Source organism: Mytilus galloprovincialis, unplaced genomic scaffold (genome assembly GCF_965363235.1).
Source record: "Mytilus galloprovincialis unplaced genomic scaffold, xbMytGall1.hap1.1 HAP1_SCAFFOLD_141, whole genome shotgun sequence".
NCBI lineage: Eukaryota > Metazoa > Mollusca > Bivalvia > Mytilida > Mytilidae > Mytilus > Mytilus galloprovincialis.
Window position 1 is genome coordinate 1 of NW_027468074.1, and position 60,185 is coordinate 60,185.

A 60,185-nucleotide genomic window follows, 5' to 3' on the forward strand; every position below is an offset into this window, starting at 1 on the left:
TTCTCAATGTTGACGCGTATTTCGATATCTGAGTCCTGCGTTACTCCTCTAATATACATTGCGGAACATATTGACTATATACATTTTGTTCCTCTATCAATAAGCTTTCGATTGAGGTATAATATATATCTATAATGAGGGGCTGAAGGATCCTGCCAGTCCATTCCATTATTCAAAATTTCCATTTCATTATTCAAAATTGGCTATTTCTCAATGTTCACGCGTATTTCGATATTTAAGTCCTTCGTTACTCCTCTAATATGCGTTGCAGAACATACTGACTTGATGCATTTTGTTCCTTTATTGATAAGCTTTCGATCAAGGTAAAATATATATTTATACTTAGGGACTGAAGGGTCCTGCCAGTCCATTCCATTATTCAAAATTGGTTGTTTGTCAATGTTGGTGCGTATTTTGATATTTGAGTCGTTCGTTACTCCTCTAATATGCGTTGCGGAACATATTGATTATATACATTTTGTTACTCTATTAATAAGCTTTCGATTGAGGTATAATATATATCTATAATAAGGTGCTGAAGGGTCCTGCCAGTCCACTCCATTATTCCAAATTTCCATTTCATTATTCAAAATTTGCTATTTCTACATGTTCACGCGTATTTCGATATTTAAGTCCTTTGTTACTCTTCTAATATGTGTTGCGGAACATATTGACTATATACATTTTGTTCCTCTATCAATAAGCTATCGATCGAGGTATAATATATATTTGTAATTAGGGGCTGAAGGGTCCTGCCAGTCCATTCCATTATTCAAACTTTCCATTTCATTATTCAAAATTGGCTATTTCCCAATGTTCACGCGTATTTCGATATTTAAGTCCTTCGTTACTCCTCTAATATGTGTTGCAGAACATACTGACTTGACGCATTTTGTTCCTTTATTAATAAGCTTTCGATCAAGGTATAATATATATTTATACTTAGGGACTGAAGGGTCCTGCCAGTCCATTCCATTATTCAAACTTTCCATTTCATTATTCAAAATTGGCTATTTCCCAATGTTCACGCGTATTTCGATATTTAAGTCCTTCGTTACTCCTCTAATATGCGTTGCAGAACATACTGACTTGATGCATTTTGTTCCTTTATTGATAAGCTTTCGATCAAGGTAAAATATATATTTATACTTAGGGACTGAAGGGTCCTGCCAGTCCATTCCATTATTCAAAATTGGTTGTTTGTCAATGTTGGTGCGTATTTTGATATTTGAGTCGTTCGTTACTCCTCTAATATGCGTTGCGGAACATATTGATTATATACATTTTGTTACTCTATTAATAAGCTTTCGATTGAGGTATAATATATATCTATAATAAGGTGCTGAAGGGTCCTGCCAGTCCACTCCATTATTCCAAATTTCCATTTCATTATTCAAAATTTGCTATTTCTACATGTTCACGCGTATTTCGATATTTAAGTCCTTTGTTACTCTTCTAATATGTGTTGCGGAACATATTGACTATATACATTTTGTTCCTCTAATAATAAGATTTCGATCGAGGTATAATATACATCTGTAATTAGGGGCTGAAGGGTCCTGCCAGTCCATTCCATTATTCAAACTTTCCATTTCATTATTCAAAATTGGCTATTTCCCAATGTTCACGCGTATTTCGATATTTAAGTCCTTCGTTACTCCTCTAATATGCGTTGCAGAACATACTGACTTGATGCATTCTGTTCCTTTATTAATAAGCTTTCGATCAAGGTAAAATATATATTTATACTTAGGGACTGAAGGGTCCTGCCAGTCCATTCCATTATTCAAAATTGGTTGTTTGTCAATGTTGGTGCGTATTTTGATATTTGAGTCGTTCGTTACTCCTCTAATATGCGTTGCGGAACATATTGATTATATACATTTTGTTACTCTATTAATAAGCTTTCGATTGAGGTATAATATATATCTATAATAAGGTGCTGAAGGGTCCTGCCAGTCCACTCCATTATTCCAAATTTCCATTTCATTATTCAAAATTTGCTATTTCTACATGTTCACGCGTATTTCGATATTTAAGTCCTTTGTTACTCCTCTAATATGTGTTGCGGAACATATTGACTAGATACATTTTGTTCCTCTAATAATAAGATTTCGATCGAGGTATAATGTATATCTGTAATTAGGGGCTGAAGGATCCTGCCAGTCCATTCCATTATTCAAAATTTCCATTTCATTATTCAAAATTGGCTCTTTCTCAATGTTCACGCGTATTTCGATATTTAGGTCCTTCGTTACTCCTCTAATATGCGTTGCAGAACATCTTGACTATATACATTTTGTTCTTCTCGTAATAAGCTTTCTAATGAGGTATAAGGTTTATTTATAATTAGGGGCTAAAGGGTCACAGCATTCCATTCCTTTAATCAAAATATGTATTTCATTATTCAAAATTGGCTATTTCTTAATTTTCACGCGTATTTTGGCATTTAGGTCCTCCGTAAACCCTATAATGGTCATTCAGGCACATATCATTTCTACTCAGTTTATTTCTCTATCAATAAGCTTTCATTTGGTGTATAAATTTTGTCTTGATTACGGACTGAAGAGTTGCAGCAGTCCATTCCATTATTCAAAATAAGCTATTTCTCAATGTTCACGCGTATATCGATATTTAAGTCCTTCGTTACTCCTGTAATATGCGTTGCAGAACATATTGACTATATACATTTTGTTCCTCTAATAATAAGCTTTCAATCGAGGTATAATATATATCTGTAATTAGGGGCTGAAGGGTCATGCCAGTCCATTCCATTATTCAAAATTTCCATTTCAGTATTCAAAATTGGCTATTTCCCAATGTTGATGCGTATTTTGACATTTGAGTCGTTCGTTACTCCTCTAATATGCGTTGCGGAACATATTGACTATATACATTTTGTTCCTCTATTAATAAGCTTTCGATTGAGGTATAATATATATTTATAATAAGGTGCTGAAGGGTCCTGCCAGTCCATTCCATTATTCAAAATTTCCATTTCATTATTCAAAATTTGCTATTTCTTCATGTTCACGCGTATTTTGATATTTGAGTCGTTCGTTACTCTTCTAATATGCGTTGCGGAACATATTGACTATATGCATTTTGTTCCTCTCGTAATTAGCTTTCTAATGAGGTATAAGGTTTATTAATAATTAGGGGCTAAAGGGTCACAGCATTCCATTCCTTTATTCAAAATATCTATTTCATTATTCAAAATTGGCTATTTCTTAATTTTCACGCGTATTTTGGCATTTAGGTCCTCCGTAAACCCTATAATGGTCATTAAGGCACATATCGTTTCTACTCAGTTTATTCCTCTATCAATAAGTTTCATTTGGTGTATAAATTTTGTCTTGATTACGGACTGAAGGGTTGCAGCAGTCCATTCCATTATTCAAAATAAGCTATTTCTCAATGTTCACGCGTATATCGATATTTAAGTCCTTCGTTACTCCTGTAATATGCGTTGCAGAACATATTGACTATATACCTTTTGTTCCTCTATTAATAAGCTTTTGATCGAGGTATAATATATATCTGTAATTAGGGGCTGAAGGGTCCTGCTAGTCCATTTCATTATTCAAAATTTCCATTTCATTATTCAAAATGGCTATTTCTCAATGTTGACGCGTATTTCGATATTTGAGTCGTTCGTTACTCCTCTAATATGCGTTGCGGAACATATTGACTATATACATTTTGTTCCTCTCGTAATTAGCTTTCTAATGAGGTATAAGGTTTATTTATAATTAGGGGCTAAAGGGTCACAGCATTCCATTCCTTTATTCAAAATATCTATTTCATTATTCAAAATTGGCTATTTCTTAATTTTCACGCGTATTTTGGCATTTAGGTCCTCCGTAAACCCTATAATGGTCATTAAGGCACATATCGTTTCTACTCAGTTTATTCCTCTATCAATAAGTTTCATTTGGTGTATAAATTTTGTCTTGATTACGGACTGAAGGGTTGCAGCAGTCCATTCCATTATTCAAAATAAGCTATTTCTCAATGTTCACGCGTATATCGATATTTAAGTCCTTCGTTACTCCTGTAATATGCGTTGCAGAACATATTGACTATATACCTTTTGTTCCTCTATTAATAAGCTTTCGATCGAGGTATAATATATATCTGTAATTAGAGGCTGAAGGGTCCTGCTAGTCCATTTCATTATTCAAAATTTCCATTTCATTATTCAAAATTAGCTTCATGTATTTCCTCATTTTTACGCATATTGTGGCATTTAGATCCTGTGTAAACCCACTTTTGATTATTGCGAATCAGGATATAGGTATAGTGTCACAGTAATTTTTTTTTATATTTATTTCACTATTCACCGCTTCAATTTGAATAATGAAACATAAACTATTTCATTATTCATTATTCATTTTGTAATATTGAATAGTGAACTATTTCATTATTCATTATTGAATAATGAATATTGAACTATGAATAATGGACGTACTTCAGCGCGGTATGTGCCTGTCCCAAGTCAGGAGCCTGTAATTTAGTGGTTGTCGTTTGTTTATGTGTTACATATTTGTTATTCGTTCATTTTTTTTTTATATAAATGAAGCCGTTAGTGTTCTCGTTTGAATTGTTTTACATTGTCATATAGGGGCCTTTTATAGCTGACTGTGCGATATGGGCTTTGCTCATTGTTAAAGGCCGTACGGTGACCTAAAGTTGATAATTTCTGTGCCATTTTGGTCTCTTGTGGAGAGTTGTCTCATTGGCAATCATACCAGATCTTCTTTTTTATATTATGTGTGCCTCTCAGTTGTAGGACAGCCTTTGTACTTAATTTTAATACGGCGGACACCTCTTATTCTTATACTTCATACCTGAGAAACAGAAAATGTATGCCATCAATTTTAGAATTCATTCTTACATAGTTTTATATTTCCGCCGTTGCCTACGAATTATTTTTTTTTGCTCCGAATTGAAGGCATAACTTTGACTTTGAGATGAAGAATCGCAATAAAGCGCCAAACAGATGATCAGGCGAACAAGTTGACTGTAATATAGTCGGGACTGATAGAATGTTGGAATACTATACATAATTATTCATATCACTCCGTCAAAGGATGCATATGCCTTCAGTTCCATTGAGTCAGTTGGTCAGATACTTGTCACTGAACTTTTTTTTTTAATAAACTTTATTTAGATTCACTACACATAACTCAAAACAATAACTGATAATATTTTAAAAGGGCATACGATACAGTTACAGGGGAGGTAATGACGTTTCTAACGTAGATTGTTAGTTTCACGACGTCAAACTATGACTTATCGGGGACAGATTCAGTTTTCGACTTATTTTTATCATTCAAACTTATTTAACTTGAAAACGAGTTCATGGACCCCTCTTTTTTAAAGGCTATCTAGTTTGATTACGCAAGAAGATTATGTGTGCCAATTTTCATGAAAACGTAAATTGTGCAATTACTAGTATTTAAATTGGGAGGATGCTTATAAAATACAGAAATTTCAAACTATTTAACAAAAAGCAATTTGTGTTTAAAAATCTTTTTAAATCTTTTAAAACAAAAAAAAGTTTGCCAGGCCTACCTCAGAATCAATTTTCTATGTTCAGTGGACCGTGAAATTGGGATAAAATCTCCAATTGGGCATTGAAATTAGAAAGATAATATCATAGGTAACACGTGTACTAAGTTTCAAGTTGATTGGACTTCAACTTCATCAAAAACTACCTCGACCAAAAACATTAACCCGAACCGGGACAGACGGACGAACGGACGGATGGGCGGATGGATGAACGAACAAACAAACAAACAAACAAACAAACAAACAAACAAACGAACGGACGGACGGACGGACGGACGGACGGACAAACAGACGCACAGACTGGAAAACATAATGTCCATAATTGTGCATAATTGGGGCATAACAATTGAGAATCGGAACAAGGAATGTCAAATAGACAAAAACACGACCAAAGAGCAGAAAAACAGCCGAAGGTTACTAATGGGTCTTCAACACATCGAGAAAATCCCGCACCAAAAGATGGGCCTTAGCAAGCCCCTAATCAGTCAATTACGTGCATTGACGGGGGTCAGATCCATAATCCGACAGTACTGTAGTCCGACAGTCCTATAATCCGACAGACCGATAGTCCGACAGTCCTATAATCCGACAGCCCGATAGTCCGACACACAGTCACTTGTCTGTGAAAAGCTTGCCTATAAAGACATGGAAAAATTCTAAATAAAAAATTTTACACAAAAAATCATGTGTCAAGTCGATCAGTATGACGTCTTCTGGCCCGTATCCTGCGGATGTAACCTTAGAAAAATAGATAACCCGGGAATTTTGAAAATGACCCGTTTTCGCCAGGATTCAAAGCATTCAGACTGATATCATAATTAAGCGATTGCAATACCGGTAAATTCATATTTCTCTTTGGACAAGAAGTTCAACTATAGCTGTGTAAACTCAAATTAACTGACCCATTTCACTTTCAGTGCATGGCTTCACTTGACAGCTTTGGTGTCAAACACACTCAATCTGTTGATTAACAGTCATTACCTAAGCTTTATGTCGTTTTAAAATAATTGTGTCTTTCAAAGTTGTTTTGAAATAATAATTTGACTTATTTCGCCATTGTTCACCTTTCACAATGTAATCCTTTAACGTATGTTGTTTTATTTTAATTTTAAAAAGATTAAATCTAGAATAAATTGTATGCAAAAACATAATAACAAGGATGTGTCCCAAGTACACGCACTATCATTTTCTCAATCTGTTCATTACCGTGAAAATGGGGTAAAATCTATAATTTGACGTTACATTTAGAAAGATCATATCATAAAGAACAATTTACATGTTTTACAAGTTTCAAGTTAATTGGACTCCAAATTCATCAAAAACTACCTCGATTAAAAACTTTAACCAAACCTTTAACCACGGAGCGGGTCGGAGAAACGACGAACGAACGAACAGACGGACGGACGGACGGTCACACCGACCAGAAAACATAATGCCCATAAATGGGGCATAATAATACTTTTACTATTTTTTACCGTGGGCTTAGAACAATTAACAAATAAAGTTATTTGAAAATTACCTTTTTCGTCTATACCTCCTTTACTAATTTAACTTTATTGTTACGCCCCACCTACGATAGTAGAGGGGCATTATGTTTTCAGGTCTGTTTAACCGCTCGTCTGTTCGTCCGTCCGTTCGTTCGTTTTTTTGGTCTGTGTTTTATACGACCGCAATTTGGTTGTCACGTTGTCGTCGTCAGCGTTCTCCGAAGACACTTGGTTTCCGGACAATAACTTTAGTGCAAGTGAATAGAAATCTATGAAATTTAATCACAAGGATTGTAACCACTAAAAGAAGGCTAGGATTGATGTTTTTCATTTAAAATCTTCAATGTTTTACTCATTGAATGATCAATTCTACTGGAATTTGAATAAAACTTGTGTGCGAACGGACCTAACACCGAGAAGAGACAAGCAAAACCCAATTTATAACTAGTTTGTCATTCAATCCGATGTAGTTGCTTTCATATCTTCGGGGCGAATGACGCTCAGGTACGTTCATGCATGATGACGAATAACGGTAAAATAATACATGTGACACCCTGTCACACCCTCATATGTTACATACAAGCGCATGTGCATGTGTGAAAACAAACCAGATAAGATTTCATTATTAAACTAGATGAACAGGAATGGAATGACATAATCAATTTGTTCAAACAGAATAAGATATATTTTTTTATCCAATTAAACTGCCCTTGATTCCATTTTTTAAATTTTACAAACTGTTTGCGTTTCAATAGTATATTAACAAGCATTAATTCCGGGTGCGGGAATTTCTCGCTACATTGAAGACCTGTTGGTGACCCTCTGCTGTTGTTTTTTATTTGGTCGGGTTGTTGTCTCTTTGACACATTCCCCATTTCCATTCTCAATTTTATTAGCCTTTCAAAAAGGGCTAGTCGACTCTTAGCTGATGAAAATGGAAAGTGCTCTCGCTTTGTAGATTAATTCATTTACTAGAATAGTCACGTGCACCAATCAACAAATGTTACCACACATGTGAGGTCACACGTTATGAAGTAGTATATATCGTTTAACGTTGTTGTTTACGAAACTCCAGAAGATTCGACTATTTATAGATAAAAGTTACCTGTGTACCAATATCATGAATATGCATGACTAATGACCAGGCAAAATCTAATTGCTAAAATAGAGAGGACAGATCCGATACTCTACGGGATTGAAGGACATTAACTAGGTTTGGATTGTCCTAACCAATCAATAAACTTTGATTATTCACGTCTCGTAATATCTTCCAATCAGGTAGCAAGAAAATTTCACGCACTAACTGTCCATCGTTCAATTCTTAATATCGACTCCTAGGAGTCGATAATAAGCTTATATATATATAGTACGATATCCATATTTACGTTAACCCGAAACATTTGAATAAAATCAAAATTAAACTACCTTGACCAAAAACTTTAACCAGAAGCGGGACGAACGGACAGACGAACGCACGAATGCACGAACGAACGGACCTACAGACCAGAAAAGATAATACCCCTCCACCATCTTTTTATAAAAAGTAGGGAATGCAATTCAAAATGGCGACATAGATCCCTTTATGATTTTTTAGTCAGACGTTACGCACGATACTGGTGATACCTGACGCTACATTAAAATAACGTCGAAATACACTTTTTGACTGAAGTTTTATCCAAGTCGCTTGTTGTTAAACGAACGTATGAATTTATGTTTGTCGCGATTGTCTCCCCATTCGTTTTTACCTCTTTAAAGCATTCCCTACATGTACATGTATATATTTTCATATATTATTGGTTTCTATAACTACTGTTTCTTTATAGGGATAAATACTGATTAATAAATTTCTAGCATTTTATTTCATTAATATATTCTAAAACATTTAAATGTGTTTCTTCTGTGATTCGAATGACATTGTTTGCGGTTACTTCCGAACAAATATAGACCACTGACGCAGCAGGTACAACCGCTTTCCTGTTCACAAGACGATATAGAAAAGGCGAGTTCGTTTGTTGTAATATAGACCACGAAACATAGGTGTTCCCGCAGGGAGTAAAGATCCCCAAGAATCCGTTGTGTCAATGCGTAACGTTTCCATGCTTTTCTCTACTTTCAGCATGTAGTACTCCTCCTCATCGTCGTCAGTATATAACGCAGTTAATTGACCAAACGAAACTAATTCTTGCAAAGACACTTGTTCATTTTCTTGTGCATCCGCTCTGTATTCTCGCTTCTTTTCCCATTCAGTATAACCACCAGTTTTTATCGAATTAGAAACTGGTCATACATGTGATGACAACAGTTTACACAGAAACAAGACAATTCACTGATATTCATCAACCCTTTAGCAGAATCACGACTAGCTTTACTTGGTGAAGAGATCAAATGCTAGGCACCGGCTTAAAAGACAGTCTGTTGTCACGGTGAATCGTTTCCGCATATCGGAACATTCTTCTCTTACAATGTGACCTCGGTTGTGTTAGAAATGAATTCGCGTATTCATAGAGATCTTTTGCTGTCCTTATCTAAGTCTGTCCGCGTAAAATGGCACAGTCGGCTTGTCTCTTAATAATTCCTCCAGCAGCGTCTTGTGGTCCTGAAATGCACAGATAAGTTTTTTTATGTCAACTGCATGACATTGGACCTTACCATTTTACCGCGTTCAAGGTTTATGATTTTTATAATAGTAAAAATACCGAAAGTCACGAGAAATATAAGAGATTCAATACCCTACAGCGACTGCCAAGATGAAGAACAGAAATAAAAGCCCTGTTCCTCGATACAACGTATTTATTTTTGTTTCAGGTGTAATTTAGTCCGACGCACAAGTTTTATCAAAATACATTTATTTCAAATTCGATATAATCAAAAAACATGTAAAAAAAAAATACCGATAATGTGAATACCGGACCGCTTTTGAAATATTTACATTTTACACAAATAACTCATAAATATTCAATCAAAAGCTAAATAATATGTATTCCATTGTACTCGAAAATGTGAGTAAAATCATTAAATCTGTGTCCAACATATCTAGCGTAGAGACTGACAGGCGGACTGACATTCAACTGTATTTATTATCCTCGAACTTACTACTATTATTGCCTAATCATAGTAGTAAGTTCGAGGATAATAAACTTAATTATTATGAATAACCTTTTGCATGGGAAGTTTCAAAGAAATTTCTTGTGAAATGTTGATATCCAAAGTCGTCGCTTGTTTGACTAATATCTCCGAAACAGTGTCTGCTCTTATACTGGGCTGCACACCATTCAGTAAACTCGTGCATTGTTTCTACTGAATATGAAATCGACTGTAAATATTCCGCTATATAATTTTGGACTTGGTGAACAAAGTATTGATCATGAACTAAGTCTTGGCTTATAACGAAAAATGTTTGAATCTCAGTAAGCTCGGAACACCTGTAATTTTCACTAAAGTCACGCACACAAACACATTGCTTTTCTGGGAGATTTCTAACAACAAGTTTTTGAAATTGTTCATTTTGCCATGAAGCTCTGTGCTGATGCACTGGAAAAGTTTCAATTAGTTTTCTGAAATATGAAAACAATTCACCAACTTGACTTTCTTTTTTCACGAGCATTAGTTTCTTTATGGTTTTGTTCCCTTTAACATTAACGTTTACATTTTCAAACTGTTCCCACTTTACAAATTCCGCAGTGTCAGATACATCAAGTTCACAAGGCAGAAAATTCAAGATTTTAACTCCACAATCGGAACAGTTTCTTTTAAGGCACTGTAAATTGTGTGAACCTTCAACGTTTTCGCATAATGTTGCATTAACGACATCAGATATAGAATCGTACACAGGAGTAGAATAGCATTCATTCTGTTCATTTTAATTTCTATCAAAAGTTTCTTTCGGAATTCCATACACGATTTAAAGACAGTTTTAAATTCTACATGGTACTTGCAGCAACATGTTTGTCTGTCCTTAGGTCGGACGGGACGCACAAAGTATAGGGTTTGCACCTTTCGAACATTCTTTGAGCTATTCTAATTAGGCGTGGATCCAGAGGGGGGGGGGGGGGTTTCCGGGGGTTGGAACCCCCCTTTTTTTGGACAATCAATGCATTTGAATGGGGACATGTAATTGGACCCCCCTTTTTTGTCCTGGGTTAGGAACCCCCCCCCCTTTTTAAATGGCTGGATCCGCCCCTGACTAATAGAGGGGTTTTCTCCGATAAAATCCAAATACATATCGGTCTGTGTTTTTTTCTAGTATGTGTGTCATGTGGCTTGAATAAGTTTTCGGACCAATGCGGACCCTTTTGATATTTGCCTTGTTACCAGTCGGACGAGAAATACCAGGCTTACACCAGAACTCATAAATACGTTTCTTCGTGTCAGGTGTTATTGCATCTGATCTAGTTTTTCTATTTGTGTAAGTCCAGCTTGATTTTTTAGATTTAAGTATTCTTGTTCTAATTGCATGACCACGGCTAACTCTTCTTACCGGTAATCCCAATTTCCTAGTCAGTTTCTTTCTGCATTTATTGTCACTGATTTTTTTACCACTTACTGATGAAATGATAACATTCATCGTTTTCAAAGAGTCATCCGATCTTTTCCTTTTACAGATATAAGATATAAGATATAAGATATAAGATTTTATTGATATAAAAATCCAAAATCTGGATTGTCATCAACACATACACAAAGAACAAACAAACAGTAATCATTACAATCAATTATATGTACATAAAATGGTAATATATATTTTCTTTCTTATCTATCTATTTGACTGAGGAGGTACAGTTTTACATCATAGTTATACAATTTATATACAGATGTCAATAACTGTTTTTAAATCTTCCGTCAAGGCTTTTGATGTTTTGTGTTCTTCTATTTCTTCCGGCGAAGAAATCACTTCAGAAGATTGCAGTTTTCTCACAGTCGGCGAGTTCGAATTTTGCAAGTATGCGACCATGGTTGTCACCCGCCTGTCTGGGCTCTTTGGTAGGGCCAGTTTCAGTTTCTTCAATGTCCGATGTTTTTCTGTTCTATTCTCGAAAGTATTTCGCTTATTTAAATTCTCGTTTTGCCTTTGATCATTGATATTTTCATGTTTTCTCTTTCTATATTTCCGTTTCTCTCCGTTTCTTTGACCCGTCTCATTTGTTCTTTCTCTTGTTTCTCTCTATGTTGTTTTTGGCGTACTGCCTCATCTGATAAAGCATACTCGTTTTCCTTTAGATTTCTATTTCTGTAATAAGATTCAAGCCTTTGTTCTCGTCGCTTTTGAAGCTTTTCTTGTTTGTACCGTTCAAGTCCTTCCTTAGATGACATCATTTTTTTTCACTGAAATAATTATAAAAGTTTTCATTTTGACAATTATCAACAACAAAAAACGTCTGTAACGTTACGTGTAACTTTCAAAAACGGAGTTCCATGTTTGTGACATTTTATTGGACATGCGGTTTTGTTTGTAATTTGTGCAAACCTGGGCGCATTGTCATGTTTCAAGGCTCAAAATGCGAAGAAAGGTGTGTATTTTTTAAAGCGATTAATAGAATTGAGGAAATATTCAATAAAACAAATTAATTTAATCTCATTCGACGGATTAGAGCCGGAAACTGTGTGAAAACTGTACTTGTGACAAATTCTTGGACATGAGAAAAATTCGACCTGTGTAAACCGACGTAACAACAAAGGAAAAACAATGATTTAAAAGGCGAGTCTTTGTACAAAATAATGATACCAATATTGATTAACTTACCAGTATTCTGTTAATAAAAATCAAGTCCGTAAAAGAGGGACGAAAGATACCAAAGGGACAGTCAAACTCATAAATCAAAATCAAACTGACAACGCCATGGCTAAAAATGAAAAAGACAAACAGAAAAACAATAGTACACACGACACAACATAGTAAGTTCGGCTAAAATATTTCCCTGCTTGTGGGACACTTTTTAATATCTCATTCAGGGGTCCATTGCTTCGCTTCTAGTACAGGGTTGAGTTCAATATCGTAGCATCTACGTAGTGCTTCGTAGATTTTGACTATTGAACGTGTAGCAGCTATAGACTAGCAAGTACGTAGCTGCTACGATATTGAACTCAACCCTGGTTGTGTTCCAATTTTTTGACGTCACAATGCTATGACGTTGAACGTTGCGCTGCCCGAAAATGGTGACTTTTGGTGAAAAAAATCACCAATCTTCAGCACATTTTGCCCAAATATCGGCATCTATTTGTAACGCGGGACACGAGAAAAATTACGTTATTTATAAAATCGTGTTCGGTTTATACACATACACTTGTATTAAAATGTCATTCAAGACTTAAAATAAATTCCCAAGACATTCAGCTTTATTTTGATGTAAAATTTATATGTTTTCTAGTAGCAACGACAATATAGTGACCAATTGTTGCTTATGACGCGATATTTTTTCTTGAGTGTCACCAGTTCCGTGCGTAACGTCCATACGGATATGGATAGTAAACTGCACATTGCTAGAAAAAAAAAGAAATGATGGCAACGTCAAATACTGTAATAAAGTTATACAAATAGACAGGAAATAATAATAAAAAAAATTAAAAACATTGATTTACAAATTTAATTTTAAAGACTATTCAATTTCTAATGGTACGAATAACAATGGACTTTGTTTGCGGGATGTAGAAGCAGGGGTTTCCAGAAATCTCCCTCGTCACACCCTGTGGTCGAAAGCCATTGTTATTGTAACAACAGATCTATTCAATTTACACGTGTTTCAACAATAGAAACAATGAAGTATAACAATTGAACTGTATAACAATATAACTGGGCTGTAAGCATGAAATCGGTCATATTTTTTTTATCTGACGGGTTACGACGTCTTCACTCTAAATCGATTGGATTTTGTACGAATGTTGATTGATATTTCAGTCTTAGATACAAGATTGTTATTATTAGTTATTACGAATGTCGTTCGGGTCAAACATGGTCACCCGAGTCGTACATATTAAATAAGTAATGTCGATTTTTGCTTGGTCCGTGCATGTAACTAAAACTTTTATGATTCAAACATCTGGAAAAATTTGGAAAATGAATCTTACAATACCGATTCTAGTGCGAATAAAACGAGATTCTTAAATAAACTTCATCAGATTTACACTTGAGACCAAAGTTTGGAAACTAAAATACGTATAGTTACCCTTGGAGATCATCAAACCAAAAAAGACTTATGTAATGGGTGGTTGGGATGAACCGCTGGAATAAGTCACTGTATTATGCTCCTTGATATACGAAAAAAAAGAGATATTTATAAGTTAAAACGGATAAACGGGACTATTATCAGCAAAATTTATTTCCGGATACTATCTTATGATCATAAACAAGTTGCTGTCCATGTTTGATAGAAATACAGGATAGCTTAAAAAGTTATTTAAATTTTAGCCACAGAGTGAATATTTGTGGACGCCTCCTATGCCAACGACGGAATGTAGGATCGCTATGTATCGCTTTTTCTATAAAAGTCCAAGACTCGACAAAAGTGAGATAATTTACAGTTCTGGGTTTTTTTTTCTACTTGATTATTCACTTTTTTAAGAGTAAATAGTATATCTGATCAATGAACCGATCAACTGGTATACATTTGCATATCTTCTATTTTTTATAGTATGATCTGTGCATATCATTTGAAGCCTGAAGCCTACGTGAATTATAATAATCAGGAAGCACTTAAACACCTCATCTTATCGTGATGTATTTAAAATTTATAGTGATGAAATACCGATATATTTGCAAAAGATTTTCATAGCATTTTTCCTTTAGTAAACCTCTTGGAAGATTAATGGTTTTGAATCACCGTATGAGGTCAATCCAAATTGAATGCACCGTGTACATTTCACAACTAACATTTTAAAATGTCAGCAAAAATGTTCAAGCTTCGATGAAATGAATCATTTTCCTTCAACTTCTCGGGGGAAACTTCCAGTTTACAGATAGACATCTTTTGCAGTTCACCTATACCAAAGAAGATGCTATTAACAGGGCACTTTGGTTCTGTGATATTTTTGACATTAAAATGAAAGATTTTGAACTATCAGTTCTATGCTACAACACACATGATTTGAAAACACCTCGGATTTCCGAGGTACAACTAAAAGATATACATCTATGTAGACAATAATGTGTCCATAGCACACGGATGTCACATCAGCACAATCCTTTTCTATGTTCAGTGAACCGTGAAAATAGGGTAAAATCTCTAATTTGACATAAAAATTAAAAATATTTCAAGTTGATTGGACTTCAACTTCATCAAAAACTATCTCGACCAAAAACATTAACCCGAAGCGAGACAGACGGACGAACGGACGGATGGGCGGATGGATGAACGAACGAACAAACAAACGAACGAACGAACGAACGAACGAACGAACGAACGAACGGACGGACGGACTAACAGACGCACATACTGGAAAACATAATGTCCATAAATGGGGCATAACAATTGAGAATCGAAATAAGGAAGTTGTCAAATAGACAACAACACGACCAAAGAGCAGAAAAACAGCCGAATGTTACTAATGTTTCTTCAACACATCGAGAAAATCCCGCACCCAAAGATGGGCCATAGCAAGCCCCTAATCAGTCAATTACGTGTATTGATGTCATACATTACCCGAAACATTTAAATAAAATCAAAATTAAAATAAAACAAATAAGAATAACCTAGACCAGAGGCTCCTGACTTGGGACAGGCGCAAAAGTACGGAGGGTTTAAACAGGTTTTGTGAGGTCTCAACCCTAAAATCTAGCCAATGTAGAATAAACAAACACACAGCAATACACACAGTTCAATCAGTTTAGAAGAATTCCAAATCCGATGTTAGAATAGGTAAGAAAAGGAACCGACATAAATTTACAAAGCACTACTTGCCGTTACCAGTGCCTTGATTTTGCGTCAATCGTCATTTAATTTGCGCCAAACAAATCTTTCATTTGATCAACAATTTGGAGCCGTACCAGTAGATTTTCAGTCCACTGGTCCGGCTGGCCAGTACACAAAAAAGCTTAAATTCTACCCCTGTGACCACAAACCATATTTCATTTGCGCCAATATTGCAAGTAAAAACTGACCGCGCTGAAGTACGTCCATTATTCATTTTTCATTATTCAAAATTCAATAATGAATAATGAAATAGTTCACTATTCAATGTTAAGGAATGAATATTGAATGATGACATAGTTTGTTTCATTATTTAAGTGATGAATAGCCTCGGTAAACACCTTTGAAATGAGCTAGGTCCAATTCGGAACTTTTCCGTAGGGATGTGACGAAGAGTACCGAATGTGTTGTAGGAATTGAAAACTACGCTAAGGGGCAACTTTGCACCACTGTGGTGGCCAGACGGACCCGGATCCCAGAAAAATATTTAAGTTGGAAATAGCCTGGGTCAATACTTTTGAAATGAGCTAGGTCCGGTTCGGAACTTTGCCGTAGGGATATGCCGAGCAGTACCGAATGTGAAGTAAATACGGAAAATTACGTTAAGGGGCATATTGGAACCTCTGTGGTGGCCAGACGGGCCTGACTGGATTCCAGGAAAATATTTAAGTGTAAATAGCCTGGGTTGATACCTTTAAAATGAACTAGGTCCGGTTTCGAAACTTTGACATTGGTATATGCCAAGGTATATCGAATGTGTGGTTGGAATGGAAAATACATATTGTCTTGATTAGGGGCTGACGGGTAGCAGCAGTTCATTCCATTATTCAAAATAAGCTATTTCTTAATGTTCACGCGTATTTCGACATTTAAGTACGTCGGTACTCCTCTAATATGCGTTGCGGAACATATTTTGTTCCTCTCTTAATAAGCTTTCAAATGAGGTATAAGGTATATCTGTAATTAGGGGCTGAAGGGTCACACCAGTCCATTCCATTATTCAAAATATCCATTTCATTTTCAAAATTGGCTGTTTCTTATATTTTCACGCGTATTTTGGCATTAAGGTCATTCGAAATCCTCCAATGGTCATTGCTGCACAATCAACTTGTTATATCTATTATCCGAGGGTGAAGAATAGCAAAGGTCCAGTGAAAATAAAAAAAGACAACGTAGAGTATTTTAATTTTTATATACATTGTCTATGTTTTGGTATACATTTAAGCAAGGAATTTCTGTTAAAAATAGTTCGGAAAACCCACTAGTTTATCCTCCGAAACTTAATAAATAATTTAAATTAAAGATTTAAAGAGTGTTTTTATTTTTTTGTTCTTATGGTAATTTGATTATTCGTTAGATCCAGTGGGGGGGGGGGGGGGGTTCGGGTGTTGGAACCCCCCGTTTTTTGGCCGATCAATGCATTTGAATGGGGACATATAGTTGGAACCCCCCTTTTGTCCTGGGTTGGGACCCCCCCTTTTTAAAATGTCTGGATCCGCCCCTGATAATGGACGTACTTCAGCGCAGTTAAACATTGGGTTGCGTCCATTGTCGTAGCAGCTATACATATATATAGATTTTTGATTCCTGAATGTGTTAGTATCCCAGCTGCTATACTATCTATTTTTTTAGCATCTAGGCTATCTGAAAGTTCAGTAATCAAACATCTATATATGTAGCCCTAATTACATTAGCTGCTATAATATTGAAAGCAACACAGGTCATGGAATTTCAAAAAAAAAGAAACTGTCCTAGGTTATGGGGAGGGTAGGAATCATGTTTAACCCCGCCACATTCTGTATGTATGTGCCTATCCCAAGTAAGTAGCATGTAATTCAGTGGTTGCATGTCGTTTGTTGATGTGTCATATATTTGTTTTTCGTTCATTTTTGTACATAAAAAGGCCCATTAGTTTTCTCGTTTGAAATGTTTCACATTTGTCATTTCGGGGCTTTTTATAGCTGACTATATATATATATATATTTAACACACGGCCAGCGAAAGCTCTTTTTTGAAAGCCCAGGTGGTCGTGTGGTCTAGCGGGACGGCTGCAGTGCAGGCGATTTGGTGTCACGATATCACAGTAGCATGGGTTCGAATCCCGGCGAAGGAAGAACCAAAAATTTGCGAAAGCAAATTTACAGATCTAACATTGTTGGGTTGATGTTTAGACGAGTTGTATATATAAATAAATATATATATATATGCGGTATGGGCTTGACTCGTTGTTGAAAGGCCGTAGGATATGGTGGTGGTTGGGGGGGGGGGGGTCTAGGATGACCTATAGTTATTTATGTCCGTGTCATTTGGTCCCTTGTGGAGTGTTGTCTTATTGGCAATCATACCCTATCTTCTTTTTTTAATTTTAATAATAAAGTCAGTTTAAGTCAAAAATCAGTCTTCATAAAATCATAAAAAAAAATGTTAAGACTTTGATAATTCACAGGGGCCGAATCATTGAAAGTATCCTAATATATGTCATATAAGCCATAGATTTATCTATGTCTTAATTAGGACCTTATTTAGGGTGGTCTTATATAATAGGACTTTCGTTTACCTGACTTAGAAATAAGATGTGTCCTAAGACCATCCTAAGACATGTTCTATAGTTCTATGACAGCTTCGTTGACACGGCCCCAACATATATATCATAAGATATGTCTTCGGACATTATTTAGGATGGTCTTAAGGTGTATCTGAGACATGTCTAAACTGTCAAAACTATCTTACGACAAACATAAGGACATAATTTATGACATATTGTAACTTATGAAACTTCCGTTAACTCAGCACTAAGACGTGTCCTAAGACCATCCGAAGCCGGAGAGTGACTGAACTTAAATAATACGTTTAAATTCATCAAACAAATTGTGACAAAACTTCATCAACATGACTAACTAGAACAAAGTCGTTTTAATACTAAAATTAAATTAAAAAAAGGTATATGTTATTCTTCGTGCAAACGCCGGAAAGAACTCTTTGTTGACTAAAGGCAATTAATTTTATATTGAATTAAAGGACACATGAAGAGTAAATTTAAGTAATTATTCGTTGATTTTGATAATTGACACAATATTAAATGTTAATTTATTTAAATCATATATCAATATGAATATAATCATCTCAATTCTAAGATGTTAAACCACAGTGAGATCAGGGCCACACATATAACGGTAAACAGGCGCGGATCCAGAGGGGGAGTTCCGGGGGTTGGAACCCCCTTTTTTTGGACGATCAATGCATTTGAATGGGGACATGTAATTGGAACCCCCCTTTGTCCTGGGTTAGGAACCCTCCTTTTTAAAATGGCTGGATCCGCCCCTGGTAAAAAAAGCATATAAATTATATATAATTAACAGGCAAATATTCTCAACAGGTTAAATAAAAACATATCTGTACTTTCAGTTTAAAGCATTTATTAGTATAAATTAATTGCAATAATTTTCAATACCTCTAGGTTTTCTTGAATATAAAAAAACCAATTAATTTTGGCACTTGCGATGAACTTTTAGAACTCATATATAATATATGATATCATAGCTGACAGGTATCTGGTTTTCCCAGGGATTTTCACTTCTACGAACGCCATTGATATCATCGCTGTTACGTTTGGATAACTAAAAAAAAAAAAACATGCAAGAAGGGTGAGTTAAATCTATTTTCAATCTTTACAGTTTAATTTACAGGCATTTCATTTATTATAATTTCTTTTTGAAACAGAAAACCAAACTGAATAAACAGTGTAACCAGTGATGAATGATCATTGTCAAAATTGAGTTCAGTATTCTATCTGTATCTGTATGGGTACGTCGTAGCTACCAATTCTGGCTTTTATACAACGGGGGTATTTTTGGGGGTTTACGTTTTGCAGGACACAATGTATTTTATTTCTCCACTATAGACGATTTGTTTTCTTCTGGAAAAGTCAAATCTACGTACCAGTAAACGTACCACGCGACGTCTACAAATAAGTCGCCTTTCAGTGGCGGATCCAGAACTTTTCTTAAGGGGGGCCCGCTGACTGACCTAAAAAGGGGGGGGGGCTCCATTCATGCACCAATGATTCCCTATATAATCAACCAAATTATTCCCGATAAAGGGGAGGCCCGGGCCCCCAAGCGGACCCCACCCCCTCCTGGATCCGCCTATGCCTTTCAAAATGAGCTCTTAATTACTGATTCAAATATGTTTCAAGCATTCATTTATTCAAACAGTAAGCATGGTATAACTTTTGTCAAACCGCCGTCTTTATATATAAATATTTAAAGACTTAGTTATCAATGTGGTATGAGCACCAATGAGACAACTCTCCATCCGAATTAACAATTTATAAAAGTGAACCATAATAGGTCAAAGGTACGGCCTTCAACACGGAGCCTTGGCTCACCGTGACCAAACAACAAGCTATAAAGGACCCCACAATTACTAGTGTGAAACCATTCAACCGGGAAAACCACCCGGGCCCCCATGCCCCCCCCTGGATCCGCCTATGATAAGGACGCATCTAAATTACAAATTAAATAGAAACATTGTTTTTGAAGAACCGAACCGTCTCATGAACACAGGCATGACTTCAGGAAAGATCGGAGATCCGTCAACCTTGCTTCGGAAGTTGGTCGTCTTATTAGTCGACAGGAGAGTTATTTCCCTTTTAAAGTATTTTCTGAAGTTCTGGTGGTGGATATATATTCCCTGAATTACCATTTTTGCAGTTATCGGTAAAGTTTACTTTAATTTTTTAATGAAGCGTTCATAATAATTGTTAAATAAAACCCAAATGAATATTATAAGTCCAAATTAGTCTCCCATCTGTTGCATTATATCTTATATCAGATCAGGGCGGGAAAATCCGGGACTTTCTCCCGGTCCTACTTAAAAGCGCCCGGAAGCGCCGGAGAGCGCCCGGGAATAGAAAAAGCGCCCGGGGAAGGAACATTAGCGCCCGGGAGAATAAAATAATAATATTTTTAATAATATTTTTTTTCCTTAAAAAGAATAAATAATCATTGCTTGTTTTGTCCTTAATATAAATGTGGATATGATGCCTGAAGTCTAATATTTTTGCAACTGCATGCCACCATCATGGTGAACACTTTTTTATGCAAATGCTGATATACATTCATTATATCTTTTTTATGAAACTGAAACTGTTTCCATGGCTATATGTTTATCAGGGTTTTAATGCTTATTTTTAAATTTAAACCAAAACCCTGCCTTTTACAAATGTCTATTATCTGAATTTGAATATTACTTGTCTAAAATTTAAGAAAAATGTGCATAACTTATTTCATCAACACAAAATTGTCTCATGCCAATAGAATATATTTTCCCGGGCGCTCCCGGGCGCATTTTAGTAGGACCCCTTTCTCCAAGTCCAAGCACAGCCACTGGGCCGCCTTGTTTACGGGACCTGACGAGGTTTGACTGTAAATTCGTTAGTGAATGATTACTAGCAATAAGTAGTTTCAAGGTAGGCATTGTGTCCGGCGGATATAGGTGTTTATCCAGTTCACTCGGTATCACTACAGTCTACAGGTTTGTTCGCGGAAACAGTGGGAACAAAATGAAAATGTTTATAGCAATATTACACTTAACAAACTAGATTACAAAATAATTCAAACCAAACAAAAAAGGGTGTAAACATTTAGGGTGCAAACAGACTTTGGGTGCCAGTGGCTGATCCAGAAATTTTCATAAGTGGGGGCCCACTGGCTGCCTAAGAGGGGGCCTGATTGCTTCATGCTTCAGTGAATCCCTATATAAGCAACCAAATTTTTTTCTCACAAGGCCCTAAATCCGCCTCTGGGTGCAAATGTGTAGCCTGTAATATATATAGGGTTGGGAAGTGAAAGGGTGCTATAATTTACAAACATGAAAAGTCACGAACATGTTTTTTGCAAACTGACCTGGATTCACTTTTTTTCGAGTTTAGACCGGGTATTTCAAGTGAACTGCTGTCTCCTTTGTCATTTTGGGGCCTTCTTATAGGCGACATGTATGGCCGATTAAAATTAATTGATAGATTTTCATCCCAGTCCACCCCTCTGAAATCATCCTGCCCCAATTTTTTTTTTATATATATTTGAAAATATATGATTTCCGGATTATGTTCATTTCCATTACCAGTAACCATCAATGATTTCGTTTCATTCAAAACTTCCTGTTTCAACTAGATTATTGTATTTCTTCGAGTAATTTAAAATGATTCTACAGATCTATGATGACAACGTCATCTACCGAAAATAGAGATTGATTACGGGAATGGCATAACATATTTGGCTTACGATTAATATGCTGTTTCCAGTGTGGATCCAGAACTTTTCCTAAGGGGGGCCCGCTGACTGACCTAAGAGGGGGCCCGCTCAAGTCATGCTTCAATGATTCCCTATATAATCAACCAAATTTTTCCCACGAAAGGGGGGCCTGGGCCCCCCAGGCCCCCCCCTGGATCCGCCTATGGTTTCCAAGAATGCAAATTGCTGCATGACACAAATTTTTATGATTAGAAAAACATGGATTTTTTTATTGAAACTGTACAATGTCAATGACTTAATTTGTGTCAGGAATTTTGGACTGAATTTCAGAATGATATCCAAAGCGCAAGAATTGTGGAACTCATTGGTACAAAAAATGACTGACTTTAAAAATATTGACTCAAGCACGAATTTATTATATTTTTTTACTGTATATTGAGTTCAAAAAGTCGGCAAACAGACTATGCAGTATGGGCTTTGCTCATTGTTGAAGGCTGTAAGGTGACCTATAGTTATTAATGCCTGTGTCATTTTGGTCTCTTGTGGACAGTTGTCTCATTGGCTATCAAACCACATCTTCTGTTTAACTTTTATATACACCTACATGTAGATTTTTTTAACAACAGCTATTGTTTTCTGTTGACAAACAGCAAACACCCTCTGTCCCAATACCTTCAATAAGGGTTATTAAACACTTCTTTTTGTTAAGTTCATGTTTTTACATTGTTGCTAGCCTATGTTTGCATCATGCATAAGAATCTTTAAAGCACAAACCCTTTTATTTTCAACACTTGTTTGTGGTTTCATTTTTGTCGAGCCTGCAACTTTTGTTGCAGAAAGCTCGACATAGGGATAGTGATCCGGCGGCGGAGGCTACAGCAGCAGTGTTAGCTCACTTCTTAAAAGCTATATATTTTAGAAGGTGGAAGACCTGGATGCTTCATATTTTGTATATAGATGCCTCATGTTACGAAGTTTCCGTCAGTCACATGGCCAATGTCCTTGACCTCATTTTCATGGTTCAGTGACCACTTGAAAAAAAAGTTCAGAATTTTTGTAACGTTGAATTCTCTCTTTATTATAAGTAATAGGATAACTATATTTGGTATGTGCGTACATGTACCTTGCAAGGTTCTCATGCCCGTCAGACAGTTTTCACTTGACCTCGACCTCATTTCATGGATCAGTGAACAAGGTTAAGTTTTGGTGGTCAAATCCATATCTCAGATACTATAAGCAATAGGGCTAGTATATTTGGTGTATGGAAGGAATGGAAGGTGTACATGTCCAACTGGCAGGTGTCATCTGACCTTGACCTCATTTTCATGGTTCAGTGGTCAAAGTTAAGTTTTTAAGTTTTGATCTTTTTATCTAATATTATATGCCAAAGGTCAACTATATTTGGTGTATGGAAATATATTATGATCTATATGTCAGTCCCGCAGGTTTTATTTGACCATGACCTCAATTGCACGGTTCATTGGACAGTTAAGTTTTTGTGTTTTGGTCTATTTTTCTTAAACTATAAGTAATAGGTCAACTATATTTGTTGTATGGAAGCATTGTTAGCTGTACATGTTTGCCTGGCATGGTTCATCTGACCTTGACCTCATTTTCATGGTTCATTGGTCTTTGTTTAACTATCTTATTTAATGTTAAGTTTATGTGACAGTTGTAATAACGCTTTATACTTAGGACTATCAACATAATATCAATGATAGTAAAGAAGGCGAGACATTTCAGTGTGTGCACTCTTGTATTCTGTACTCCTAATTCTTGTGCTGCATACCAATGCATATTTGCTTCATACAAGAAAGCAAAATTAATTTGGTGTAGTTAGTCCAGCTGAAGAGAGCATTTCTACACATCATCACATGGTTTTTCCATTTAATGAAAATAGGTTTCTAAAGCCACAATAACATCATGTAGAACAATGGTTGCCAATGAATAAGAGATATTTAAGAATTATGTGTGATTCCTTTAATACATGTACATACATGTACATGATATAAGCTTATTATTACTCTTGCATTAAGAACACGTTACAGGATTGTCTGATATGAAATAAAAAATAAAAAATAAAATCCTCCCCCCCCCCCATTTAAAAAAAAAATTTGGATGAAAATCTAATAATTAAATTAAGTTGGCCTATATACATGTACATGTAGCTAACTATACCCAGTATGGGCTTTGCTCATTGTTGAAGGTCTTATGGTGACCTATAGTTGTTAATTACTGTTTTTTGTTAATTACTGTTTTTATTTGGTCTCTATTGGAGATTTGTATCATTGGCAATTATACCACATCTTCTTTATAATTGTGATTATAAAAGTCTTATTATCATGACTTCATCTTTTTATAGGCTTGTAAGTTTTTTTACAGGAAGTATAATTTAGTATTCAAATGTCCATCATCCGTCTATGGTCTGTATGGCGTCCACATGTCACACAGTAACTTGAAAACCACATATCATCTAAATTTCATGAAACATATACATAGTTGTTTCTTATGAAAGTCAAACGATCAGTATACTTTTTGGTGAAAATAAGATTTAAACTTTTTGAGTTACAGGACTTTATAACTAAAACAAGGGTGTGTTTTTTCACATGTCATGCCATATATTTCAATAATCGATTATTACTTAAAACAACACACATTTCTTTGTTACAATGTATATTATTCTACAGATCTGTATACTTTTTTTTTTTGGTGATTATTCAAAATTTTATTTTAGAGTTATTGAGTTGTTGTTTTTTAAAAAGGGGGTCGCATATCACGCTATACATTGTATTTTAAAAACCATTAATTATTTATATGGCTTAAAACTTTACAGACTTTTTAGTTAAATTAATCTCAAGATCTATATATTTTTTGGTGATGATTCAAAGTATTATTTTAGAGTTATAACTTAAGTTATCTAGTTTTTTGTGTCTCAGGAACTATTTATGATTATAATGCATGAAGCCTCAAATACAAGAGGTGTTCCAAAAGGAAATTATATTCTGGAATATTATTTCCTCAGGAATAAATATTACAATATATGTTCCTAATGGAATAAATGGTATAATTACTATGAAATATTTGTTTTAACAGGAATAGATATTATATATGACAATGTTTATAGCAAAGTTTCCATTGGTACTTCTGTAACAAATATATGTGTACAATTTGGAAATTAGTATGGCGTCCATTATCACTGAACTAGTATATATTTGTTAAGGTGCCAGCTTAAGGACACCTTCGGGTGCGGGAATTTCTCCCTACATTGAAGACCTGTTGGTGACCTTCTGCTGTTGTTTTTTCTATGGTCGTGTTGTTGTCTCTTTGACACATTCCCCATTTCCATTCTCCATTTTATTTGTTGACAGACCAAGGTCATATCATGTGTTTGTGGTGCAGCTGTTTATTTTTGAATGTTTTATACATGTTTTGAACATAAACAATGCAGAAATTCCTGATAGTTCACATACATTATTTTTTTAGATCAATGTTAAAAATGTCTAGATTATTTTCTTGCTGGACATAGGGATAGTGATCCTGTTTGGGCTTTTGTGGTAACTAGCTTCTTAAAAGTTTAGTTTTCACATAGATGCTTCATATATTATAGATACATGTACATGTACATATATATGCATATAGATCATTAGATGCCTTATGTTATAAAGTTTCTGTCTGTCATGTGATATTTCCAATGTTGTTGACCTCATTTTTATGGTTCAGTGACTTCTTAAATTTTGTTAGATTCTTGTTATGAGCATTTATACTATAATTAAATTTAGTATCTGGATATTTTGTAAGGTCCTCATGGCTGTCAAACAGTTATAACTAGACGTCAACCTCATCTCATGAAAGAGTGAATAATGTAAAGTTTTTCGAGGTAAAAAAAAGTCAATATTGCAGATACTATAGGTAGCAGATCAACTAAATTTAGTGTATGGAAATAATGCAGGGTGTGCACATCCAACTGGCAGGTGTCGTCTAATCTTTACCTCATTTTCATAGTTGTTCAGTGGGTAAATTAAAGTTTTGTAATTTGGTGTTTTTTTTGCATACCAAGGGCAAATACAAACTAGAGGCTCTAAAGAGCCTGTGTAGCTCACTTTGGTCTATGTGAATATTAAACAAAGGACACAGATTGATTCATGACAAAATTGTGTTTTGGTGATAGTGATGTGTTTGTAGATCTTACTTTACAAAACATTCTTGCTGCTTACAATTATCTCTATTTATAATGAACTTTGCCCAGTAGTTTCAGTGGAAAATGTAGTGAAAATTTACAAATTTTATGAAAATTGTTAAAATTTACTATAAAGGGCAATAACTCCTTAGGGGGTCTTTTACTAAAATCTTCTCTGAAACTACTGATCGATACTTGGTCACAATCATCAATAGGAGGATGGTAATGCCCTTTACCATCAGGCATCAAACAGTCATTTTCAGCAACCGTTAGCATTAAAATTTGTTAAAAATTTACCATGATTTGTCAAAATATGCTTATCATGATTCGTCATATTTAGTCTCAAATGATTATCGTTATTGTCATTTTTGGAAAAAAAATAACGTGATTCGCCTAAATCAGTTGATAGTTCTTTCTTCTAAAAGAAAGTGTACATTTTATCATCATATTCCAAAAAAATTACCGTTTTCATCGTTTGGCAAGAATTTTTACCATTATTTGTCATGAAGGTACCCCCATTACAAGGTTAACCCTCCAATAGGTATCTAGTTTTAAAAATGTGTCTGATGACCCTGTCTGCCAACCAACATGGCTGACATAGCTCAAAATAGAACAAAGGGGTAGAATGCAGCTTTTGGCTTATATGTCTGCATTAAGAGCAAATCTGACAAGTGGCAAAACATATGGCCTGCAACAGTTGTTGGGCCATACAGTTTTACCCTTGTCCCCCAGCTGATTTTTGGTAATATAAGTGAGTTAACCATGATGAGTTACAAATTATGTTTAAGCTTTGTTCTGCTCTCCTAATTTTTGCAGAAATACAGACTTTTCTTTCCCCACCAAGTAGAGGGGGCATTAAGTACTATTGTCAGTGTGTCTGTACCTATGTTTATCTTTATAGATTGGTTTCTATAATATTAGATTGCCTGACCAAATGTTATGAAACTTGTACACAATGCTCAATACCTCAAAACACAGACCAACTTTGAATTTTGGTGGTGTCACATACAAATTTGGGTTGCTTAACTATGCAAATAGACAAGAAATATTAATTAAATGAAACCACCCCCTCAGTCAGGGTGTCACGGAATATAAGTTCCTTCATAATATAAGTTCCAAAAGGAATAAATATTCTGGAATATTATTTCCACAGGAATAAATATTACAGTATATGTTCCTAACGGAATAAATGGTATAGAATATTTGTTCCAACAGGAATAGGTATTATGACATTGTTTATAACAAAGTTTCCAGTGGAACTTCTGTTAGGCGGAACAAATATACGTTGACAAGTGTCTATTGACTTGCTTAGTTTTCATGTACCATCATTAGTTTGTGATTAGGTCAGTCGTTAGGGAACCACTAGTAGTAAGTTAATCATGGAGATTTTTTTAGTCCTGCCCCTTTTAATAGTCACATTCTATTGACTTTGAAATTTTTGCTTAGTTTTCATGTATAAATTTGTGATTGGGTCAGTTTACGAGGAATCACTAGTGGTAAGTAATTGATTATTGGCAGTGGCAGATCCAGGCGGAGGCTTCTGTGGGTTGGAACCCCCCCCCATTTTTTTGGACGCTCAATGCATTTGAATAGGGACATGTGGTTGGAACCCCTCTTTTATCAATGGTTTGGACCCCCCTCCCCCTTTTTAAAAAAGCTGGATCCGCCCCTGTAATTGGTATGCAGTTGAATAAGCATTGGCACATTTTATTTCCATAGAGATTTGTGGGCCCTCAGTCACCAGTGATATTGTTGGCCTTTTTCAAAACTACCTCTAACCTTTTTTATTTGGAAAATATGCCATTTTGTCAAATTGGGAAGTTTATAATAACCATGAATTCGACTGGAACTTCAATTTGCAGACCCCCTTTCAAGAGAAAAACCCTCATTTGAAATAAGACCCCCTTTCAAGAGAAAAACCCTCATTTGAAATAAGACCCCTTTTTATTAGCTCACCTGGCCCGAAGATCCAAGTGAGCTTTTCTCATCACTTCAAGTCTTGGCGTCCGTCGTCTGTCGTCGTTGTCGTTAACATTTTACATTTTGAACTTCTTCTAGAGAACCACTGAATGGAATGAAACCAAACATGGCATGAATGTTCCTTATGAGGCGCTGACCAAGTGTTGTTACTTTGTAGCCGATCCATCATCCAAGATGGCCGCCAGCAGGGGACTTAGTTTAACATAGGACCCTATGGGAAATGCATACAAATGACTTCTTTTAGAGAACCACTAAATGGAATGAAACCAAACATGGCATGAATGTTCCTTATGAGGCGCTGACCAAGTGTTGTTACTTTGTAGCCGATCCATCATCCAAGATGGCCGCCAGCAGGAGACTTAGTTTAACATAGGACCCTAATGAGAAATGCATACAAATGACTTCTTTTAGAGAACTGTTGAATGAAATGAAACCAAGCATGCCATGAATGTTCCTTATGAAGTGCTGACCAAGTGTTGTTACTTTGTAGCCAATCCATCATCCAAGATGGCCGCCAGCGGTGGACTTGGTTTAACATAGGACCCTATGGGAAATGCATACAAATGACTTCTTTTAGAGAACCACTAAATGGAATGAAACCAAACATGACATGAATGTTCCTTATGAAGTGCTGACCAAGTATTGTTACTTTGTAGCCAATCCATCATTCAAGATGGCTGCCAGTGGGGGACTTAGTTTAACATAGGACCCTGTGGGAAATGCATACAAATGACTTCTATTTTAGAACCACTGAATGGAATGAAACTAAACATGGGATGAATGTTCCTTATGAGGTGCTGACCAAGTGTTGTTACTTTGTAGTTGATCCATCATCCAAGATGGCCGCCAGCGGGGGACTTAGTTTAACATAGGACCCTAATGGGAAATGCATACATTGAAATGACTTCTATAAGAGAACCAATGAATGGAATGAAACCAAACATGGCATGAATATTCCTTATGAGGTGCTGACCAAGTGTTGTTACTTTGTAGTTGATCCATCATCCAAGATGGCCGCCAGCGGGGGACTTAGTTTAACATAGGACCCTTTGGGAAATGCATACAAATGACTTCTTTTAGAGAACCACTGAATCAAATGAAACCAAACATGGCATGAAGATTCCTTATGAGGTGCTGACCAAGTGTTGTTACTTTGTAGCCGATCCATCATCCAAGATGGCCGCCAGCAGGGAACTTAGTTTAACAAAGGACCCTATGGGAAGTACATACAAATGACTTCTTTTAATGAACCATTGAATGGAATGAAACAAAACATAGCATGAATGTTCCTAATGAGTTGCTGACCAAGTGTTGTTACTTTGTCAGCCATCAAACATCCAAGATGGCCGCAAGTGGGGTAACTTAGGTTAACATAGGACCCTATGGGAAATACATTCAAATTTCTTCTTTTAGAGAACCACTGAATGGAATGAAATCAAACATATCAATAATGTTTCTTATGAGATGATGACCAAGTGTTCTTACTTTGTAGCCAATCCATTATCCAAGATGGCTGCCAGCAGGGGTTTAGTTTTACATAGAACCACTGAATGGAATGAAATCAAACATAGCAATAATGTTTCTTATGAAATGCTGACCAAGTTTTGTAACTTTGTAGCCAAATTTTATCTTTTTTTTATATGATTTCAAAAACCCAAGTAGAGTCAGGTGAGCGATACAGGCTCTTGAGAGCCTCTAGTTATCAGTGATCATGGTGATAATACATAAATAGACCTTCAAATCTGCATACAAGTCATTTTAGGCATGAAAAATGTTTAAATGAGTTTTTCAGTTTGTATTCATGCACAATTACTACTGAGACTGCACTGTTTGGGAAAAAAAGTTGTCTTTTGGGGAATAATTTTAAGCCATTTTTTTCAAATTGGGATTCTACTCCAGGGGAAAAAGCCTTTATTCTCCTGTAATTTAAGCCAATAACATCACTGGTCACTGTCTATGGACTTTGAAACTTTTGCTAAGATTTCATCTTAGTTTATAGTTTGTGATTAGGTTGGTTTATGGATAAGCATTGGCATATCTCATAACCATAATGACTATTTGACCACGCCCCCTCAGATTTGGTCATTTGACTTTGAAATTTTGCTTAGTTTACATGTATTAGTTTTTTTAGGACGTCTGTTTAAAGGGAACTATAATTATGATAAGTCAATGGTATTTGGTATGCATTTGTATTAGCATAAGCACACATTATTACGATGGAGATTGTTACTTTCAGTCATGTTTCATTGACTTTGAATATTTTCAAAACTTACAAGTGTTTATATTTTAATTTCAACATTTGCATTATCATAATTACAAAAAAGTGAGACATATTTCCGTGATAACAGTTTATTATATACTTTATATCATAGGTCAGGCAAACTAATACGTTTAACGCCAATCAATTTATTTTATTCAGTATTGCACAAAGTCACAAAAGATAATGGTACAGGGGCGGATCCAGCCATTTAAAAAAAGGGGGGGGGGGGGGGTTCCAGCTACATGTCCCTGTTATTCATATTTTACACATAAATGGACTAAATTTTTCTGCCAGTTATAATGCATTGATCACTCTGGTTAGAATTTTTCAAATTTTAATAACTTTCTTAAACTTATTTGTAAAAAAATATTTCCTGTTTAAACATACATGTATATTACTTATAAATGGACTTCAATATTTTTCTTCCAGTTATATAACATTACATACAGTCTGCAGTTAAAGTTTTTAAAGCATTTATTAGATTCATAAACCTTTCTCATTCCTTGATTTTGACCAAACTTGGATAAAAGCTTCTTACAATCAAAAGAAAGTATCTGAAGGAAAATTTTTAAATATTTTTTTCCTCATTTTTGTTGAGCCACTTTTGATTGCACCAATATGGATGCATGCATGCATATATATGTATTTCCTTCATTGATTGAAATTTTATGAAAGGTTATATATACATCAAGTACCTAAATGAAAAAACAAGTTTTTTAACTTCCTATGTCAATTAAGATAAAAACTGGTATGTTTAAATGTAAAATCTGGATGCTATTTAGGTCAGAAAATTTGAAAGATTAACTGATTCACATATTTGTGGTTTAAATGAATGATGCTGAATCAGCAAATGTTAGCATTTTGATAAGGCGTCATATCCGATTTTAGAGAGATGAATTAAATATAAGTCATGTTTTTTTTTAAAAATAAAATATGGTTTAAAAACCTACAGTCTACTAAAAAAGAACATTTATTTTTAAGTAATTTGACAGATCATTTTGAATTTATCTATTTTCAGTCTACAAGCAGTCATTAATTGATTGAAGATTTGAAGGTGGCGGGGAAAAGGGGAGAGGGGGTTGTACTCCTAAATTATTTTGGTAGGGTTGAGCTTGAGCATGCAACTGAGACATCAAGTACCCCACCATTTTCATATATTTTGTTTATCAATTAGATATATATTTAGATATTTTTTGTGGAAGAGTGAATTTTCTGCCTTCCATTTACACTGGATGCATTGATTGTATTATACAGTATGTACTAATTCTAAATATCTCTTGCAGATAATTTATTGACTTGGTGATTCTTTGTAATCTACTTGTGATTAGGTCTTATTTTATTGGTCATTGGTCAGTCAGGGGTACTACTTGTAGAAGTTATTTTTAATTACTTGAAAAAGTAATATTATTTACTTATATAAGTAAATTTGTAGGATACTTATACAAGTGAATTTTATTTACTTGTATTATGTAAAAAAAATATTGGCTGAGTTATGTCCCTTAGACAATCAGATTTTTTTACTTGTAGAAGTAAAAAAGTCATCCGATCTTCTTTTATTGAATTTATGATTATTGCTCTAATAGAATTTTAAATTATCTGCCCTTTGTAGATGTCTTTACTAATCATTTAAGTGTAATTCCATGGACAATGAACATCCCATTTGTCTGTTGTCTTCAGAACACTGCTCATTAATACAAGCCCCCAAGGAGCAATTTTTGAAGGCCTTGCACAAATACTTAAGATCTTTGCGCAATCAATTTCTTTGTTGAATTAATGAGACTCTAATAAAAAAGTTGAGCAAACCTGGGAAAAATCATTATAGGCATGAACTTACATCTCAAAACTTGATGACTTTTGTGGGCTTGTAAGAAAAATTTACTGTAAACATGATAAATACAAGTAAATTTTTGAGAAAATTAAGGGGAGATTATTCAAACATTATTTATTTACTTATATATATATGCATATTTTTTTTTACTTCTTCAAGTAAATAAAATAACTTGTACAAGTAGTACCCCTGACTGTTAGTGGTCTTGTGATAATTATACAGGGAATTTAATTGCTGGTCAATTTTGGTCTTTGTTCACAAAAGTTTAAATAGTTTAATTTTTTAGCATCTTCTGGTACATTAGTATAAAAAGTTGCAACTTCCTGAGAAGCTGACAAGGCCAAGAGAATTTCTTTTAATAATTGCTATCATGTTTCATGTGTACAAACCTTTGAATGTTAACTAGGTGCATATGTCAAAATGATTGGATTTATTGCATCTACTACTAACATCAGTGGGAATACATTAGAATATGATAAATATAGAGTTCAATTGGTTTGACAAATAGCTGCAGATGCATTCACAACTGTTACGTTTAACCACACATAAAAATACTGACGTCTGATTTAAGTTTCAGATACTTATGATATAATCAAGCATTAGTGATTATATATATATGTCAACCTTATTATGTATTAAATCATCTTTTAGTATATATATTTCATATACATGTAGAACTTATATATTTTCCCCAAAAAATATTGCAATATGACAAAATATATTTAACTAATGAACCCAGCAGAAAAAGCAGAATTGACATAGCTTTTATTTGTTTATTTGGTTAAACATTTATTTTGTTGAGAGCCATTTTGAGGAAATATCTTATTTCACAGTGAAAACGTGTTTTTTTTGTCTTAAAATTTGCTATACAATAACACCGAATTAATTTGTAAAAAAATATTACATAGAAATATACATGTATACAATGTATATGTTCACATCAGGAGAAAAAAACCAACTGGAGACAAAATAATGAACTAATTAAACAAACTTTAGCACATGTTCTGTTTAATAATGCCGTGGATTTTGTTACATATACTTGTAATTTATAACAAAGTTTTTTTTGCAAGTACCATCATTTTCTCCCTAAATAATTCAGAATTTGTTGAATAGGTAACGAACCCATCTATCCTATCACACTAGAGATAGAGGATAATGCAACAGGTACACTCAAGTAGACTGCCTCTTATCTAATGACTTACATCTGCTGAAATTAACAATGAGGGTTGGTCTAAAACAAAACTACAAATTTATATGAAAACAGAAATGATTTCAGTTTCCCAATTGAGAAAATAATAGGCCATTTCTGTTACATAATTGCATGTGTCTGTCCCAGTCAGGAGCCTGTAATTCAGTTATTGTTTGTTTATGTGTTACATATTTGTTTTTTGTTCATTTTTAACCGGATTTTTGTGACAAAAATGTCGGTTATTGATTAGGGGATGTACGCCGGGCGGCCAAGCAGTCGGGCGGTCGGGCGGGCGGCAATCAAATGTTGTCCGTGCATTAACTCATGAACCGTTCAGCCAAAGCTTTTAAAATTTTAATATGTTGTTACTGACAACTAAATGAAGGTCAAGTTCAATAATGGCGATTTTGACTTTTACCGTTCAGGAGTTATGGTTCTTGAAAGATTGAAAAATGGAGTTTTCAGTCGTGTCCGTGCATTTACGCATGAACTGTTCTACCAAAGCTTCCCAAATTTTAATATGTTGTTACTGATGACAAAATGGAGGTCAAGTTCAATAATGACGATTTCGACCTTTACCGTTCAGGAGTTGTGGTTCTTGAAAGATTGAAAAATGGATCGCGTTTCCAGTTGTGTCCGTGCATTTACGCATGAACTGTTCTACCAAAGCTTCCCAAATTTTAATATGTTGTACAGTCTTCACACTGAACTGCTTAATCTACAGGCACGCAGCTCAATTTTTGAAAAATTTTAGTTAGATTCTGTTGGCCTGTAGGTCTGATTTTTACAGGCCCGAGAGCAATTTTACCAGCCCCTGCCTGGGCTGCCACTCGGCGTGAAGACTGGTTGTAACTGATGACAAAATAGAGGTCAAGTTAAATAATGACGATTTTGACTTTCACCGTTCAGGAGTTATGGTTCTTGAAAGATTGAAAAATGGTGTTTCCAGTCGTGTCCAGGACACAAATAAATATTAATAAATCCGGTTTGCTGTCGTTGTGACAGCCTCTTGTTATCAGAAAAAATGAGATGAGGCCAAAATCATTATTTGACTCTATTAAGGGCTGATTAATTACATTACGTAAGTACTTTGATTTGTTCTACATACATGTACATTGTACAGCTGAATATTTGTGTAATGAATCAAATTCAGGAAATTTGTGTCTCCTCTTGCAGAGTGCAGGACATATGCCGAAGTGAGTGCAGTTGGCAACATTATGAGCTTTTTGCATAAAGTTTTGTTTTTCTGGACAACCTGGATACTTCAGCTAGTATAAATTAATTGAAAACAATACTTTATTAATTCTATGCGTTTAAAGCGCTTTTCTGGATTAAGTTTTATCATCAGGAACACTCAAAGCCAAATTGGAAATCTGAAGATGTATAAGTACCGAAACTGTTGAAACTGCTAAAATAGAACACAAGCCTAGGGTCAAAATACATTTTTTTTTAACCCATAAGTCAAGTGAGCTTTTTTCATCATATACAGACCCTTGTCTGTTGTCCATTAACTTTATATGGTATGGACTTCTTCTAGAGAGCCACTAAATGGAGCGAAATAAAACATTGCATGAATATTCTTCATGCTGTGTTGTAAAAGTTTTGTTAGTTTGTAGCTGATTCATTATGATCCCAGACGGCTGCCAAGGAGGGTGGAAAAAGGGGGTGTTGCTAAACGGCGGAAACGGAAAACGAAACGGAAACGGAAACAGAAAGAATTAACATCTTTTATTTAGGGTTATTTTATCTACATATACGTGTAAAGGCATGTTTTATGTAGTATAACACATGTTTACAAGAAAGAAAAAAAGAGGAATAAATTGAAAATAAAAGATTTAAAAGCATAACATATTGAAATAATTAGCAGGAGATGATGAGACTGTTTTTGTTTTTAAATATTAGATAAGGTCATGCGATTCATTATAGTCTGTTAGACTTTTCTTATTTTAAACACATGTTGGATAAATGTCAATAAGATAGTAACCCAGCAACACAAAACCAAATCTACATACGGCCTAAAAAGATGGACCTTCAACTCGATCCTAAGATAGGTTGGGGAAATTCTTTTCATTGTTTTTTCTTTGATTCTTCTTCAATTGCTTTGCATCATGATTGGTGTGTATTTGTAACTTTCATTGTATTTTTAACCGAATTTTTGTGACAAAAATGTTGGTTATTGATTTAGGGATGTACAGCTGGCAGTTGGGCAGTCGGGCGGTCGGGCAGTAGGGCGGTCAGGCGATCGGGCAGTAGGGCGGTCGGGCTGTCGGGGTGGTGGCAAACAACTGTTGTCCGTACATTTACTCATGAACCGTTCATCCAAAGCTTTTAAAATTTTAACATGTTGTTACTGACAACAAAATGAAGGTCAAGTTCAAGAATGACGATTTTGACTTTTACTTTTCAGGAGTTATGGTTTTTAAAAGATTGAAAAATGGCGTTTCCGGTCGTGTCTGTGCATTTATGCATGAACTGTCCAACCAAAGCTTCCCAAATTTCAATATGTTATTACTGATGAAAAAATGGAGGTCAAATTTAAGAATGACGATTTTGACTTTTACCATTCAGTAGTTATGGTTCTTGAAAGAATGAAAAATGGCGTTTCCAGTCTTGTCCGTGCATTTTCGCATGAACTGTTCAATCAAAGCTTCCCAAATTTTAATATGTTGTTACTGATGACAAAATGGAGGTCAAGTTCAAGAATGACGATTTTGACTTTTACCGTTCAGGAGTTATGGTTCTTGAAAGATTGAAAAAGGGCGTTTCCAGTCATGTCCGTGCATTTACTCATTAACTGTTCAACCAAAGCTTTTCAAATTTTCATATGTTGTTACTGATGACAAAATGGAGGTCAAGTCAAATAATGTTGATTTTGACTTTTACCGTTCAGGAGTTATGGTTCTTGAAAGATAAAAAAATGGCATTTCCATTCATGTTGTTGCATTTACTCATGAACCATTCAACCTAAGCTCTTTCAAATTTTTTAAATATGTTGATACTGATGACAAAATGCAGGTCAAATTTGATATTGACGATTTTCACTTTCACCGTTCATCAGTTATGGTTCTTGTGATATTGCCAGGACACAAATAAATGTGACAGCCTCTTGTTTCTTGTAAAATGAAAAGAAAACGAAAAAGAAACCTAATGGGACAAAGAAATATGGACAACAACAAATAAGGAAACCCAGGAACTGGACATATACATTTGTATACCCTTTATTTTAATGTAAACATTGATGAAATCACTCACTATACTTAGCCTTTTTTCACTGATTACAATACTGATGTACGATGTTAAGTATTAAGGTATCAAAGCATTACATCTCCTAGATTTACTATCAATAATACGAATTGATGTGAAACAAGTGGCGGAAAATAAGTAGCCTACATGGTTAACGTCGTCTTGTATTAAGATTTTTAAAATCAAATTGTACACACTGCTTTAAATATCAAGCCGCAGTTCCTTGCCATACCACAGCATCAACGGCCTGGTTGATCTGTTTGATGTTGTCCAATTTACCATGACTCTTTGCTTGCAAAAGCATAGGAATGAGTAAATCCAATATTGTGTTTTACCTGGTTTCCTGTAACTGTTTAAATTTGATTAAAATGGTTTAATATATGTGGCTTTTTCAAAATGTGACATAAACAGTGGCGGATACAGGGGCGAGTTCCGGAGGTTGGAACCCTTTTTTTCTGACGACCAATGCATTTGAATGGGGACATAAAGTTGGGCCCCCATCCACCCTTTTCTCCTTGGTTGGGACCTCCCCTCTGTTTTTTTGAAAATGGCTGGATATATCTGTAACATGTCCTTATCGATGTTTTGGGCGCAACCATTGAGGACAGTACATATAGTTGCAACTGTGTTATTTACCAATAGTTATGTAACCAACATCTTCTTTCTTTATAAGAACCTTTGAATTGATTGAAACCAAATATTGTATTTATGTTCTTGATGAGGTGCTTACCAGGTTACCTACCAAGTTTTGTAACCTTGTCACTGATTTGTCATCCCAGATAGCTACCATCAGCTGGGTACCTAGTTTTAGGATAACATAAAAAATTCTTACATGAATCACTGATAGTGATAGGAATAATATATGACATGAATGTTTCTTATGAGATGTAAACTTGAATTAGCATTCTTACTTTGTTATCCTAGAAAGTTGCCTATAGTGACCCTTAGTGTAACATAGTACTAACCTATTGGAAAAACATACATGCAATTATTAAATTGTCTTCTAGAGAAAAGCTTCAAATGGATCCAAAGGAAGCCAAGGCTTGATGTAGAAATAAGGCTTTTATTTGACCTAATTTGGTGACTTTATATACAATGCCACTCGGATGGAAGGTTGGCTAATTGGCACTCATACCATGGCCACATCTTCTTATTTTATATGATTATTTGTTTCTTAAGAGCTGTTTTGTTGCTTTGTTGCCTATCTCAGTATCTGTTATCTAAGTAGGCTTCAGCAAGGGGGCTTTATAGTTTAGCATATGCTGCTATGGGAAATACTTACAAATTTTGAAAGAATTGAAACCAGTAATGATTTGTATGTTCCGTATGAGGTGCTAACAAAAGTAAAAAAAAATGTACTTTGTTGCTTATCTGTCCTCTAAGATTTTTATACGACCGCAAAAATTTAGATTTTTTGGTCGTATATTGCTATCACGTTGGCGTCGTCGTAGTCGTCCGAATACTTTTAGTTTTCGCACTCTAACTTTAGTAAAAGTGAATAGAAATCAATGAAATTTTAACACAAGGTTTATGACCACAAAAGGAAGGTTGGGATTGATTTTGGGAGTTTTGGTCCCAATATTTTAGGAATTAGGGGCCAAAAAGGGCCCAAATAAGCATTTTCTTGGTTTTCGCACTATAACTTTAGTTTAAGTGAATAGAAATCTATGAAATTTTGACACAAGGTTTATGACCACAAAAGGACGGTTGGGATGGATATTGGGAGTTTTGGTTTTAACAGTTTAGGAATTAAGGGCAAAAAAAGGGCCCAAATAAGCATTATTCTTGGTTTTCGCACAATAACTTTAGTATAAGTAAATAGAAATCAATGAAATTTAAACACAAGGTTTATGACCACAAAAGGAAGGTTGGGATTGATTTTTGGAGTTGAGGTCACAACAGTTTATGAATTAGGGGCCAAAAAGGGGCCCAAATAAGCATTATTTTTGGTTTTTGCACCATAACTTTAGTATAAGTAAATAGAAATCTATGAAATTTAAACACAAGGTTTATGACCATAAAAGGAAGGTTGGGTTTGATTTTGGGAGTTTTGGTCCCAACAGTTTAGGAATAAGGGGCCCAAAGGGTCCAAAATTGAACTTTGTGTGATTTCATCAAAAATTGAGTAATTGGGGTTCTTTGATATGCGGAATCTAACTATGTATGTAGATTCTTAATTTTTGGTCCCGTTTTCAAATTGGTCTACATTAAGGTCCAAAGGGTCCAAAATTAAACTTAGTTTGATTTTAACAAAAATTGAATCCTTGGGGTTCTTTGATATGCTGAATTTAAAAATGTACTTAGATTTTTAATTATTGGCCTAGTTTTCAAGTTGGTCCAAATGGGGGTCCAAAATTAAAGTTTGTTTGATTTCATCAAAAATTGAATAAATGGGTTCTTTGATATGCCAAATCTAACTGTGTATGTAGATTCTTAATTTTTGGTCCAGTTTTCAAATTGGTCTACATTAAGGTCCAAAGGGTCCAAAATTAAACTAAGTTTGATTTTAACAAAAATTAAATTGGGCTTATTTGATATGCTTTATCTAAACATGTACTTTGATTTTTGATTATGGGCCCAGTTTTCAAGTTGGTCCAAATCAGGATTCCATATCAAGTATTGTGCAATAGCAAGAAATTTTCAATTGCACAGTATTGCACAATAGCATTGATTGATTGTTGGTTGCTTAACGTCCATATTGCACAATAGCAAGAAATATCTAATTGCACAATATTGTGCAATAGCAATTAATTTTCAATTGGAGTTATCTTTCTTTGTATAGAATAGTAGTTGATAATATATGTTGGAAATTTGCCAGACATGACTATGATGTCATTTTCTATTTTTATTTGCCAATAACTTTATGTAAATAACTTCATTGGAAATTTGCCAATATAAAATGTGGCTGATGAAGCTTTTTTCCCTTATCTTATCTAAAATGTTTTTAGATAATGTATGTTGGACATTTGCCAGACATGACTATGATGTCATTTTCTATTTTTATTTGCCAATAACTTTATGTAAATAACTTCATTGGAAATTTGCCAATATAAAATGTTTCTGATGAAGTTTTTTTTATTGTTTTATACAATAAACAATGTATATTCACTTTTACTACCAACCAATCTTTACCATTCAGTGATAACAAGCACTTTATTTTACATTTTAATATTTTATGATGTATTTAAAAGAGTAGTTATTGTTGCAAACTCCATTAGAAATTTGAATTGATATCAGTTTTGGAAAAAGGGAAACCGGGATGTGAAAAAGGGGGGGGGGGGGTTAAATTTTTCTCATTTCAGATTTCATAAATAAAAAGAAAATTTCTTCAAACATTTTTTTGAGAGGATTAATATTCAACAGCATAGTCACTCAGAATTGCTCAAAGGCAAACAAATTTTTTTTAAGTTCATTAGACCACATTCATTCTGTATCAGAAACCTATGCTGTGTCAACTATTTAATTTTAGATTTAAATAAGTTTGAAGAAGAAATCTTTAATAGATTTGTAAAATCTTGACATTTGTTTTGTGTAAAAAAAACCATGTAATGTCAAAAATTTGATCACAATCCAAATTCAGAGCTGTATCACGCTTGAATGTTTTGTCCATACTTGCCCCAACTGTTCAGGGTTCGACCTCTGCGGTCGTATAAAGCTGCGCCCTGCGGAGCACCTGGTTTAATATGTAACCTTATAGAAAATACATATTTTTCAAAATTAGATATAAAGTTCAATGTATTATTTTCATAATTTTTTTTTATGGCCCAGAACGAAGTTGTCAGGGCAATATAGTTATACCCTTGTCTGTCATTCTGTCATTCGCTCATTCTGCAACAAACCATTACACAGTCTTTTTTTCTAAACACTTTTAGATATTTGGCTGATTTTTGGTATGTGAGTTAACCATGATGAGTTACAGATCAAGTTTGAGTTTTGTTCCTCTCCTCTAATTTTTGCGGAAATCAGGCAAACTAGAGGTGTCAAAACGACATGAATGGCCCTGTCTCAAAATGTTGGAAAATCTGCAATTTCAACAACAAATATGGACAAAACATGATGGTAGTCTCACGTATCAAAAATTAGCTCAAAATCTTAACTGTGATTTTCAACAATTTATCAGGGTCCAAAGTCAGAAATTTCGGCAAAAAATTAGCAGAGTGGAACAAAACTCAAACTTGATCTGTAACTCATCGTGGTTAACACACATACGAAAAAATCCGCCCAATATTATCTGAAGGCTTTTAGAAAAAAAGTCTGTAATTACCATGATTTTCAATCATTTAATCGTAGACCAAAGCCTGAAATTGCAAAAATTGGCAGAGCGGAACAATACTCAATCTAGATTTGTAAAATAGAGAATGGAAATTTGAAATGTAACAAAATTAAAAAAATAACAGAGGGCCACTAATAGGTCTTTTTCACAGCGAGAAAAAACACATCCAGTTGTGGACTTCAGCTGGCCCCTAAACAAAAATGTTTACTTACGGTACTCAGTGGAAATAGATGTCATACTGAACTCCTAATAAACGTATCAATGAACTAAAACTAAAAAAAAAACCTACAAGAATAGCAGACAAGAGGCTTCTGACAAATGGTACTGGCACACAAATTGTTGTAAACCTAACTAGCTTAATAACCTGCCCAAATTTAACCAAAGTTCAGCACAAACATTGTTTTCAAAATGTGTCTGATGGCTGATATGGCTAAAATAAAAGAGGGGGGGGGGGGGTAGGAGGGGTCCTGATCCCAAAATCTGGGGCTTTAAAACATGAAATCCTGAGGTCCCAAATTTAAAAAAAACTACAATCCCAACATCCCAAAATTTTGAAAAACGAATTCCTGGATCCTTAAAGGATCAATCTCGAAATCCTAAGCTTAAAAACACATGATCCCTGAGTCCCGATAAAGGTCCTATCCCACCTCATAGAAAGTAGGGGTAAATGCAAGGTTTGTCTATTATTCTATTATTATGAAATTTGTTATGAAAAGACTTTGAATATTTGCATACTTTAAATGTTAAAGTATTGCTATTTTAATTGCAACATATGAATTATTGAATAACAAATAAACATGATCTACAAATACATGTAGACCAGACATATCTCTGTGTTAATGTTTCTTTTTCTTTTTCTTTTCAGAAATCAAGTTGACCAAGAATATAATATCAAACAGGTAGGAAACTTACATAAATAATAAGTTATCAGTTTTCATAGGAGCTCAGCGGAAAATATATATATTTTGGGTGTTATCTAAAATTCATTGCATGCTTGATTATTTCACAAATCTTTTTGAGGTCGGTTTAAACATATTTTATTGTTTCAAATGACAAATGGATCAGACACAATTGAATTTTGCATCTTATTTACTGACTTCTCTCTGTGAAGTTTAACTCTAAAGTTGATCATTGGACTCTAAAAGTTGAGTTATGATTCAATCATCTTGTCCTTTCTGATTCCTTCATTGTTTCTTATCGCCCCACTGTTGTATGTTGATTCATCCTTCTGTTGTCAACACTATCAATAACTCAAAAAAGCTTTCAGCTGAATTTTCATGAAACTTTGGTGAATTGTTGATATATATATATATATATATATATATGTTCAGGACCAACTGAGTATTTGGACCATATGAATATAGTCATGACAATATGCGTGTACTCATATGGTCTGACCCTATGCATATGGTCCAACCATACACGTATGGACTGTCTGTATGAGTATATACTCTTATGGTTTTTAACGGGCGGGACCATATGAGTATTTTAACCATATAGGTTCAAATATGCATTGATGGTTTACATATGACAATGTATGAATTTAAAGGCTAAGTTAAAATTAAATATTGATCATGCCAAAGTTGGTTTTCATTGCTTATTACATTCTTGCATGTAGGCTTATGCTGTTATGGTGACATTTACTTCCACCCAGTAACATAACCTTTTTTCCCATTTGCACATAATGGTTTTGCACGATCCTTTTCAGTTACACCTTTTGTTTGCAAGTGAAAAGGTAGCTTTCTTTGCAGCTGCGTGCAGTGAAGCAAATGTTTTTGGTTATTCCGACGTGTCTACGGTGTTTATGAAGCTGTAGATTTCAAATATCGTAGTATGACGTCAGTACATCATATTAACAATAGCAACTTAAATAAAATATATTCCTAAATGCCAGTGACCTCTTATTTCTCTTTATTGAGAAATTTTTGGAAGTAATCTTTTCGAGTAGACGTATTTCTATATACTCAAAATAACAAATTGGTAATGGACATCGGTATAAAATGTGTCTATTATAGTTTTGACTAGGTAGTTAAATTAACTGTGAAACTATCAGTTAATATCTTTATTATAATATAATAATGAAATGACCTACATGTATATGATAGAGTGTTTTTAAGGAACAGTTATACCATATGAAGAGTTTAGAAGTATTCAAAGTAAACTGTAACAGAGTGTTTATTACCCCAACCAGGCGTATGGTCGGATCATATGAGTATATACCCAGTATATATCCATGCAAATACTCATATGACAGGGACTAAACTTAACGGTTGCCCAGTCGCCCAATGCGACCAGATTTTCAGCTAGGTGAACATTTTTATCACCCTGATCGCCCAGCTGGCATCAATTAATATTTTTCATCCAATGTCTATCCTTTTAATAACCGAAACCCAGTAGGACAACTACGTTTTTGATGGGAAGTCACGATAAATTCATTGTTTTTACGCTTTTGAATCTGTATTGCTTCAAAGATATATCCCAGAAGAGAGTTATTACAAGTCTGATTTTGACAAATGCATGTCAACACAATGTGTTCTTTTATGAAAAAACGAAACTCAAAATCTCATCAATAAATAGCATAATATCTAGTACAGTGATGTAATGAGATGATATTTTTGATCAACACATAGAGGATGGCTTGGATTTGAAATAACATTTAATGAGTTTTGGAAACGGTACCCCTATTGTCAACAGGAAGTTACATGTATAATTGAAGGGAGACAATTTTTATGGGATATCTTCTAAAATCAATTCTGTCAAATCTTATGAAATATTTCTGATGGCAATAATTCAAGTATTATGAAGTTATCACACATAATCTTCTTGACTCAACAATTCACATGGATTACATAAAAAGGCTTTATATGAAAAGTAAAATTTAAGTTGTTTTTATTTGAATAGAAATTGGTTGGGGCCCCTAAAATTTCAACTGGGCCCCTGAAAAAAATATTTAAGGGGCCCAGCTGACCCCTGGAGAAAAAGAGTTAAGGATAGTACTTGATATGGTCCAGAACATATATATTTTTTGTAGAAAATAAAAATAGATTCATGACCTGTCTTGAAGAAGAAAATCTCCGGTTATAACACATACAAACTTTTTACAGTAAAATAGTTTAAAACTTCAATTCATAATAAGCCTATGAAATATATACCTTGATGTATTTTACATTGTTATTTCAAGGCAAGTCATATCCCCTCCCTTTTCATTCATAGTTTTGCATCAATTCTCATGCTAAATGTTTCCAAGTATGTAATGAGCAATCTGTCATGAATATTTGTTGATATTGGAATATAAGAAGTTATTGTCCTTTATAGTTATTTTTTTTACAAATTTACATTATACTAACATTAAATTTGCTCTAAATGCTTTAGTTTCAGAGATATAAACTAAAAACTGCATTATACCTCCATGTTCTTTTTTTTGGCCAATTTTTTTGTCAGCCATGTTGGTTGTCAGACAGGGTAAATAAACACATTTTTATACGACCACAAAAAAATTTTGGGGATCGTATAATGGTATGATGTTGTCGTATGGGTCATCCAAGACACACTGTTTCCAGACATTGGGACAATAACTTGAGTTTAAATGAATATATCTAAATGAAATTTTTTCAGAAGGTTCAATATATAGGGTAAAATGCAGTTTTTGGCTCATATCTGAAACTAAAGTATTAAGAGCAAATTTGTCAGAAAAAAAATGTTTTTAGGTCATTATATATCTGCTCTGAAATTTTCTGACCATTCAGGCAAACAATTGTTGGGTTGCTGCCCCTTAAATCCAAATTTTATGAAAATTTTGCATGTTATTATCTTGAATATTTTTATAGATAAAGATACAGTGTAAACAGCAATAATGTTTGCAAAGTAAGACCTTAAAATAAGTCAGCATGAATTAAATGGTCAATTGACCCCTTAAGGTAACAGGTACGTAAATGGCTTGTCCTGGGATTTTTAAAAGAAATTTAATGCACGTAGAACTTATTAAAAGATAATGAAAAATTGAAAAAATTAAAGTTGGTCACCGATCTAATTTCCGAGTTCCAGGCATTTGAAAATGGTAATGAAACAACATAAAGTACATAGACTTAACGTCAAATTTGAACCAAAAATAAGAAATTTCAAGCTTTATTTATTCTGCAGTTTAAACCAATCCTACGATTTTTCTATAAAAATCAAATGTTTTTGAGGTATTATTTTCCTTTCTTTTGATATATAATTTTCATGGGATTACCGAACTCCTTTTTCATATAAAAGCCGTTGAAAGGGTGTTGTTGACGGGAAAAGAGAGAAAAATCATGACGTCGCCGAAAGGATTACGCAACGTCAAGGCTATTTCAGCAGAATTGTAAAGACAGCGACCGCCTCATTATAATTTGTTTAGCTATTCAAATGCGCTATAGAGCATATTATCCTGCCTGGAAAAAGGATTGATTACTTATTATTGTTTTTTCAGTGATTATACGAGGTCCTAAGTAATTATAACGTATTTCTGGAATAATTAAAAACACAATGTTTAAGGACATATGTTTATAAACTTATTGAACAGAAACGATAAAAGATCTATCATTAAAATTCCGAGTGACGATTATACATTCAATGCTCACATATATGACCACAATTTTTCTACTTCACAATATCAGTGGAGGCGAAATATACCGTGCATTGGGAAATTGAAACTTATAAGCCGAAAACACTGCTGCTGATATGTTTAATAGATTTGTTTTCAAAGATCTGCAAGAGGCAGTATGTAATTATACGGAAGTAGGTGATTCATATATGGAGATACATCTTTTAAGTTAAAACATGGTCTTAAATATGCATTATATTATGTTTTAAAAAAAGTCAGCAGAGATTTTGAGGGTAGAACATCTCAGTAAATTTGCAGACGATAAAGCAGAGGAGGTCACAACATTTTTGCATATTTTTGAAACCACCAAAAAATTAATAATTTTCAAATGCTTTATTCAATAAAAGAAAAAATCGTCAGGTTAATTTGAGAAAGCCACATCGAATAACAGATGATAATTTATTCACCATCAGACAATTCACCATTGAAAGAATTAAAAATATAGTAGAAATGTACAAAGAATATAAAATCTGGACACGATCAGACTTCATTAAATTGAGGAATCTTGTGGTATGTCGCTTGACAATGTGCAATGGACGACGTGGTGGAGAAGCATGCGGACATCTTAGATCAGAGTTCAAAGATGCTGTTGAAGACAATAGGATTAATAAAAAATGGAAGAATGATCCATATGTGCTTTTCCAAGTTTTGAAGAATGTCTACAAGGCTGGCAAAGGGATAAAAATACTGGTACCAGTTTTGTTCACTTTAGAAACATTGGCAGCAACTATTTTATTAGATGATGATGACCTTAGGCAGCAAGCTGAAGTTTTATCTAATAACAGGTATGTTTTTGCAAACACTCATAATTCCTTGGAATATGTAAACGGCTACTGAGGTATGCAACTTGTTGCAAGTGATGCTGGTATAAGAGAAGATGAGGCAAAGAAGATCAATGACACCTTAATTCGACATTTTACCAGCACTGAAATGGCTGCAAAGGACATACCAGAGAACGAGCGACAATATTTCTATACACATATTTGTAATTCCGAAGAAATGAACAAACAGACATATCAAGCTCCTTTAGCTGTTATGGAGATCGTGAAAGTTGTCAAACACATGAAAGTCACACAGGATAGCGTTGTCACCAACCTGTGTGCCTCCAGATAATGTCCTTCTTCATGTTATTCCAATTGGTAATCACGGAACAATCACACAGGATAATGTTTTGTCACCACCATGTTTGCTTCAGTATTTACAGTGCTTTCTTTGTATTTTTCCTATTGGTCAACACACAGTCAGTCACACAGGATAATGGTATGTCACCAACATGTATCCCTCCAGATTATATCTTTCTACATAATCTTCCAATTTGTCATCACACAGACAGTCACATAGGATAAAGTTTTGTCAAATAAAGTAACATGTATGCCTTCAATATGTGTTTAAAAAGCAAAATCTGCAGATAATGTCTTTTTCTTCATCTGATTTAAATTTTCAACACAGTCAGTCACACAGGAAAATTTTTATCACCAACATGTATGCCTCCATATAACATCTTTCTTAAGTTATATCCCTCCGATTTGTCATCACACAAACAGTTACACAGTATAGTGGTTTGTCATCAACATGTATGCCTCCAGTTTATGTCCTGATAATGTCTTTCTTCATTTTGAATCAATTTGTCAGCACACAGACAGTCACCAAGGATAGGGGTTTGTCACCAACGGAATCCCAAATCCTCTCCTAACCTGACACAGTGGTATAACTGTACAAAATAAAGTAACATGTTTGCCTTCAATAAGTGTTTAAAAAGCAAAATCTGCAGATAATGTCTTTTTCTTCATCTGATTTAAATTTTCACCACAACTTACTGACCAGACAGTCACACTGCATGATTTTTTTGTTATATATATTATAAATAAGAAAAACGATAAGGCAACTTTATTTTCAACTGTAAGCAACCAATTAGATACTTGACCAGGAGAGTGCTGCATATTTTGCAACAAATACTGCCTAAAGCTTAGTAGGCACATACAACTGGTACATAAAGAAGAAGACAGAGTAAAGGCAGTCCTAAAGGTCTCTCCAAGAACAAAAAATAAAATATTTTCATAATTTAAGAAGGAGCTAGGGCATGTAGGGAATTCATTTAAACAACATGGAAAAACTTGGCAAAGATAGTCATGCTGTCCTTGCAAGGGAAAGAGTTTCCAAAATATTTTCTGTGCAGGTTATGTGTGATAACTGCAATGCCATATTAACCAAAAAGCTATGTCAAGATACAGAGCTGCATGCCAGGAAGGATCATCAAAACAGATAAATGCCATTCCAGCCCAATTTTTGATCAAAGATAATGATGTATCTGAAAGTTTTGGCAAAAACATCTAGACAAAATTCACCAAAGACGATGTTGGTAAAATCTGTCAATCTGATGATTTGGTAAAAAAAAGTTGAAAGTATACTGTAGGTTAAAAAAAAGACAAAAGAAGACCAATTATCCCAAGCCAGAAAGAGTGTGATGAACGACATGAGAGGGTTAGCTCAAACATACAACTTTTTTAAAGAAGAAGTCAAAATGGATCATCCGTTACTTCATCTCAGTAAATTTGCAGACGATAAAGCAGAGGAGGTCACAACATTTTTGCACATTTTTGAAACCATCAAAAAATTTATAAATTTCAGATGTTTTATTCAATAAAAGAAAAAATCGACAGGTTAATTTGAGAAGGCCACATCGAATTACAGATGATAATTTGTTCACCATCAGACAATATACCATTGAAAGCATGAAAAAAAATAGTAGAAATATACAACCAATATAAAATCTGGACATGGTCAGACTTCATTAGGCCTAAATTAAAATATTGTTTGTTTGCCCTTTTCCGACCCTATGTTTTGAAACAGGGTAGGTAGGTAGGTAAAATATTTTATTTTTTTCCCCAAAAAAATAACTTGGGTCGGTATATTTTTTGTCATTGGTAGGCAGGTAGGTATAATATTTTATTTTATAGATACAAAATCTTCATAATGTCATTTTTGTCTGTTTTGCTTTTGCTAAAAAGTTTCTGGGACTATTTGTATAATAGTCCCAGGAAGTTTTGAAAAAAAATATCATGTAGAATGTGAAGTTAATTCATGCACTACTATTTTGTTTTCAAATATCAAAATATATTTTCAACGTTTATATGCCTGGAACTTTGAAGAGTTTTAACTATCACTAATATTCTGTACTACGTACCTTGTTCTCTTACCTCTACCTAAAGGTTTTCTGTAAGAGTTAATATTGTCCTAGTAAAATATGCCTAGGCAGACATACATTACTAGTAGAAAAAGTCCCTAGAGTGTTTAAATTTTCGTTTGTGCCTAGGTTGCCAATAAAATTGCAACAAGACTTGAAACTCAATTGTCACGTATTTTACATCGCATTTATAAATGATATGTATGGAAAACTTGGGCAATTTTACTGCCAAATATTCTCCACTTTAAAGGCGTTTGTCACCTTTGGTTCATGTCAGATATAATGAATATAGCAATACTGGTCGAAAGCATCGTTAACATTATCATCCTGATCAACGGATCACAAAAAGGCCAAGGACGTATGTTAGTTATACGTCCTTGCAAAAGGCCATTCCTACATAGAATACAACGTCCGTTTACAAAATAGTTTGTACACACGTTGATAGTTTTGTAAATGAACCTTGCTCTTCAAGTTTAAAGATACAGAGTAAGGGAGCTACCATTTGATTTTTATGGGGGGGCTAGGATGAAATTTGAAAAAAATAGGCAGGACAGGAGTTTTGAGTAAAAAAAAAGGCAGGATGAGACACTTTGCAAAAAAAAAGGCAGGATGACAATTTAGGTAAAAAAAAGTCAGGATAAACTAATAAAAAAAAAGGCAGGACCAAATAGCATGAATAGAGGGAAAAACAAGAGGCTCTCAAGAGCCTGAATCGCTCACCTTAATTCTTTTGGTTAAATCTCTCATCAATGATTATTTTGGCTTTTCAATTTATTTAAATGTTTTTTGGATCGTCCTATTTTCTTCAAAAGCAAAAAAAAATAATCATTTTATCCTATGTTCTATTTTAACCATAGGAGCTATGTTTCTTGACATTCAAGGAAATAAAATATAAAATTTATACTAGATACTCTGAAACTCATTTAGCCTAAGTTTGGCTGAAATTGATACAGCAGTTTCAAAGGAGAAGATTTTTTAAAGTAAGTCAACATGATGAACAAATTGTGAAAAAAGTCTTTAAAGGGCAATAACTCCTTAAGGGGTCAATTGACAATTTTGGTCAAATTGACTTAATTGAAGATCTTACTTTGCTGAACATTATTGCTGTTTACAGTTTATTTCTATCTATAATTATATTCAAGATAATAAACAAAAACAGCAAAATTTCCTTAAAATGATCAATTCAGGGGCAGCAACCCAACAACAGGTTGTCTGATTCATCTGAAAATTTCAGGGCAGACAGAAATTGACCTGATAAACAATATTACCCAACGTCAGATTTGCTCTAAATGCTTTGGTTTTTGAGTTATAAGCCAAAAACTGCATTTGACCCCTATGTTCTATTTTTAGCAATGGCGACCATGTTTGTTGATAGATCATAACTTCGGATACAATTTACAAACAAGATACCCTATGGAACATTCAGTTAAAGTTTGGAAGTATTTGGCCCAGTAGTTTCAGAGAACATTTTTGTAAAAGATTACTAAGATTTACGAAAAATGGTGAAAAATTGACTATAAAGGGCAATAACTCCTAAAGGGGTCAACTGACCATTTCCGTCATGTTGACTTATTTGTAAATCTTACTTTGCTGAACATTATTCCTGTTTACAGTTTATCTCTATCTATAATAATATTCAAGATAATAACCAAAAACAGCAAAATTTCCTTAAAATTACCAATTCAGGAGCAGCAACCCAACAACAGGTTGTCTGATTCATCTGAAAATTTCAGGGCAGATAGATCTTGACCTGATAAACAATATATCTCATGTCAGATTTGCTCTAAATGCTTTGGTTTTTGAGTTATAAGCCAAAAACTGCATTTGACCCCTATGTTCTATTTTTAGCAATGGCTACCATGTTTGTTGATAGATCATAACTTTGGATACAATTTACAAACTAGATACCCTAAGGAACATTCAATTAAAGTTTGGAAGTATTTGGCCCAGTCAGTTTCAGAGGAGAAGATTTTTGTAAAAGATTACTAAGATTTACGAAAAATGGTTAAAAATTGACTATAAAGGGCAATAACTCCTAAAGGGGTCAACTGACCATTTCCGTCATGTTGACCTATTTGTAAATCTTACTTTGCTGAACATTATTCCTGTTTACAGTTTATCTCTATCTATAATAATATTCAAGATAATAACCAAAAACAGCAAAATTTCCTTAAAATTACCAATTCAGGGGCAGCAACCCAACAACGGGTTGTCTGATTCATCTGAAAATTTCAGGGCAGATAGATCTTGACCTGATAAACAATATTACCCCATGTCAGATTTGCTCTAAATGCTTTGGTTTTTGAGTTATAAGCCAAAAACTGCATTTGACCCCTATGTTCTATTTTTAGCAATGGCAACCATGTTTGTTGATAGATCAAAACTTCGGATACAATTTATAAATTAGATACCCTAAGGAACATTCAGTTAAAGTTTGAAAGTATTTGGCCCAGTAGTTTCAGAGGAGAAGATTCTTGAAATAGTTTACGACAACAGACGACGACGACGGACGACGACGGACGCCAAGTGATGGCATAAGCTCACTTTGAGCTAATAAAAATGCAGACAGAGATTACAACTAAAAAAAAATGCAGGACAAAATTTTTCATCCTAGCCCCCCCATAAAAATCAAATGGTAGCTCCCTAACGTACATCATATCACGATTTCAAAGCGTTCAACATCGATTTCAAACAAATGCTTTGAAACTCTAAATGCAAGTGTTCATGTCAAACGCTCACGTGATACCAAACAGACTAGACGTTATACGATAAAGGTAAAACCCGAGGATTCCGGTAAAAAAAAGTTTTGAGCGGGAAATACAAATATAAGATTTTTGGTAGGAACGAAAACATAAAATAAAATAAAATCTTGCTGGTAAATACAAATAAAAGATTTTCAGGCGGAATGAATTTATAGGGTCGGTCGGTAAAGGGCAAACAAACAATATTTTAATTTAAGCCTTAACTTGAGGAATCTTGTGGTACGTCGCTTGACAATGTGCAATGGACGACTTGGTCAGGAAGCATGCAGACTTCTTAGATTAGAGTTTAAAGATGCTGTTGAAGATAATTTGTTTAATAAAAGATGAAAGAAAGATCCATATGTGCTATCTCAAGAATTGAAGATTGCCTACGAGGCTGGCAAAGGGATGAATAAACTGGTACCAGTTTTGTTCACTGTAGAAACATTGGCAGCAACTATTTTATTAGATGATGATGACCTTAGGCATTAAGTTGAAGTTTTATCTAATTACATGTATGTCTTTGAAAACACTCATAATTCCTTGAAATATGTAACGGCTGCTTTCTTTGCTGCTGGTTTCATAGCCTTAGGCTTGGCTGCCTTTTTCTCTCCAGCTGGTTTCTTTGCAGCTGGCTTCCATTAGTTCTTGAATGCTCTTCTTCTTCACCTCTTCTTTATGCTCCTTGTAAAAGTCTTGGAATTCTGTCTTCTCAAAGCGTTTAAAGGGATACCACTCTCAATATAAAATCTTAGCATGGTCAGACTTCATGAACTGCGTGACAATGTGCAATGGACGACTAGGTCAGGAAGCATGCAGACTTCTTAGATCAGAGTTCAAAGTTGCTGTTGAAGACAATTTGGTTTAATAAAAAAAGAAAAAATGATCCATATGTTCTATGAATTTATAACACTTGAACAACACTTTTTAATAATAATTATATAAAATAAGGAAGCTTATTCAATCTAGAATTGAACACTTTGATTTTTATAAATGTACGAGTACAAATACGACAAAACACATCCAAAAACCATGAGGCATGAACCTTTACCAAAATATCGTAAACTCTGACCTTTTATCACGTGACCAATGTCTTAACCTTAGAAGCCATTAAATCGTTTGCTGTCTAACTGCTAGACATTTCCCTCCATTTTCACTTTTATCCTCCTTGTCTGAAAATTTGATTATCAAAACCTGCATTGTCATTTTCCATATACACCATGGCTTCAATTTTTTAATTGAAATATATAATTTGCATTTAATTGATCATTTATTCAAGCAATCAAAACCATCCATTAGTTCTTGAATGCCCTTCTTCTTCACCTCTTCTGAATTCACCTAGGTAAAAGTCTTAGAATTCTGTCTTCCAAAAGCATTTAAAGGGATACCACTCTCAATATAAAATCTGGACATGGTCAGACTTCATTAACTTGAGGAATCTTGTGGTATGTCGCTTGACAATGTGCAATGGACGACTAGGTCAGGAAGCATGCAGACTTCTTAGATTAGAGTTTAAAGATGCTGTTGAAGATAATTTGTTTAATAAAAGATGAAAGAAAGATCCATATGTGCTATCTCAAGAATTGAAGATTGCCTACGAGGCTGGCAAAGGGATGAATAAACTGGTACCAGTTTTGTTCACTGTAGAAACATTGGCAGCAACTATTTTATTAGATGATGATGACCTTAGGCATTAAGTTGAAGTTTTATCTAATTACATGTATGTCTTTGAAAACACTCATAATTCCTTGAAATATGTAACGGCTGCTTTCTTTGCTGCTGGTTTCATAGCCTTAGGCTTGGCTGCCTTTTTCTCTCCAGCTGGTTTCTTTGCAGCTGGCTTCCATTAGTTCTTGAATGCTCTTCTTCTTCACCTCTTCTTTATGCTCCTTGTAAAAGTCTTGGAATTCTGTCTTCTCAAAGCGTTTAAAGGGATACCACTCTCAATATAAAATCTTAGCATGGTCAGACTTCATGAACTGCGTGACAATGTGCAATGGACGACTAGGTCAGGAAGCATGCAGACTTCTTAGATCAGAGTTCAAAGTTGCTGTTGAAGACAATTTGGTTTAATAAAAAAAGAAAAAATGATCCATATGTTCTATGAATTTATAACACTTGAACAACACTTTTTAATAATAATTATATAAAATAAGGAAGCTTATTCAATCTAGAATTGAACACTTTGATTTTTATAAATGTACGAGTACAAATACGACAAAACACATCCAAAAACCATGAGGCATGAACGTTTACCAAAATATCGTAAACTCTGACCTTTTATCACGTGACCAATGTCTTAACCTTAGAAGCCATTAAATCGTTTGCTGTCTAACTGCTAGACATTTCCCTCCATTTTCACTTTTATCCTCCTTGTCTGAAAATTTGATTATCAAAACCTGCATTGTCATTTTCCATATACACCATGGCTTCAATTTTTTAATTGAAATATATAATTTGCATTTAATTGATCATTTATTCAAGCAATCAAAACCATCCATTAGTTCTTGAATGCCCTTCTTCTTCACCTCTTCTGAATTCACCTAGGTAAAAGTCTTAGAATTCTGTCTTCCAAAAGCATTTAAAGGGATACCACTCTCAATATAAAATCTGGACATGGTCAGACTTCATTAACTTGAGGAATCTTGTGGTATGTCGCTTGACAATGTGCAATGGACGACTAGGTCAGGAAGCATGCAGACTTCTTAGATTAGAGTTTAAAGATGCTGTTGAAGATAATTTGTTTAATAAAAGATGAAAGAAAGATCCATATGTGCTATCTCAAGAATTGAAGATTGCCTACGAGGCTGGCAAAGGGATGAATAAACTGGTACCAGTTTTGTTCACTGTAGAAACATTGGCAGCAACTATTTTATTAGATGATGATGACCTTAGGCATTAAGTTGAAGTTTTATCTAATTACATGTATGTCTTTGAAAACACTCATAATTCCTTGAAATATGTAACGGCTGCTTTCTTTGCTGCTGGTTTCATAGCCTTAGGCTTGGCTGCCTTTTTCTCTCCAGCTGGTTTCTTTGCAGCTGGCTTCCATTAGTTCTTGAATGCTCTTCTTCTTCACCTCTTCTTTATGCTCCTTGTAAAAGTCTTGGAATTCTGTCTTCTCAAAGCGTTTAAAGGGATACCACTCTCAATATAAAATCTTAGCATGGTCAGACTTCATGAACTGCGTGACAATGTGCAATGGACGACTAGGTCAGGAAGCATGCAGACTTCTTAGATCAGAGTTCAAAGTTGCTGTTGAAGACAATTTGGTTTAATAAAAAAAGAAAAAATGATCCATATGTTCTATGAATTTATAACACTTGAACAACACTTTTTAATAATAATTATATAAAATAAGGAAGCTTATTCAATCTAGAATTGAACACTTTGATTTTTATAAATGTACGAGTACAAATACGACAAAACACATCCAAAAACCATGAGGCATGAACGTTTACCAAAATATCGTAAACTCTGACCTTTTATCACGTGACCAATGTCTTAACCTTAGAAGCCATTAAATCGTTTGCTGTCTAACTGCTAGACATTTCCCTCCATTTTCACTTTTATCCTCCTTGTCTGAAAATTTGATTATCAAAACCTGCATTGTCATTTTCCATATACACCATGGCTTCAATTTTTTAATTGAAATATATAATTTGCATTTAATTGATCATTTATTCAAGCAATCAAAACCATCCATTAGTTCTTGAATGCCCTTCTTCTTCACCTCTTCTGAATTCACCTAGGTAAAAGTCTTAGAATTCTGTCTTCCAAAAGCATTTAAAGGGATACCACTCTCAATATAAAATCTGGACATGGTCAGACTTCATTAACTTGAGGAATCTTGTGGTATGTCGCTTGACAATGTGCAATGGACGACTAGGTCAGGAAGCATGCAGACTTCTTAGATTAGAGTTTAAAGATGCTGTTGAAGATAATTTGTTTAATAAAAGATGAAAGAAAGATCCATATGTGCTATCTCAAGAATTGAAGATTGCCTACGAGGCTGGCAAAGGGATGAATAAACTGGTACCAGTTTTGTTCACTGTAGAAACATTGGCAGCAACTATTTTATTAGATGATGATGACCTTAGGCATTAAGTTGAAGTTTTATCTAATTACATGTATGTCTTTGAAAACACTCATAATTCCTTGAAATATGTAACGGCTGCTTTCTTTGCTGCTGGTTTCATAGCCTTAGGCTTGGCTGCCTTTTTCTCTCCAGCTGGTTTCTTTGCAGCTGGCTTCCATTAGTTCTTGAATGCTCTTCTTCTTCACCTCTTCTTTATGCTCCTTGTAAAAGTCTTGGAATTCTGTCTTCTCAAAGCGTTTAAAGGGATACCACTCTCAATATAAAATCTTAGCATGGTCAGACTTCATGAACTGCGTGACAATGTGCAATGGACGACTAGGTCAGGAAGCATGCAGACTTCTTAGATCAGAGTTCAAAGTTGCTGTTGAAGACAATTTGGTTTAATAAAAAAAGAAAAAATGATCCATATGTTCTATGAATTTATAACACTTGAACAACACTTTTTAATAATAATTATATAAAATAAGGAAGCTTATTCAATCTAGAATTGAACACTTTGATTTTTATAAATGTACGAGTACAAATACGACAAAACACATCCAAAAACCATGAGGCATGAACGTTTACCAAAATATCGTAAACTCTGACCTTTTATCACGTGACCAATGTCTTAACCTTAGAAGCCATTAAATCGTTTGCTGTCTAACTGCTAGACATTTCCCTCCATTTTCACTTTTATCCTCCTTGTCTGAAAATTTGATTATCAAAACCTGCATTGTCATTTTCCATATACACCATGGCTTCAATTTTTTAATTGAAATATATAATTTGCATTTAATTGATCATTTATTCAAGCAATCAAAACCATCCATTAGTTCTTGAATGCCCTTCTTCTTCACCTCTTCTGAATTCACCTAGGTAAAAGTCTTAGAATTCTGTCTTCCAAAAGCATTTAAAGGGATACCACTCTCAATATAAAATCTGGACATGGTCAGACTTCATTAACTTGAGGAATCTTGTGGTATGTCGCTTGACAATGTGCAATGGACGACTAGGTCAGGAAGCATGCAGACTTCTTAGATTAGAGTTTAAAGATGCTGTTGAAGATAATTTGTTTAATAAAAGATGAAAGAAAGATCCATATGTGCTATCTCAAGAATTGAAGATTGCCTACGAGGCTGGCAAAGGGATGAATAAACTGGTACCAGTTTTGTTCACTGTAGAAACATTGGCAGCAACTATTTTATTAGATGATGATGACCTTAGGCATTAAGTTGAAGTTTTATCTAATTACATGTATGTCTTTGAAAACACTCATAATTCCTTGAAATATGTAACGGCTGCTTTCTTTGCTGCTGGTTTCATAGCCTTAGGCTTGGCTGCCTTTTTCTCTCCAGCTGGTTTCTTTGCAGCTGGCTTCCATTAGTTCTTGAATGCTCTTCTTCTTCACCTCTTCTTTATGCTCCTTGTAAAAGTCTTGGAATTCTGTCTTCTCAAAGCGTTTAAAGGGATACCACTCTCAATATAAAATCTTAGCATGGTCAGACTTCATGAACTGCGTGACAATGTGCAATGGACGACTAGGTCAGGAAGCATGCAGACTTCTTAGATCAGAGTTCAAAGTTGCTGTTGAAGACAATTTGGTTTAATAAAAAAAGAAAAAATGATCCATATGTTCTATGAATTTATAACACTTGAACAACACTTTTTAATAATAATTATATAAAATAAGGAAGCTTATTCAATCTAGAATTGAACACTTTGATTTTTATAAATGTACGAGTACAAATACGACAAAACACATCCAAAAACCATGAGGCATGAACGTTTACCAAAATATCGTAAACTCTGACCTTTTATCACGTGACCAATGTCTTAACCTTAGAAGCCATTAAATCGTTTGCTGTCTAACTGCTAGACATTTCCCTCCATTTTCACTTTTATCCTCCTTGTCTGAAAATTTGATTATCAAAACCTGCATTGTCATTTTCCATATACACCATGGCTTCAATTTTTTAATTGAAATATATAATTTGCATTTAATTGATCATTTATTCAAGCAATCAAAACCATCCATTAGTTCTTGAATGCCCTTCTTCTTCACCTCTTCTGAATTCACCTAGGTAAAAGTCTTAGAATTCTGTCTTCCAAAAGCATTTAAAGGGATACCACTCTCAATATAAAATCTGGACATGGTCAGACTTCATTAACTTGAGGAATCTTGTGGTATGTCGCTTGACAATGTGCAATGGACGACTAGGTCAGGAAGCATGCAGACTTCTTAGATTAGAGTTTAAAGATGCTGTTGAAGATAATTTGTTTAATAAAAGATGAAAGAAAGATCCATATGTGCTATCTCAAGAATTGAAGATTGCCTACGAGGCTGGCAAAGGGATGAATAAACTGGTACCAGTTTTGTTCACTGTAGAAACATTGGCAACAACTATTTTATTAGATGATGATGACCTTAGGCATTAAGTTGAAGTTTTATCTAATTACATGTATGTCTTTGAAAACACTCATAATTCCTTGAAATATGTAACGGCTGCTTTCTTTGCTGCTGGTTTCATAGCCTTAGGCTTGGCTGCCTTTTTCTCTCCAGCTGGTTTCTTTGCAGCTGGCTTCCATTAGTTCTTGAATGCTCTTCTTCTTCACCTCTTCTTTATGCTCCTTGTAAAAGTCTTGGAATTCTGTCTTCTCAAAGCGTTTAAAGGGATACCACTCTCAATATAAAATCTTAGCATGGTCAGACTTCATGAACTGCGTGACAATGTGCAATGGACGACTAGGTCAGGAAGCATGCAGACTTCTTAGATCAGAGTTCAAAGTTGCTGTTGAAGACAATTTGGTTTATTAAAAAAAGAAAAAATGATCCATATGTTCTATGAATTTATAACACTTGAACAACACTTTTTAATAATAATTATATAAAATAAGGAAGCTTATTCAATCTAGAATTGAACACTTTGATTTTTATAAATGTACGAGTACAAATACGACAAAACACATCCAAAAACCATGAGGCATGAACGTTTACCAAAATATCGTAAACTCTGACCTTTTATCACGTGACCAATGTCTTAACCTTAGAAGCCATTAAATCGTTTGCTGTCTAACTGCTAGACATTTCCCTCCATTTTCACTTTTATCCTCCTTGTCTGAAAATTTGATTATCAAAACCTGCATTGTCATTTTCCATATACACCATGGCTTCAATTTTTTAATTGAAATATATAATTTGCATTTAATTGATCATTTATTCAAGCAATCAAAACCATCCATTAGTTCTTGAATGCCCTTCTTCTTCACCTCTTCTGAATTCACCTAGGTAAAAGTCTTAGAATTCTGTCTTCCAAAAGCATTTAAAGGGATACCACTCTCAATATAAAATCTGGACATGGTCAGACTTCATTAACTTGAGGAATCTTGTGGTATGTCGCTTGACAATGTGCAATGGACGACTAGGTCAGGAAGCATGCAGACTTCTTAGATTAGAGTTTAAAGATGCTGTTGAAGATAATTTGTTTAATAAAAGATGAAAGAAAGATCCATATGTGCTATCTCAAGAATTGAAGATTGCCTACGAGGCTGGCAAAGGGATGAATAAACTGGTACCAGTTTTGTTCACTGTAGAAACATTGGCAGCAACTATTTTATTAGATGATGATGACCTTAGGCATTAAGTTGAAGTTTTATCTAATTACATGAATGTCTTTGAAAACACTCATAATTCCTTGAAATATGTAACGGCTGCTTTCTTTGCTGCTGGTTTCATAGCCTTAGGCTTGGCTGCCTTTTTCTCTCCAGCTGGTTTCTTTGCAGCTGGCTTCCATTAGTTCTTGAATGCTCTTCTTCTTCACCTCTTCTTTATGCTCCTTGTAAAAGTCTTGGAATTCTGTCTTCTCAAAGCGTTTAAAGGGATACCACTCTCAATATAAAATCTTAGCATGGTCAGACTTCATGAACTGCGTGACAATGTGCAATGGACGACTAGGTCAGGAAGCATGCAGACTTCTTAGATCAGAGTTCAAAGTTGCTGTTGAAGACAATTTGGTTTAATAAAAAAAGAAAAAATGATCCATATGTTCTATGAATTTATAACACTTGAACAACACTTTTTAATAATAATTATATAAAATAAGGAAGCTTATTCAATCTAGAATTGAACACTTTGATTTTTATAAATGTACGAGTACAAATACGACAAAACACATCCAAAAACCATGAGGCATGAACGTTTACCAAAATATCGTAAACTCTGACCTTTTATCACGTGACCAATGTCTTAACCTTAGAAGCCATTAAATCGTTTGCTGTCTAACTGCTAGACATTTCCCTCCATTTTCACTTTTATCCTCCTTGTCTGAAAATTTGATTATCAAAACCTGCATTGTCATTTTCCATATACACCATGGCTTCAATTTTTTAA

The 60,185-nt window shown here is 34.5% G+C and overlaps 1 pseudogene; it reads left to right on the forward strand.

Annotated features, from left to right (window-relative positions):
* Positions 1 to 20,590: 20,590 nt before the first annotated feature.
* On the forward strand, positions 20,591 to 52,066 carry LOC143060692 (uncharacterized; annotated as a pseudogene).
* Positions 52,067 to 60,185: the final 8,119 nt, after the last annotated feature.